The sequence below is a fragment of the Tasmannia lanceolata genome, unplaced genomic scaffold (assembly GCF_043159265.1).
Source record: "Tasmannia lanceolata isolate RefF3 unplaced genomic scaffold, GAP_Taslan_0.1 ptg000019l, whole genome shotgun sequence".
NCBI classification, from domain to species: domain Eukaryota; kingdom Viridiplantae; phylum Streptophyta; class Magnoliopsida; order Canellales; family Winteraceae; genus Tasmannia; species Tasmannia lanceolata.
Window position 1 is genome coordinate 17889861 of NW_027518696.1, and position 72089 is coordinate 17961949.

The 72089-nt window shown below is 39.4% G+C and overlaps 1 long non-coding RNA gene and 1 pseudogene across 2 annotated transcripts; both read left to right on the forward strand.

Annotated features, from left to right (window-relative positions):
• The first annotated feature begins 16620 nt into the window (after window positions 1–16620).
• On the forward strand, window positions 16621–49110 carry LOC143852550 (DNA mismatch repair protein PMS1-like; annotated as a pseudogene). Its single transcript, XR_013236794.1, has 9 exons — window positions 16621–17001; window positions 23700–23959; window positions 27645–27968; window positions 28753–29962; window positions 39055–39365; window positions 39465–39588; window positions 48240–48314; window positions 48399–48434; window positions 48721–49110. The product of XR_013236794.1 is annotated as a DNA mismatch repair protein PMS1-like (transcript).
• A 1753-nt stretch (window positions 49111–50863) lies between these two features.
• Window positions 50864–52065, forward strand: LOC143853414 (uncharacterized). The gene is made up of 2 exons (XR_013237115.1): window positions 50864–51446; window positions 51547–52065. It is a non-coding gene; the product is annotated as an uncharacterized LOC143853414 (long non-coding RNA).
• Window positions 52066–72089: the final 20024 nt, after the last annotated feature.

The window sequence follows — 72089 nt, forward strand, 5'->3', positions numbered from 1 at the left end:
ATCTATGATTTTCCAAGCTTTGCTTTTTCCCTTGAAACTCCATCTCATTAGCTATATTTTTCATGAAAATCCAGAAAACAACCTGAAACACCAAAAACAAGAAAAATACCTTAGCAGTACCGCTCTGAATATAAAAATATGATTAACTACCTAAGATTCACACATAATTGTGCTCATTAGATTCCCCCATACTTAAGCCTTGCTTGTCCTCAAGCAAACAAAAAGGAAATAAACTAAAACTAAAAATAAGTAAAAGAAAAATCCTAACTCACTTTCGTAGGAATCACGATTGCACTTAGCACATGCCACAAGCCTTGAAACCCCTAAGTTACCCTACTGGACGAGTTGTGTCTCGTGAGTGTTTGCAGTGAATATAAAAAAAAAAAAAAAAATTTAACTCAAATGCAAAGTTTAACTACGGAATAAAATACAATATAACAATTCCAATGCCTTGCATTTTCTCAAGAATGAAATCCCTAGGATACCCTCATACTTAGCTTTTATTATCCCATTTCAAGTCGTGAAACTATCATATATCTTAATAAAGAAACCATTTCAGTATATTTCACACTATTGTCCCTATAAGATAGATCCAAGTATGTCGTCTAGTCTACAAATGACCTTAGTGCGAAAAGTTGCTAAAAATATGGACAGTCACATGATTCCATCATTTCTTTCCACATTCCCAATTATTTTTTCAAGACTTGAATTCATTTATTCCTCTACTGCCGTTGGTGTGAATGACATGCAGGGCGTGCACCAGACACCCAGGTTACTAAGCAACGTTGAAATTATTGTTGTATATTTCTTCAAATCATATTTTCATGAGACTTTAGAAAGTGATGCAGTAGAGTTCAAATTTGGTCTTGATTCGTGCAATGTCTCGACCCCTTAAGCTTTCTAGATGACCCTTGAAATGAGCTTTAGGCCAATTACTCTCAAGCCAGTTGGCTTTAAGGAACTTACTCTAGCCAAAAAGGCTACAAGTCAAGACTGGATCAAAGAAACTTTTCTTTCGTTTTCTTTTTCTTTTTTCTTTCCACCATTTCATTCCACGTTTTTCGTAACCATGTAAAATTCCAAAGTCTAATCTCATCTCCTAACCAAGACTTAATTAAACAAGATTACACATTGGATCGACCTATTGGTAAAAAAGTATTTTTTTATTATTTTAAATTCTCAAATTAAAATATGGTTTAGTTTCCTTCCTTAAAATGGAATAATTTAAAACAACAAATTTCTTTTAAAATACAAGAGGGTATCTAAGTCTTTCTTTCCTTTGCAAAAATATAAAAAACAAGGGAAAAAGCAATAATCCTACTTTAAACCATAGAAAGAATTTTACAAATAAGTTAACATCCCCCCATACTTAAATCATGCAGTATCCTCAATGCATACAAAAATAAATGGATACAAGTAAACACAATAAAAAGAGAGGGGGCGTACCTTATACAATTATGATGGCATAGAGTAAAGAGCTTCATGGAGATCCATGACCTCTTCCAAATTTGTAGAAGGTAGCTCAATGAACGGCTTTAACCGTTGTCCATTCACTTTGAAAATCTCACCATTCTTTGGATTTACAACTTCAACAGCACCATGTGAGAAAATTTTATGCACTAAGTATTGTCCATCCCAACGGGATCTCAATTTACCTGGAAAGATGTGCAATTTTGAATTGTACAAAAGGACTTTTTCACCTTGAAATATTTTCTCAGAATATTTTTATCGTGAAAAGCCTTTGTCTTCTCCTTGTAAATCCTTGCATTCTCATAGGCATCATTACGTAATTCCTCCAACTTCGCAAGTTGAAATCTTCTAAGATTTCCTCCCTTAGACAAATCAAAATTGAGTTTCTTAATTGCCCAAAAGGCTTTGTGTTCTAACTCAACAGGAATATGGCATGCCTTCCCATACACAAGGCAATAAGGAGACTGACCAAGGTCAGTCTTAAATGCGGTTCTATGAGCCTATAAGGCATCCACTAGCCTAAGGGACCAATCCTTGCGATTTAGGTTGACAGTCTTCTCTAAAATTTGCTTAATTTACCTATTGAACACTTCCACTTTGCCACTAGTTTGGGGGCGATAAGGGGTAGCTAATTTATGGGTGATCCCATATTTCTTCATAAGGGCCTCGAAAGGTCTATTGCAAAAGTGCTTACCCCAATCACTAATGATGGCACGGGGTGTACCAAAGCGGAAAAAAATATTATCTTTGAGAAACTTGACCACAACCTTGTGGTCATTGGATTTACAGGCTATGGCCTCAATCCATTTTGAAACATAATCCACGGCTAATAAGATGAACAAAATCCCAAAAGAGTTGGGAAATGGACCCATAAAATCTATGCCCCTATGGACCCCGATCTGAGAACAAGTGCGGAGGACACGCGATCCTCTGCACTCCTCAAAGATCTCCACATGTGAAGGAGAGCTCTACCAAGGAACTCTCGAAATAGGTCCCTCTCATAGCATAGCATGAGTGGCGATACTGGATGAATGAGATACCTCTTGATCTAAGGATAAATCCCCAAACCAAAACGTACCTAAAATAACTCAGAGTCGCCATCCATGGATAGGCCATGGAACCCCAAAAACAAATGCTCTGCTTGCAACAGATAACCAGAGATATAGAAGGTCCGTGCCTGATGACGAATGGAGAAGGTCCGAAGAGCAGCCCCAATTCGTCTGAGTTCAAACACTTGGTCTCTTATGCCATTTATTTATTAACTTCGAAGAGTTTTAGGCGAAAATCATGTGAAATCAGAACACGCATCTCTGAGAAAACGTCTATCTAATCATGCATGTCTCGGAGATGAAAATAAGCACACACAAAAGGACCGAAATAAATGTCACCTAAGAATAACTAGGTTATGAGTGACATGCCTAATAGGTGTCTAAGTTCTGGTAGACGAACACATGCATGCTACAGCTACAGGTATAAGTCTGTACAGGAAAGGAAATCTAAAATTAGCAGTTAATCATGAATAGTAAATGAAATAAGGAACAAATAAAAATGCCAGGCAAATAATAGAATAATGAAATAAAACCTATGGCATGCACATAACGCCTATCTACATTGGGACGAATACATAGCGCCTAATATAAAAACCTAACACATCCCATCTAGAAAGCAGTAAATGACAGATAGAAAATGCAGTAATAAAAACCTATGGCGTACACATAGCGCCTATCTACATTGGGGCGAATACATAGCGCCTAATATAAAATCCTAACACATCCCATCTAGAAAGCAGTAAATGACAGATAAAAAATGCAGTAATAAAAACCTATGGCGTACACATAGCGCCTATCTACATTGGGGCGAATACCTAGCGCCTAATATAAAATCCTAACACATCCCATCTAGAAAGCAGTAAATGACAGATAGAAAATGCAGTAATACAGTAAAGTGTTACAGCTAAGAAGATAAACATGCGCAATGAGCAAACATCAGTAGATGATAGTAAAAAGATAATAATCAATAACCTAATAACGATAGAGAATTACAGCTAAGCACGTGAGAACTACAGCTAAGCAGGTAAGAACTACAGCTAAGTGTGGACCCCGATCCGAGAACGAATGTGGGCGTGGGACACGAGGTCCCGCGTCCGGTCCTCTAAGATCTCCACAATGTGAAGGAGAGCTCTACCAAGGAATTCTCGAAATAGTGCCACTCACAGCATGGGTGGCGATGTAAATGAAATACATCTCGATTCAAGAACCAGCCCGGAACCGAGATGTACCTATAACAAAGAAGATTCGCCATCCAAGGAAGTAGGCCCTGGATCCCATGAAATACTCTGTTGCAACGGATAACCAGAGATACAAAAGTCCGTGCCTGATGACGAATGGGGAAGGTGTTACGCACCCCCAATTCGCCCAAGTGCAAGCACCTGGTCTCTTATGCCATTTTTAATTAATTTTGAAGAGTTTTGGGCTAAAATCATGTGAAATGGGAACGAGTATCCCCGAAGAAATGTCTATCTAAGCATGCATGACCCGGGGATGGGCAAAAGAAAATAAACATCCAAATCCTAACTCACCGCATCTACTCCTAACCCATCACATCTAGGAAAGCAATAACATCCGCATGCACAGCTACAGCTAAGCAAGTAATGGCAGATATGATAAGCAGAAAAGCAGTAAATATCTACAGCTAAGCATGTGGGACTAAACGCACAAAGAATAAGCAAGCTGAAAGTAAACACACAAGGAACCAAAGACAAACACACAATAAGTTAAAAGATGCGAGGCAAAGAAAGGATCAGAAAATAGACGGTGTGCGCAAACCCAAAATGCCAGGGAAAAGAAAGTGGGACATACGATAGACTCAGGGAGCGATTCTAAAGGAATCGAGCTCAGTGATTCTGATCCGCTAAAGATCGGACAAGTCTCGCGATCGTCATAGCCTATCGTTGGGCTCAGCGAGGACAATCCCTGTGAAGGGGCCACGCTACGTCATCGCCCATCCCAAAACCCGATAGAACGTCAGAAAACCGATAAAACCGGCAAACCACGATCAAAATCGGAAATGAAATGAAAAGAAGGCTCCGAGTGACCTGGCAATCACCATCCTTGCCCATTTTAATTTTTGTATTTTTGATAAAAGCTTGAAAGATATTTTTAGATACTGAAATGATTTTTTTGAAGGGTTTAAATGATTTTATTGAAAAGTTTGACTGAACTTGGGATGACGATCCCAAGCTGCCTACGTACCCTGTGAAAAGGGATCAAGCCAACGTAGTTCGAAACAGCTTTTCGAAAAACGCTTTGAGTGCTTTTTTTTATGTTTTTTGGATTTTTGTTATTTGATTTTTATGTATTTTTATCCCTTTTGATCGAAAGGGGGTTTTGGCTCAGGAGGTTGCCGTCCGTCGTCGCCTAAACCCGATGGAAACTCCGAAAATCGATGAAGATCTCGAAAACCGAATGAAATCCCGAAATGCAGGAACTCGAAGGAGAAAACGGAACGGAAGGAGCCCCAAAATGAAAGAAAATCCCAAACTCTAAGGAAAGTCGAAAGCGAGGCAAAGGAAGAGTATTACCTGTTTGGAGGGAAATTGCCAATGCAGAGGATTCCTTGGAACTTTAGTGTCGGCACCGGAAATGGTGGCCGAGCATCTCCCGGATTGTGACGGTGCCGGATCTAAGCTGGAATTGTCGAAGTTTCTGATCCGATGGCAAGGTTGATGAATCGATTGCTGGAATTTTCAAGGATTGTTGGAATGAATGGCGAGGCGGCTTCGATGGTACAGTTGAAATAGAGAGTTAAATCTGATGGGGAGATGGGGCCTCGGTGGATGAAACGGGGTTGATCGGAGAGTGTCCAGAAAGTGGAGCTCGAGCTCCCCTTCGGAAAATGCTTTTTTTTATTATATATATAAAAAAACGAGCCCCTCTTCTCTCCCTCTCTCTCTTTCTCTGTCTCTTTTTTTTTGAAAAGGAGAAGGGGTTTAAGGATTATGGGTTTGGGTTTTCGAAATGTGATTGGGGTGGAAATGGGTTGCGATTTTGGAGGTGGGGATTGGAGGAGATGAGGGTGGGAGAGGGTTTTCGAATGGGTGGTGGTGGTGGTGGTTCGGTGGAGGTGAGTGGGGGTGTGGGTTTCGGATCTGCAGAGGTGATGGAACGGGGAAGGTAGATTTGGGTTTCGATTTTTTTGAGGTATAGACAAAGGGGTTTCGGTTTTGGGGTTGAGGGTGGTGGAGGTGAAGAATGGGAGGGGATTTTCGAAGGGTGGTGTTAGGGTGAAAATGGGTTTTGGGTTTCGGGTTGGAGGTTGAGGGTGGTGGCTGGTGGTGGTGCGGCGGCTATGGAGGTGGAAGATGGGTTTTGGAATGGTGTTGGCGGAGGTGGTGGATGTCGGTGGTGGTGGTTGGAGAGGATGGTGGTTGTGGATGACGGTGGTGGCGGAGATGATGGCCGGAGGTGGCTCGGCTCCCTCCCTCTCTCTGCTGTTGTTCTTTTTTTTTTTTCTTTTTTTTTTTTTAGAAGGGTGTAGAGGGGAGGCTGAGGGTGGCTGATGAAGGAGAAATGGTGAGGGTGGTGGCGGTTTGGAGAAGATGGAGAGGCGGTGGTGGCCGACCGGTGGTTGGCCGGGAAATGGATTTGGGGGTGGTGGCGGTTTGCAGGTTTTGGGTTACCGGATTCTGGGTTGAAGGCGGGGGATGATGAAGGTTGTGGGTTTGGCCGGAGGTGGTGGTGGTTAAGGCTAGCAGTTGCAGAGGGTTTGGGTTTGGGGAGATGGTGGAGGTGCGGTGGCCGAGAGGATGCCGGAGAAGGTGATTGGAGATGGTGGCTCGGGTGGAGGCCGATGGTGGAGCTTGATGGTGTTGGTAGAGAAGGTTGAGGATGGTGGTGGATTGGGATGATGGCCTCTTCCCTCCTCCTGCTTCTTCCCTCTTTTTTTTTTAGAAAACTCCTTCTCTGCTGTTGTTCTCCCCTTCAAAAATGGGGCTCCCTCTCTACCTACGAGACTCATTTTCTTTTTATAGCAAGGGTTGAAACCCTCTTTTAATCTCAGCCATCCATTCCCTTTTTGATGAATTGGATCATCCCCACCCTTGATTCCTTATCCCTCTTGCCCTAATTCTATCCTAGAAACCCTAAAACCTAGAGTGCCTAGCTGATCCAAGCCCTATACCTCATCTTTTTAATCTAATGGCCTATGTTTGTGGCTTGCATAGGAAGCAATGGAGATTTCCAATAATGCCCTCCTGCAAATGGGAAGTGAAATATTATGCCCCCCCCCCTTCTCTCTCATGGGCAGCCCCCCCATCTAGTGTATTTTATTTCCTTCTTTTGCACCTGAGTGGGCTGCCCCAAGTAAATAAAAAAAAAGACAAATATATCATTCTCTTTTTAATACAAGGGCTTGGTATTGTCACACCTTCCTTGTTTAAATCAACCCCCTTCCATTTTCAAATGAAACAACCTCACCCTCGCTTTGATAATCACACAAACTCAGCTTGTCCCTTGACAGATTTTAATTCGAAAAATGTACCCATTTAATCACGGTCTAAACACTAAGAGACAAGGTAAGTCGGTAAAATATCAAGGAGAGGTCGAGTTAGCATCATCCACACTTGAGAAATTCGCATAGAGAGGTGCCAATACCAAAACTCAGGGGTATTTTGTAACTCTTTCAAATTTTTGCGAAAATGAGATAGAGGATCAGGGCAATTTGAACGGAGGATGCCAATGGGGTTCAGAGATCATCCAGGCCTTCAAACGATTTCCAAAATATATGGGAATGGGCATTTTTAGGATTTTCGGGTTCGATTTTTCAAAAATTTTGAGATTCGGCTCCGGGATCTCGACTCAACTTCGGGATTGGGATTTTATTCGATTTCGATAATTTATTCGATTTTGGGGAAAATGGTCGGGTCAAAATGGGGTGTCTACACTAAGCAGGTAAGAACTACAACTAAGCAACTAGGTAAAACACATAAGCAGGTAAATGTTACAGCTAAGTACGTAAGTAAGCAAGGAAATGCACACACGCTGCCATGATCTTACGCGAAAATCATCAACAAAATGCAAACACAAGCCTAAAAGTACTATCAGCAAAACCTAAGACTCTAATGCTTCAGCCCGAGTCTTTAGATGATCTGTTATTCATCCAAAGAAGCCTACGTATCCCCGCCTCCACAAGAATCAAGGCAACGTAGTTCTTCGCATATATTCTAAGCTACGATGCTTAAGACATCTAGACCTCTATCCTAGACTCGACCTAAAAGACCGGATTAGTTATTAAAGCTTCTTGTACGATTATTTAAATTCCAGTGGATTGTGGATTTTAGGACACTCTATATGCCCTAACTAAATGCGGGTTAGCCCTAAGCTAATGTAGGTGGTTCCTACAACCTATGTGTAACTAGGCTGTGTGTCCTAAGGAAAACAACGGAATCACTAACGCACCCTAGACCTAGTCATCAGTCGGCGACGTGAATCGCCAACTGATGACAGAGGCGCTCCTAGCTAGGACAAACTCCTAACTCTAACACAAACACACAACAAGCACACAACAAATCAAGGGTAAACACCTAACTTTAGAACAAACTCCTAACTCTAGAGGAAGAGCTTTTTGAAAAATAAGATTTTAAAGTTGCTTATTTAAAAAGATTTAAAAATGTTATTTACAAGAGTTTGACTGGACTTGGGATAAAGATCCCAAGCTGTACTACGTACCTTGTGAAAGAGGATCAAGCCAACGTAGTTCGAAAGCAAACTTTCCTAACTACTCACAAAATGCTTTAAACTTTCAAATGCTGTTAATGTTTTTGGAGTTTAAAAAGAGTTAACACCCTTTCAGCTAAAGGGGATCCAATAGAAGAGCCTCTATACCCACCATATCGCGGTAGAGTATTACAGAGGGAAACGGGATCCCTAAAGCTTAAGAGGGAAGAAATCAAAACGGGGGAACTAAAGTCCCAAGGAAAAGAACAATCTCGAAGAGACGAAAACAAAACTAACGAGCTCTAATCAATCTCCAAAGGAGATGATATTTAACTTGCGAGGGAAAACCCTAAACAAACGAGAGATGAAAAGCTTCTAACCCTGAGGGTAAACTTCTAAACAAAAGGGGTCAGACAAAAACCTTATAAGAAGATCTACTAAACGATTAGTCACTTAGGAAGGGTCCTAACTAGTTAAAACACTCTAAGAGGAGGGAATCCCTTAACCTACGAAAACTCTAAGGCAGGAAGGAAAGAGATTGGCTCAAGAAACATTCCATCATCACTGGAACCCAAGAGGAAAATTCCCAAAAATCGATGGAAATGTCAAACACTTGTGAAAAACTTAAGCTCTAATGAAAAATCAAGATGACAAGGGTTTGCTCAAGAAATCCCAAATAAACCCGAATATTGATACCAAAACCCGAAGGGAAAAAGATAAAAAGGAGGGGCTCCGAGTAGCCTCATCATAGTCCTCAAACCGCCAGTTAGTTGAAATCCCGTGATTTTTATCTTATTACCTTGATAAGAACACAAAATTATGGGAGCCAAGAAACTACAGGATCAAACCCAAAAGTACGTGTAATTCAGATATTCGCATTAAGGAACCCAAACCATGATGAAAAGTTATATCAAGAAGCCGCATCTAAATTCCCTCTACACCCTTCTTTCTGACACAAACACACTGCAGTAGAACGCTCTTGGGATTAAGAAAGAATAAGGCCATTCTCTACTTCCCTATCAATCATAAAGAGCAAATGATGTGGATCATAACAAGGCAGAGAGAATAAATCCTGCGATTCCACTGAAAAGAAGCCGATTGCTTAAAATCTAAGAGGGGGAAAAGGTACTCGGAATGAGCTCTCAAAGGTGACCCGAGATCTCAGTTTTGGGAAAGTAAATCCAAAGGGTGAGACCTACACATCATGCCCCCTCTTCATGCCACTCCAACATACAAACCCAGTCAAGACAAAATGTGAGGTTCAACACCAGGAACAAAAGCCCGAATCCAATTGTATCCAACCATTTCGATCAACATCAGCAAATAACTTCAGAATGGACAGGGCTCAAGAAAAGAATCAAACTTTTGAGGTGGCATTCCTAACAAGACAGTTGCTTAAGGATTTATTGATTTCACAGTCAAAGCTTCAAATGCTCATAACCCAAAACTAACAAGAAAACAAAAGTCCTACATTTAATATCAAATAAGCCAACTCAGACACATGAAAACACGTTAAAAGCTCATGAGAACTTAAGGTTCCACTGACATGAAGGGCAAACATTCACCTCTACATTGTTTGGAAACGTACACCAAAAATTTCAAAGACAGATCATGGAGGGATAAAACCAAGTGCTAGACTCTTAGACCATGCTACCCAATTTAAAAGGCACTCTGCACCAAGGAAGATATGACACAGAATACGATAAGCATCATTTTTTTGTTTGATTATGATATCACCATCATGAAGAACAGATACCCAACAAAACATTAGGAATGCTTTCAACACATATGCCAAAGATTCAAAATCCATTGGATATACAACAACAAAAAAATGTGAAGCCTGCATGAAGGGGAGCTATATCATCCCAAAAATGTATTTAGGCATTGCCATTCTATCAGAGAAACAAGTATTATCTTGAGTTGGCTGCTGGTTCAAACAATGATAAATCGGGAAAATCAAAATCAAATATGGACCTAGAGAACCTTTGAGAACCTAGACTATGGAGTGCTTCAAATCCTTTTAAATTTCCACAAAATCTCAACAAACAATCTGATATAGCAAACCAATTTCATCAAGTTCAGATCAGATATTAGCATTAATCACAGAACCCAAATAGTCATGGCAAGCATGATTTTCCCATTAATCATAGATAAAAGGGATAAGAAAATTACCGGAGTGGCTGAGAAAGAAGGAGATGGTGTTAACAAGAGATGGACGGATGTCTTCGAAATTTGGCCCCCAAGATGGCGGAGGAGCTGGCCGGAGTCGATCGCAGAAACCGATGGAGGCTCTTAGTCTCCTTCTTCTTTCCAAGCTTTTTGCAGAGGACCCTAACCGACCCTCTTTTCTTTGCTCTTTTCACAACCCCAAGTAACCCCAAAGGAGAGATCTGAGATGGGATTGGGTTTCTCAATGAAAATGGAGATCGGTTGGAGATGAACGGCACATCTAAGCCGACATGGTTGAGATGGGGTAGAGAAGAAGGTAGCGTGGGGCAGATCTAGAGGTGGCTGGAGAAATGGGGTTTGCCGAAAATGGTGGCTAATTTGTGGAGATTAATGGTGGGATGGTGGCTGTGAGGTTGATAAAAATGGGTTTTGTATGGAAGAGGGTTTGAATGGAAGAGGGTTTGAATGGATAAAAATGAAGGTGGGTTTAAGAGGTTGGGATTGTGGCTAAGATGGGATGGGAAGAAGATGGTGGATGGTTTGAGGTTGAAGAAGATGATGGGGATTGGGAGTGGAGGTGGTTGATGGCGTGGTCGGAGCTCCGGCAACGTTGCCGGAGAAGAAGACCTAAGACCCCTTTTGTTCTCTCTCTCTCTCTCTCTCTCTCTCTCTCTCTCTCTCTGTTCCTTGATGGTGGTTGCAATGGAGATTTGGGTATTGAAGAGGGTTCTATAAATCTGGGGTGTGGGATTTAGAAATGGGTTTGGTATATGTGGGTTTGGGCGTGGAGAGATGGGCGGAAATAATGGGGTTCAACTATGGTGGAGGTGTGACCGGAGTTAGGCTGGTGGTCAGAATAAATGGAGGTTGATGGTGGTGGAGATTGGAGGCACATAGATGGTAATGGAGGTTGGTGATCGTGGAGATTGGAGGCACATAGATGGTAATGGAGGTTGGTGATGGCTCGGATTCCGGTGGGGTTTGCCGGAGGATGTGACTGGAGCAATGGTGGCTGTTAATGGGGGAATAGCTGTAGCTTGGTGAGGAGGTGGCTTTAGTGGTGGCTGATAAGGGATGAGGCGGCTGATGAGGGGGGGAGTGGCTAATGGTGGTGGCAAGGAGAGCTCTTCCCACTTCCTTCTATCCTTCTCCCCTCTTTGTATCGCCTCTCTCCTTCTCTTTTTTTTTTAGAAAATGAAATCCTCCCTTCTCAAAACCCTAATTTGGTGGAGGCTATATACCTAGTTTTTTTTTTTCTTCTTCAAAAGATCTTAACCCTCCATCTCTTTTAAAGCCCTAATTTGCTTGCTTGGAAATCAAGCAAGATGCTGAATTTACACTCCTCTTTGCCCCTTGGACAGCCACCCTTAGTATAATTCACACCTCTTTCTTCTTCTTGTTTCTTTTTTTTTTCTTTTAAACAAATGACACCAGCACAATCCAGTTTTACAATGACACAAACTTAGCTTGTCTTTTCTCTGATTTTGCTTTAAAAAAGTAATAACCATTTGACCCCAGTTTAAACACTAAAAGACAATGTAAGATAGTGAAAATATCGAAGTAGGGTCACCAATATCATTAGAACTCAAGGATTCGAATGGCAGGGTGCCAATATCACAACTCAAGGGTACTTTTCATTGCAATTTTTTTTTCAATTTTCTATATGGTAAAGGAAAAGACGGGCCAACTAGAAAAGGGGTTTCAATAAGAGTTTAGAGATTATTTGGGCTTCAATGAGACTTTGAGAATGATCTTGAAATGAGTATTTTTCGGGTTTCTTTCGCACTCGGGGCTCGGTTCTTTAGGAATTTCGTCTGATTCGGGATTTTTATTCAAATTTGGGTCAGGTCAAAATGGGGTGTCTGCAGCCCCACACATCAAAAATCTCAACTACTAAAATGGGGTTGAGGGGCATCATATTTCTCTTAGTGACACGACCTGAAGACTGGCAGGGTTTGCAAGCCTTGCAATACTCAAACGCATCCCTAAATAAGGTAGGCCAATAAAAGCCGCACTGAAGGACTTTGGCTGCGGTTTTCTTAGGACCGAAGTGTCCCCCACAAGCCTGATCATGGCAAAAGATAAAATAGAATGGTGGTCATGATCTGGAACACAACGTCGAACAATTTGATCCGAACATGTCTTGAATAGGTAAGGGTATTCCCAGAAAAAATATTTGACCTGTGAGTGAAACCTATACTTGTCTTGGGTGGACCAATGATCTGGGGTCGCACCCGTGACCAAGTAATTTACTATATCTTCATACCAGGGCTCACTAGAGATGGCCAATAATTGCTCATCTGGAAAACTCTCATTAATGGGACATTCATCGTCCTTTGCATTGGGGAGACGGGACAAGTGGTCTTCAACCAAATTTTTTGTGCCTTTCTTGTCTCTAATCTCAATGTCAAATTCATGGAGAAGCAAAACCCACCTAATGAGGCGAGCTTTTGCATCATTCTTACCCACAAGTAGGACTGTCAATCGGGATGGGCAAGCTCGAAGCCCGCCCGTTCAGCTCGCTAAAAGCCCGCCCATAATTAAAATGAGAACAAGCCAAACCAAGCTTGGTCAAAAGTTGAAGCCCGAACTCTAATTTGGGCTGAGCTTGATCAAGGGTCGTCAAGCCTGTTATAGGCCCGGGCCCGATAATATATTCACTATATAATTTACTATGCTAAATTTTAGACTTATCTTATGCTTAGACTACTTTTGACTGGTGGATTGCTTCAATTTAAATGATGATTGGTTCAACATCCATTACCAGTATGGTTGTATACCTCATTCTATGTTACTCTTTATGATATTAAATGGTTTTCTAGTTCAACACTTAAATAGGAATACGTTCAACAGGTTTTTTTGGATGGAATGTTCAACAGGTTTTTGGTTGTTAACTTGTCTTTGAGTTGGTACCTGGTCTCATTACTTTGTGCTTGCCTTAGTCTTTTCTCGTGCAGAAAATAAGAGGTGATAGGCAAGCCCGAACTCGGCCCGAAGCCCATTGTGGAGTTTGGGCAAGCAATTTTCTAATTTAGTCAGGCCCGAACTCGGCCTGTAGCCCGTTGTACAGACATGGACTAAGCTTGAGCACCTCAGGCCCGCCCAAGCTCGGCCTGATTGACAGTCCTACCCACAAGATACTTAATGGCCGAATGATCAGTATAAACAATAACATGTTGTGGGACCCGATCCGACGAGAGGGGCGCGACCCGCCTCCCTCTCTTGGCCTCTCGTACCCACGCGAATGGTGTATGCTTTTTATTATTTATATAAGTCATCTTTTCCATGAACTTGGGATCACTAAAGCAATCCGAATTTCAAACAAAAGAGAATAATTAGAGTCCCCACATAGGTAAGAGACCTAGGACCTATAAGTGACACTGTAATGATCTGCGGTCCCAAAAGTCTAGATTCGTTACCTGATTACGAGAATGGAAGGTATGGCGGATTACCACCATATACACCATTCTTGCCTGATAATCCGGTCTTCAATTCCAAAGATTAACTCATTTAAATATCTTTTAAAATGCTCATTTAAACTTCCTTGATGTGATCTATGTGACATGCACCATAAAAATCTAATCTCGATGAGGTTCCTAGATGCGTCTTTTGATTCTTTTAAATTGGTTTGATTCGATCTAAGTGACACTGCAATGATCTTTTAAATTGGTTTAATCAATTTAATTTAAGGTTTGAAAAATGATAAAGAAATAAACAAAATAAAATCCTAAAAACCCTACTGAAGTGTGTAGGGCCGACTCATGCTTGGAATGACATCCCGGCATCCAAGCTGCCTACGTACCCAAGCCTCATTGGGATCAGAGTCGACTTAGTTCAGTGACCTAAACTAAGCTACATGCCTAAGACATCTAGGACACCGATCTAGACTTGACGGACTGTTTCAACAGTTTATGAGGAATTATTTAATTCAAGTTGGGTAGATTTTATTATCCTAGGACTCCATCTAAAATACTATATGGTTCTATCTAAGTGCAAAACATTCCCTAGACTAGTACAGGTGAGTCCTACATCCTAGTTTAACTAGGCTTGTCCTATAGAAAAAATGGGTTAACTAGTGAAACTAATCTAAGGGTCAATTGCTAATAATAGCGACCGACCGTGATGAGGCTAGACTCCTAACTCTAGGACACCCTAAGACTTATAACACAATACGACGTAAGTATTCCTAAAGAGATCTGTCTTTTAAGGCTTCCTAACACTTAAAATTTAGGAAAAATCTAAGGCTCTAAGGGCTGTCAAGTTCCATGCTTGGGTCGCATTCATGGAAGGGAATCGTACTTTCCACCCTTGCACAATTCGGCACACAAATTACAATATAATGTTGCCTGGCATTTTCTCAGGATTTCCATCGACAACGACCTTGGAGCCTGGCATTTTCTCAGGATTTCCATCGACAACGACCTTGGAGCCAACAACATATTATAATTTCGATGCTAAAATGTCCAGGGTCGACCGCAATAAGTAAACGATTATGAATACAACCCACATATATAAAAAGGCCTAGAATAGCAAGTTACAAAGAAAGTTATTGATTTTTAAGGTTTTTGTTTAAGTGACTTAAGAATTACATGCATTCTGGAAATTTAAGGTATTCTAGAATTTTTTACGATTTTTTGAATTAAAATGGATTTTTAATGATTTTAATAAAATCAGGCCAGATTGTTAGCATTAAAAAGCAACATATAGAATATGTGCTCCAATTCAGCTCAAAATTTTACGGAAACACCATCATAATAGAAGAATGTTACTGTAAAAATTTCATCAATTTTTATTGTGATTTACTAACTATTTTTAACCTAACAAAATTTGGCAGATTTGAAAGAAAAATCACAAACAAATAGCTATTGTAATCCTAAAATCAAGAAAAGTTCACAGTTGATCAAATATGAATCACAGTTAGTTAATTTTATCCTTGGGTAGGCTTGCTATTCTTTTGCCACTTTGAGAACTGCCCCAATCATCAGAGATAGAAATCCTTGGAGAACTTGTTCCTACCGCATGGATAATTTATCTTGAATAAAACCGTCTAGTTGGCTGTCTTTGCTGCTACCCTACTTGGATAATTTATATCTTAAATAAGAGCAATGATAGATACAAGGTATCCCTTGCATAAAGAGCTGCGAAAGGGCTCGTGATTGGATCCACATAATCAAATGCAACTGATTTTTCTTTTTCAACCAATTTTAAAATGTAACTGAAAATGACGTGATCCAATGAATAGCCCTTTTGCCCAAAACTATTCATTGTGGTTGTTCTCGACGTGACGGGGATGACACCTATCCTAAAATAAAATAAACCCCAACTCGTCCTCCGTATGGAGAATAACTCCAATGTGTAGATTTGTGTCTTCTAACCCCAGTTTGGATTTGTGTCTACTTTTCCACCCAAGTGGAGCTAGACTCTACTTGTAGTTTCTTATTGGGGGGAGAGAGAGAGAGAGAGAGAGAGAGCAAACATTAATGAACAAGATTTAAGAACAACCTATTGGATCTGGACAATGTCCATATTGGATCCATATCCTAATGACTGAAATTATTTTGGATCGTGACCCAGACATAGCTACAAATCCTATAGAGCCCAAGATCCGAATGGAAGACCCAATGAACGAAAATTTTCCTTCATTTATAACGACTCAGGAGGAGTATTTTTGTAGCATTTAAAAACCCTTGCTCAAAATCACAAACAACATTTCATTTTCCCAACTTTTTCCCTTCGATGATGATACTCCTGTCTCTGGAGTTTCTTCTTCCATTAAGCTCTTACTATGTACAACGTAAGGACCTAGGACACTCATGAACGGTCCAATTCAAAATGTATCATGACCCAAACTCAAGAAAGTAGGGTCCAAAAAGCACTCTAAAGGAATCCCACAGATAAGAGATCCAAAAGGATCGTGACCATTGACACTTTTCCATGAAAATAAATGTGCAGTAAGTCCCACCTATTCCGATGATCTAAACCATTCAAATGTTGTTCGCGTTGAGTAGATATACCGTGCCCCGAAAATATTTTTCATCGTATGAATCTAACTATTTGATCAGTGGTGGTTTATATAGCTTCATTTTTTTAAGGAAAAAGACCCGCAAATTGCATTTTATTTCTGAAATTACAGCCGAATGGGAGTTAGCTCTTGATGATATGAATCACTTAAAAAATATGGAAAATTTGGGCACGTTTGGCTGCAAGAAATTTGCTTTCATGATAAAACGGATTCTCCAAGTATTAACAGTGGTGAAGTTCCTAAAAATCCGGAAACCAAATCCCGAAAACTAGTATATCCGGTGATGAGAAGTTGCTAAAATTCATAAATGAAAAAACTCTACTAAAAACCGGATCAATCTTCTCTGGATTTTTAGCAACTTCTCTTCACCAGAGACACTAGTGTGGGGGATTTGGTTTCCTGATTTTAAGAGACTTCATCCTCATCTCCACTTTGAACGGTTTGGATCATCCAAAGTATTTGGTGGGCTCCATTGCCACATGGGTCTCGCCCACTTTATAAACTCTCTCTCTTAAAAACCAAAGCAAAATTTCCTTTTGCCGCAACTGCAAGAGCTGAGACAAAAAACAGTTGTAGGGCTTAGGGTTTTATCAACAAACCACCTTCTTCCTCACGCTCCTTCAAAAGGTATATTCTCAGGAACTCAAATCAACATCACATTGCAAATTTCTCTCTGATTATTTCACTTTTCAGAAGAAAATCTCTTTCATTTTCTTCTTCATGTCGAGTTCCCGCTTCTATTTGCACGAAAAACTCGTTTCTTAATCCCATTTTACTTTTGATAATTGTGGCGCTACAACATTGCATGGATTTTGTTCGTTATAAATGTTTATAGTTTAAATATCCACACGCTCTTCCAAAATTTCTAGGGTTTCTAGTTCGAACTATAAATGGTTGTAATCTGAATATCTGCAGACTCTTTCAAAATTTCTAGGGTTTGGAGTTCGAAGTATAGATGGTTATAGTCTGAATATCTGCACAGTCTTCCAAGATTTCTAGGGTTTCTAGTTCGAAGTATAAATGGCTGTAATCTGAATATCTGCAGACTCTTTCAAAATTTCTAGAGTTTGGATTTCCAAGTAAAAGTGGTTTAGCTTCTAGCTTGAATTCGTGGATGTGTATACACACTGTACATTGTGTAATTTTTATTAATTCATCCCATCCACCCGCTTGCTCGCTCGCACACACACACAAATGCACCACAATTTGAATTTTTTTCACGCAATTCATATGCCACGCTCTGGCATTGGAATTAAAAGGGTTTAAATTTAAAATTTTGGTTTTGGAAACGGCACTTGAGTGTCAATGAGGACCTCAGAGTGGTGGTTGGGATCGTAACATTTGATCAGACATGGTAATATTTTATTTCTTTATTATATTTTTGTGCAGCAAGTTAAGAATTTTTTTGAGGAAAAATTGCCAATGGGGGACATCAAAATATGAGAATTGCCAACAGGGGACGCACTTTTGAAAAATTGTTAAAGAAGGTTGATAACCCCCCTTTGAGAGTTTGATAACCCCATCTAGAGGGTTGATAACCCCCTTTTAGAGACTTGATAACCCCCATTTCGTCCCTGTCTAACAATTTTTCAAAAGCGTGCCCCCCCCCGTTGGCAATTCTCGTATTTTGATGCCCCCCATTGGCAATTTTTCCTGTTTTTGAACAGATTAACCTGGGTTTATGGGATCATAATTATAAAACAGTGTTGCTCAAATCCTAAGATTGGATGATTTATGTATGATTTGGAAAAAGGATGTGCTATGGACTACATGATTCACAAATGGATGTCGTGGAAATTAAACACCTGAAATAGGAAAAACCGAATACCAATACTACTGTAGGAGAGTAAATAACTAGAATCTGCAAATGAACCCTCTGATATATCAAAATTGATCAAGTAGAATAACGGCCCGTTTGGATACCTGCCATTTTGTATTTGGATTTGGAATTGAGTTTTGAATACAAAATGAATAGATCTGGCAGCTCATGTAGAGGGAGACAGAGAGGGAAGGGGGTACTTCCTAGTGGAGGAGAGAGGTTGAGGAGCAAAGAGGGTGAAGGAAACTGCCACATCTGTGGATTTCCAATTTCTTATTTCCACAGCATATTTAGAAATCTGACTTTTTTCACTGTCAGCTGAATTAGAAATCCAAGAATTTGATCCGATCCAAACTACAATGCAAAAAGGGCTGCAAATGTGAGAAATCCAAATCAAAATCTTCTCGGCATCCAAACGGGCCCTAACAGAATTCATAAACTGCAATAATAAATTCACCACCCATACTTATAAATTTCGTTTCGTTTCGTCCGAAATGGACAAAATATTTCGTTTTCGGAACACGAAACGGTCAATTTCGGCCATTTCGTTCGAAATTGACCGAAATTTCGGATTTCGTCCTAAATGGACGAAATTGGCTATAACGGCTAGCTTGACTGTTTTTTGCAGAAATTACATCAATGCCACTGTAACGGCTCTTTTGTGTTTTTGACCATTTTAGCCAGCAAATGTGACCGTTTATAGCTGTTGGGAGAGGAATTCTAGTCATTTTTACTTGCACAAACAATAAAAAACTCTATAAATAGCATTTCCCCTACCTTCTTCTCCTCCACCTTCACATAAGTGGTTCTCCTTCTCTTTTCTACTTTCACTTACACTATCTATTTTAATAAATTTCCTACAAGTCTACACTCTTCTTCAACTCAATCCAAGTCCATTTTAGAGCAAAGGGAAGGCCTACCTTCAACTTACAACTACAATAACTATTTCCTAAGGCTTGCAAATTACAAGTTACACTACAAATTTCAAGTGAATGCTTACAAGTTACACTACAAATTTCAAGTGAGGGAAGGCTAATATTATCTTATTATCTTTAAATCAAGTTCAACCTCAAGGTTCTCTTTATTTCTTTCCATTTCCTTTCTTTTATTTCTTACTTCATTTGTCCCCATCTACTTCATTTTTTTGTAATTTGTTTCAATTTTTTTCTTCTAATTCATTTTCCCCTTCTTCTACTTCATTTCAGAATGAGTGGGTCGGGCTCGGGACCTTCTGCAAGAGCATCCTCTATTGGTTCGGCACCCACTAGATCGGATGACCCGGCATGGGCTTACGGTACATTGGTTCCGGGTCAAAAAAATAAAGTAACTTGCATATTGTGTGGCAAAGTCATATCGGGTGGAGGTATAATCTGCTTGAAAGAACATTTAGCGGCTGTTCCTGGTGAAGTAGCATCATGCAAAAAAGTGACTGAAGATGTAAAATATCGAATGAAGCAACTTTTAGATGTAAAGAGAAAAGAAAGGGCTAGGATGAGCCTATCCAGAGCAGAGGTTGGAGGTTTTTATGGCACACCAGACGAAGAAGAAGAGCAGGATGAAGAAGACATTGGCACACAATTGCCTCAACGAAGAGGTAAGGAAGTTCTTGTAGAACCGAGTAGTACAAAAAGGAAGAAGAAGGGAATCACAGGAGGGATTAGGAATTTCTTTGCACCACGAACAACCCCTGGAGCCCAGCCAAGCATTAAAAGTGCTTTGGCTACCAAAGAAACAATGGATAGAGCAGACATGGCAGTTGGCATGCTTTGCTACGATGCTAATCTCCCTTTCAACGTTGCCAATTCACCTTTCTGGCAACCTATGTTTGATGCTGTGAATGCCGTGGGTTCGGGTTATAAGGCACCTACTTATCATGCTTTAAGGGGTTCCATTTTGAAGAATACAGTGGATGAGGTAAACAACTACTTGGAGGAGATTAAGATGTCATGGAGATACACTGGCTGTACCATTATGGCAGATGGATGGACAGACACCAAACAACGTTCCCTAATCAACTTTTTGGTGTACTGCCCTAAAGGAGTCATATTCCTCAAATCCGTTGATGCATCTGGCATAGTGAATAATGCCGATGAATTATACAATATCTTTGAAAAGATTGTCGGAGAGGTGAATCCGAAATATGTGGTGCAATTTGTAACTGACAGTGAGCCAAGTTACAAAGCTGCTGGGAAAAGACTAGAAGCCGCGTTTGGTACATTCTTCTGGACTCCGTGCGCAGCTCATTGCTTAGATCTCATCTTGGAGCATCTGTGCAAACCGACTGTATTTCCTCACATAGCAACCACAATTGAGAGGGCTCAGACGATTACAAAGTTCATCTACAACCATGGAAGCCTCTTGAATTTGATGAGGAAGAAGTTCACAGGTGGGAAGGAGTTGTGCCGCCCTGCTGCAACCAGATTTGCTACAAATTTCATTAGCATACAAAGTCTGGTATTGAATCGGAAAGCACTTCAGCAGATGTTTGTGTCTGATGAGTATAGTACTAGTAGGTTTGTCCAACACCCACTGAGTGAAGGGGTAGTTAGTACTGTGTTGGATAAATATTTTTGGGACCAATGCAAGTACATTCTAAACATCAGCGAGCCTTTAGTGAGAGTGCTGCGTTTGGTAGATCGGCAGGACAAACCGGCCATGGGTTACCTATATGAGGTCATGGATAAGGCCAAAGAGAACATCAAGGAGAGGTTGAAGAGAAAATCAGATTACATGCCCATCTGGAGGATCATCGACCAAAGATGGGATAGGCAACTCCACAGTCCTCTCCATGCAGCAGGATATTTTCTTAACCCTGCTCTCTTTTTCACTCCTACCTTCTCTAGGCACAGTGAAGTAACCAGAGGCATGTTGGCATGCATCACTCGACTGGTACCTGATGAAGCTACACAAGACCTCATCACCAATCAGACTGAGGATTATCGAGAGGCTAAGGGTATGTTTGGAATGAAGCTTGCAATCCGCAACCGAAAGAAGTTGGGACCAGGTATATTTGAGTTGTTTGTTTAATTAAGTATAATTCATTTTAACTTTCAGTTTCTCAACAAATAATGCTTTACTATTTGTTACTTTACAGTTGCATGGTGGAATCTATTCGGAGGTGACGTGGAAGAATTACAGACCTTTGCGATCAGAATCCTCAGTCAGACCTGCAGTGCGACTGGGTGTGAAAGGAATTGGAGCACCTTCGAACACATTCACTCTGCAAAGAGAAATAGGTTGGAGCACCAGAGATTAGATGACTTGGTGTTTGTCCATTATAATCTTAAGTTTCGAGAAAGGTATACAACGTAATATAATGTTTTCAACTCTCACCTCATCACTTTAAGCTTTTAAGTTTAACCTTTGACATTAAACTTAATGTTTTCCTTTTCAGGGACTTGTTGAGGAAATCATCTACCACTAGTGACCCTTTGAGCATAGACCATCTGGATGTCATGATGGATTGGGTTGCAGAAAAAGAAGATGTCATATTCACGCCGGAAGACATTGGGTGGGAAAATCTTGAAGTACCTACTGCTGTGGTTGGGGCCGGGGACGATGACGACGACTTTCTCATGCCTCTTGAAGAAGATGTCCATACTGGTGGTCCAGGTGGTGATGACGGCGGCAGCGACGACGAAGAAGACATTGAGTATGATTATCCGGGTTATGATGACTGAGAGTTGTTGCTACTAGCTATTGTCTATGTTTCACTTTCATGTATCTTTTTTTTTATGTTTTTCTATGTATCAGACTATCAGTTGGACTTGTGCATGACTTTATGTGTTTAAGTAATGAATATGCCTTTTGGGACACATATTTTGGACTATTTATTAGTTTTTCATCTTTTTCTATTGATTTTTTATTTTTTTGGATTTTTCTCATATTTTTTAATATATTTTTTGTGTGAACGAAAAGTTTTGACCGAAATGCACCGAAATGACCGAAATCCCACCGAAATTTCGTTTCGGTGGCCAAAACGAAATGGCGACCGAAACGGAATTTAGAACTAAGCCACCCATACAAATTTGTATATACTGTGACAAAAGCCATGAGATGGGGTGACATTTTTGTCTGACAATGAAGCACATTAAAACTGATCATCATTCTGTTTAATAGATACAGCTGGATTCATCTCATCCCCCTCCCATATTCAATTTTACTTATAATTTGAAGGACCTAATATGGCAGTTAAAGGAAGTGTCTTTTTTTTTTAATGTTTGGATCCAATGAATGTTTTGGTAAGCTAGGATTTCATCCTGGTCAAGGGGTTTAAGAAACTTGAATGACGTACTTAGAATTGATGATGAGGTAGTGAAGAACTTCTAGACCTAGAGGAAGTTCTTTCTGAAGGGAGGGTGGTATGATTCTCCTTTTGAGTTCAATTTAGTGTTTGAGGAGAATACTTGTTGGGTGGACCAATTTGTGAGATCTCTCAGGGCTCAAGTTTGTGGTGTTGAACCCAAATGGTTGCTTTACCAATTATTGGGTGGAGGGCATTCAAAAGGATCACATCATGCATGACTAATAGTTTGAGTGAAGAAATGAAAACTTCAAGGCAGAAAAACTTTGACTGAACAAAACCGTAATTTGTGCCCTTAGGGTCATAGAAATTTGACTGTGATCAAAGCTATGGAGTTCCTTCCCCATGAGCTGATAATTGTTTGTAATTGGGTGGGGAAGGGTTTCATGGCCATTTTGTTTTGTGAGGCATCACATGACATTTTAATCATGACATGTTGGAACATGAAGGTGATGAAAACACCCTTATCTTAGAAATCAAAACTCTAGAAATAGTGGTTGAAAGAGACATTTGGCGTGCTCCTTGCTTTTTGTCTCCTGTTGGGGTTTCCTATAATGGCCTTGGGATGAAACATTCATCAACTAAAGGTACTACTCATTCTCTTGGTAGATGGGATCATCCCTTTTCTCTGGGTGATACAGATCAATTTCATGGGTTGCAAGAAAAGTCAATCACGCCAGTTGAGGGCTGGCAATTTCTTGAAATAAGATGGAAAAAGTACTATTTATGCATTTGGCTGCTAAAAGTCATGGATTGTGATTCATAGACTTGACGAAGGCAAAACAAACAGATGGGTTAACATAGTCACCCTTCTTGTAGCTGATGATTGCATTCATTTGATTGGATTACTCTTAACAATTAGTGTATGCTGCAAGGGAAGTGATATATCGCCCTTCTTCTCCGGGTCACCCCCTCTAATATATTTATGACTACTCTTTTTACTCTACAAGGTAACAAGGGGGTGGCCCGGGGAAGAAAAGGGGACGAATATATCATTATGTAAGTGCTTGCATGTATTTTCATTGATGATACTCTACTAATCCGGCGTCCTGCTATTGTGTCTCTTAAATAGAAATATTTGTACCCTTGCATATTATTTTTTTATTTCATTTTGAAGGATGCTTGTGGCTTTCTTTTTGTCACTAAGTTGACCCTAAACATTAGCAGAACACTGGAAACTAATTTTACGCTACTGGTTTATAGGTAAGACTTTAAGTCCATTTGGCTAGGGTCGGATGGAAGGAGTGGTTGATTCTCCAACCATAAGGCCCATCAGTAAGGGTGCAATTCATAGGATTTGCTCAGGACAAGTTATTTTAGATCTTTCATCTGCTGTCAAGGAGTTAGTAGAGAACAGCTTGGATGCTGGTGCAAGCAGTATTGAGATAAGTTTGAAAGACCATGGTGAAGAATCCTTCAAGGTGACAGATAATGGTTGTGGCATTTCACCTAATAACTTCCAGGTATTTTACACTAAAGTGGCAGTGTGTTTGTTGTGAAAGTATTTGATCTTTTTCCTTATCCATGTCTTTGTACTTGGGGATTTAGGATATACTCCCAAGTCCCAACTGCTGGACATAAACATTATTATCAAATTTATATGTTTTAGTTTCTAGAAGCAATTGACTCTCGGTGTGATGTATTGGTAGGTCAGGTCAGTCATTTGACTCTGTTCTTACTGTATAATGAGTGATCCTTTTGTCATGGAAAATTAACTTTCCATGCCAACGCTGTTACATAGCGGTGAATGTTACATTAAAAGCATGCCTTTTAGGCAATTTAAAAAAACCCCTGCGTCAATTGCCGACTTGCACTTTTACCTTGTCTGAGTTTTTCTCCGAGTCTGCATTTTGCCCTACTAAGTCAATCGAATCTCCTTAGACTCTTCTGGGTTATAACCGTGTCAACCGAGTACTCAGCTGCACCATGTCGACTAGGATTTGCTTTGGCTGCATTTTGTCTCACATCTGCATTTTAAACACTGCTTTTAGGTGTAAGAAGAAGCATCTTCTTGCTGACTGTTTCCGTTACATTATGAGTTCACGTCTCATTTTTTTGCTTTCTATAAAGTTAATAGATGTGATCTGAGAGAAGAAAATGACAGCAAAAAAATTCTTTTCTTATACATCATTTCTGTTTATTTTTAGGGGCTTAAGTACTTCAAAGTGTACAAAATTTCCTACAAATTAATTCATTCTTTATCCTTGTGCATCGTATCAGGCAGATGGCACCCTTGATTTTTTATCTTTTCCTAACTGTATTTGTTTTCACTGCTATTATGTCTTTAACTATACTATTTTTCACTATTATTATATCTTTGATTGTTGTATGGGACTTGCTTTTTCTATGCCAATCCAGGTTGGGCATTCACAGTTACATTTAGGAACAAATTTAATAATTGTCAACGGAACTGATCTTAAGAAAATTATAGATACGTTATTGTTTGGATTGGTAATTACGTGCTCCTTAAGAAACAGGAGATTGATGGAAAACTCTGATCATGAACTTGGTGAACATAATCGATACATCTAGTTCAAAGGTGACTCCATCGAAGATCTGTACCAAAACTGGATGTTGATTGCTCAGGATAGAGACTCTTATGTGTAATTTATAAGCCTAGTCGATATCAATAGGACCAAACTTATAAGCCATAGCTATAGATCTGCCATTACTTATGTACAATGCATGAGATTCTTATTGTAATTTGGTCTATTTTAGTTATATAAAAGAGAGGAGACTAGCTGATATGTGAATTGAACACCTCCATCCTTCAAACAACTTGTGGGTTTTTTTTTTCTTGTCCTCCTGTTTTCTTCTTGTTCTTTTTCTTTTCAAGTGCAACTTTAGACAACATTGATAAAACCAACTATGTCTAAATGTCCATTAGCCATGTATAACACACAAGGGCCTCTAGATCCTTTGATGCATCTCATAATGCAATGAACTGCCTCCTTATGATAAGTTCTAGGTGCATGCATTAATTGACTTACGGCATCACATAATTTGGGTCAGGTATGGTGATAGTAAGGCTCATAAGTTTACCTACTAACTATTGATAATGACGAAGATTGCCGAGAGGTCTGCATAAAAAAAAGAAGAAGATTGTCAAGAGGATTACCATCATTATGGTAGTGGCTTGACAATCTCTTGGGTGAAAACCCTACGCTCATTCAGTTTCATATTGTCATATGATCTGTGGCACGGATGGAAGGAGATATGCTATAGTGAAGAGAAGAAGCAGCCTAAAGTTGTGTCGAAGTGGGAGCCCCCTCCGATGGGGTTCATGAAGCTCAACTACGATGGGTCAAGCATTGGAAACGCCGGTCCCTCCGGGATCAATGGGGTATTGAAGAATGATACGGGAGAGGTCATTTGGACCTTTGCAGGTTCTATCGGTATCGCATCGGAGGCGGAAGTCCGTGCTCCACAGCAAGGCATTATTTTGTTGACCCAAGAGTTGCTTAATAATTTAGTGGTGGAAGGGGACTCTCTTAATGTCATCTGTTGGTTGGAGGGATCCTCTAAGCATCCTTGGAGGTTTGGTAGATACTTTGATAAAATCAAGGACCGGATTGGATCTTCCTCTATTGTGTTCCCGCATGTGTGCAGATCTGCTAATGATGTTGCGGATAGGCTTGCGTGAGAGGGGGTGACTAAGGAAGCTCTCGCTTTGTTCGACGATCTTCCTCCATGAATTTTTTTTTTTTTTGAAAGATGACTTTTATTATTCCAAAATAAAAAATGGGCCAAGATGTCCCCCAACATACAACCATCACATCCCCAGTACTGTGTGTCAAAAGATTACAAATAAGTAGCAGTTTTAATGCGTCGTTACGTCTGGTTCACAGACCACTGCCACGGCTTCTAACCATACACCAGCTTTGGCTAGCCCATCTGCCGTTTCATTCGCAGTTCTCAACCTAGGAGAAATCTGAGGCTGGATAGCTCGCACTAAGTCCCTCACTTCTGATACTATATGGTGGAGCATCCACGGCCCCTTTGACCCGTCTTTTGCCCATGATATAACGTTAACCGAGTCACCTCCACCATCAGTTTCCCCCTCTGATTCTGATAGAACCATGATTCCTCCCTATTTTTGCCCCGTTGTTGTACCTTCCCCTTTCCGCTCTTTTTCCTCCTTGTATCTGACATTCTGACCATCCAGGTTTTTTTTTTCAATAAAATTGGCTGCTATTAAAAAAAAAAGATTACCATCATTATCTGATAAACAATGATTATATGATAGTTACCGGAAGCTCCCTAGAAGGGTCAAAAGCTCCCTTGTGAAGCTAAATTCGTCTTGCTTCCAAAATTTAGCAGAATTTTAGCATGGTTGCTCTTAATTAAGGGTACACTTTTTATTTAGGTGATTTTTTTGCTAAAGTGTTTTCTCCTTAGGGAAATTTAGGATACATTTCCTCTTTAGGTGTTTTCACATTTTTGCTGAAGTGTTTTTCTCCTATTTAAAACTTTCTTCTTATGAGGTTGGTCTTGTAGCTCAATTGGTCAAGGCTTTGTACCAGAACCTTAAGGTCATGGGTTCAATTCCAGCTTACCTGTCAAAAAAGAAAAAGTCTGCTCTTAAATACATTTAGCTGAGTGTATTTAAAACTTAAAAGAACTTGTGTAATTTGTAATGGTGTACTTCTATAGATTATGTTAGTTTTGTGAAAAGATCTCTTTCATGATAAGTAAACCTGGATTTGGTTCAAGTTATATCCTGCAAGGTATTATGTTCTGAATTTCGATAACATTAACCATGATGCTGTTATCTTCTTACCTTTTGTCATTTATTATTTCAATCTCTTGTCCTTATTCTTATTTTTATGGTTATTAGTTCATGTCATGTCTCAATTATCCTAACTTCTCCTGTAATTCCCCTTCTCCTATGACCTTTTTCAACCACTTCTTATTATTTAGATATTTTTTATTGGCAATCATTTTAGAACATGCCTTGTGATTCTCCTTTTAGTTTTCTCATTTTTACTTTATTGGTTACTTTGCAATCCCTTTTTCAACCACTTCGTATTATTTAGATATTCTTTATTGGCAATCATCTTAGAACATGCCTTGTGATTCTCCTTTTAGTTTTTTCATTTTTACTTTATTGGTTACTTTGCAATCATTTTCTGTTCTGAATCCCTGCAGGTTCTTGCACTTAAGCATCATACTTCTAAAATAGCAGATTTCCCAGACCTCCAGTCTTTGACAACTTTTGGCTTCAGAGGAGAAGCACTAAGTTCCCTTTGTGCATTGGGAAACTTGACTATTGAAACAAGAACTAAAAACGAACCAGTTGGTACACACTTGACATTTGACCATTCAGGTTTGGTAACATCTGAAAGGAAAACAGCACGCCAAATTGGGACCACCGTCACTGTTGAGAAATTGTTCTCCACTTTGCCAGTACGAAATAAGGAATTCAGTCGTAATATCCGCCGCGAATATGGGAAGCTCATTTCTTTACTAAACGTGAGATAATCTTTCCCTCTACAGAGTTCTGGTAATTGTGGTACTTGTTTAAACTTGTTATGTTGTTGTTAGTTTGTAGTTCACTTCCATGAGTCTTCTTTTTATCGGGCCTATCATGCAATTTCTTGTGTAAAAGCATGCAACATGATCTAATGATCTTAAAAATGTCTTATTATTAAGTCATCTTGTAGTTTTTATGTCAAGTTATGCATTAGACAATTGATGCCCCTGTATTTTCATGGTTCACTTAGGTATTACCTTTTTTCAATCTAAAATAATTGTTATATTTTCTTGTTTCTTTTTCGAGGTTTTTAGAACATGCCCCGGAACAGGAAGGTTTCAGTTTCGCCCTTGGCTGAAACTGAAATTTCGGCCGAAATCCCGAAATTCCGGCTGAAATCCGGTAATAAAAAAGTATTATTTTATTAAATCCCAAATTTCGGCCAAAATCACCGAAATTTCGGAATAATAATATTTTAAAAAAAATTTCCATTTTTTCAAAATTTCGGTTGAAATTTCGGCTGAAATTTGGGATTTCGGCAAATTTCGGTTTTGCTCCCAACCGAAATCCGAAATTCCGGTTGAAATTTAATACCATGGTTATAGATTAGCCAATTGATGCCCATGCATTTTCATGGTTCACTTAGGTATTACCTTTTTTCAATCTGAAATAATTGTTTTATTTTCTTGTTTCTTTTTTGAGGCTTTCAGAACATGCCCTGAATTATGGCGTCGACCTAATCTGATTTGATAGTTGGATTCATTTTCACTGTATTCTTTTTAGGCGTATGCACTTGTTGCGAAAGGAGTTAGATTGGTTTGCACTAACACAACTGGGAAAAATGCAAAGTCTGTGGTGCTTAAAACTCCAGGTAGCAGTTCATTTAAAGATAATATCATAACAGTATTTGGAATGAATACCTTTGCGTGCCTGGAGCCTTTGAATTTATGTATATCAGACGGCTGCAAAGTCGAGGGGTTTCTTTCCAAGCCTGGGTATGGCAGTGGGCGTAATTTGGGAGATAGACAGTTCTATTATGTAAATGGCCGGCCGGTGGACATGCCGAAGGTTAGCAAGCTTATCAATGAATTATATAAAAGTGCAAATTCCCGGCAATATCCTGTTGCAATAATGAACTTTGCTGTACCGACTAAAGCCTACGATGTCAATGTAACTCCCGATGAAAGGAAAATATTCTTTTCAGATGAGGGCTCCCTTATAATTTCCTTAAGAGAAGTGATAGAAAAAATCTATTCCCCAAGCCACTGTAGTTATTCTATCAACAGATTTGAGGAGCCTATGAAGGAACCGATGAGCATTGAGTTGGATGCTCCTCGTGACAAAGAGGACTCCAAAAGGATATCCCCTACAAACACTAAACAAAAGGAAGCAGTTTGCAGTCATGAACAAATTGACGATATTCCTATCAATATGGTCAAAAAGGGCTTTCAGGACTCATGTATAAATGGAGGAATTGTTCACTGCAATGAAGAAAATCCCATATCAAAGGCGGATAGTACTCTTAGTAGTTATGGCACTGAAAAATCCGAAAGTCTTTTTAGCTATCAGCCTAGGCAGTTGAGGACTCCCTCTATGTCAAACTCAAGAATTTATAAGCATGCGAAGACCCATGAAAGAGCAGTGGAAAAAAATATCGTGGAAAATGTGGATTCATCTTTTTGCTCAAACTTCATTCAGTCTTCTCTCACCAAAGTTTGTAACTGTTAATAAGAGAAAACATGAAAATAGTTGTACAGCATTGTCCGAATTGCCGGTACTAAGAAGTGAAATGATTCCCTGTCAAGTGAGAAAGACCAATTCAAACACACATCGTACAGTCTCAAGATCCTTTTCCACTCACCATCCAGTTGATGATTCTACTGACATCAATAAAGATGAACTTTTGGAGCATTGTGGAGCACGCAATGAATCTAATGAAGTGGAAATTCCACTTTCTTCTGCATGCAATCTTTATCATGGAGATGCTGAAAAGGTATGCACAACTATAGGTGTGATTTTAATTTTTTTTCTGAAGTTCCATTCTAAGCATGTAAGTTTAATTTCTTTTTTAAAAATGTACATTCTTTTCATTGCATATTTTTATTGGTGTACAATTTGTGCAGTAACTAGTTTGTAGATATATGTCCTGTCATAATTCGCTCTTGCTGCCATGTCTCTCATTTTTGAGTAAATAACTGCCAATGGGACTGTGCATCTATAACATGCTGAAAATCCCCCCATCATTGAAACTTACATCCACTTATTGATTGATCATGGATTTAAATTTCGGTTTCGGTTTTGGTTTCGGTTTCGCGCAAGCTGATCCACCTACTCAGCAGTCACAGGGAACCCGCGAAGGGAAATTTGCAAGAGATTTATGATCTTACGATGTCAGAGACTCCCTAAATGCAGCCTTGACGAAAACGAAATTTCTGCTGAAATCCGGTAAAAAAAAGGAATAAATTAATCATTTAGGTAATTTCGGCTGAAATTTCGTAAAAATATATATTTTTTTTAAAAATTTGAATTTCTCAAAATTTCGGCCTAAATTTGTGAAATCTGAAATTTCAGTTTAAATCTGAAATTTCGGTTTCAGTTGAAATCTGAAATTTCGGATTTCAGACGAAATGTAAAAGTGTAAAACTATGGGATTGGCATCCACATGTCTGTGGGAATAAGTTACATGAACAATTCATGGATCTTTTGATGCATCGAAAAGGTGGGGATTTGGGGAAAATAAAAAAAAAGAGATAAACCTTAAGAAAATTAGATTTAATTTTTCTTAAACCCTAAAAGAAAACTTGCATCCATGCCTCTTTTTCAAAACTTCCAAAATCAAAACAACCACTCTGTTGGCTAACTTTAGTAATATGAATCTGCCTAGATATACTCAGATACCAGACATTCTAAACTTTATACTTACACTACCCGCATAGCCTTTGGCTGCTTTGAGAAGTTCGTTTTTTTTTTTGAAAAGTAAGTTTGTTATTTTGATGAAGCTCCTAACTATTCCTTTAAAATCTATTGTGCCAACTTGCCAAAATCTATTTTTTCAACTTCCCATGCTATCACACAACATATCTCCTCTTTGATAGCGCAATGGGCCGGGTTTCTCTGTGATTTCTTGGGTATATTGGAATCCTCCCTGTGCAGGTCTTGGACTGAGATTCGGATGAGCGAGGTCAGCTCTCGCAAGCCGACTCCTAGATGGGTGAGCCCTTTGCCTGGATGGGTGTTACTCAACTTTCACTCTTCAAGCCTCGGGAATCCCGGACCAGCTGGTTTGGGTGGTCTCATTTGCGTGGCTAATGGTAACAGCAAGTTGGCTTTTCTGGCCCTCTAGGAGAAATAGACTCCAATGAAGTGAAATCAAGGCATTGCTTGTTGTGGTCCACCTGGCGGTGAACGAAGATTTAGACCTTCTAATTGTGGAAGGATATTCTCTAAATTGTGGAAGGAGATTCTCTAAATGTGATCCGATGAATGAATCAGAGTGTGAGCTTCCCTTAGAGGTTCATAGACGCAATAGAGGGGAAATCATACTGAATGGAAGGACATCCCATGGTGGTGCAACTCACATGGCGCTCTGCCAACAAGAGGCCGGTTGACTAGCTCAATCTGGTGTCGCCAGCCTGATTGGAGTTTTTTGACTTCCTTCCCTCTTGACACATATTTGTTGTATTTTCTTCCTTTTTGGTTTAGCTTTCTTTTTACCATCTCGGTCCCTGGGCCTTGCCACTTTCTTCTTAATAAAATCTTGTTGCCATACAAAAATGATGCATCCCCCCAACATTCCACCTTATTGACTTTCTCTGTATAGAAATCCCCCATGGTTTTAAATTTCTTTTGAAACCAACACGAAACGACCGAAATGTTTTCATTTCCATCTCCACTGAAATGATACTTATGCCGAAACACATACCGAAACCATAACCGTAAGTGTATTAGTGGTATACTATATTAATTTGTGTTACATGATTATATTTAAATGAATTGCATGTGAATGTGGTGTATGTATTATGCATAAATATTTATATGATCTATATATGAAATGCAGTATGTACTGAATTATTAGACATGCACGATAGTGCATGTCGTGCATGTCACTAGGTATTCATTGTTGTTTATCCATTATGAATGGTTCTCTCACTTATGTGATAGTTTTCAAGTGTGTAGTTGTGCTTTTTCTAGCATTTCCTGAAGATTCATCTTAAAATTCTATCATTTGCATATGTTTTCATACGTTTCTGTGATTTTACAGGATTTCTACTGAAGTTTCCAACCGATGGTGACCGAAACTGAAACCGAAATTTAAAACCTTTATTCTCCCTTGTCGTGGATTAACTCAATCAGATCTTCAATAAACTTTTTATTGAGTGGCGACTCTACATGTAGGAGGCTTCACCTGATTAACTGAGAGATGGTGTGGCAGCCAAATGCTCCTGGTGTCCTTGGAATTACAAACATCAGAATCCAAAACGATGCATTGTTGGAAAAATGCTGCTGGATACTTTTCTCTAGAAATAACGAATTATGTGTTTGGGTTCTCTACACCAAGCACCAAAAACCCTGTTCTTGCCTTCGGCTGGGGCAGTGGGTGCCTGAGGAATCTTCCTTATGGAAGAATTGGAAGCTGGTGGTCCAATCCTTCTCTTCTTGCCTTTCGTTTTGTGTTGGTAATGGGGACATTTTCTTTTGGCTGCATAAAGGTTTGGGGAGCCTTTGGATAAGCTGGTCCCCTACCTCTTTGGCCATGCCGTCAACCCTAGGGATCATGGTGCAGAACTGCAGACTATATTGATTGGAAATGTCCCCAACATGTTACTCTGCTAATGCTGGAACGGATCTCCTTAGAATCTCCAACGAATTCTCGTCTTTCTGCTTTGATTAGTAACCATCACTTCTCGGTTCTGAACTATGCAGACGAGATTGTTGGGCTCCCAAGCATAGTGGCTCATTTTATTTTAAGTCTTTCTATGTCCTCTCTTGCGCTAGTTTGCAGAACTTGACTTTTCCCTTAATCCAGAACTCCCTTGCATCCCCTAGCGCCACATCTTTCTTGTGGTGCATCCATCATGGTGAAATTCTCACTAAGGGCGAACTTGTCAAGAGGAACATTTGCAGTGAGGGGATCGTGTGTTATATGGATTTCCCATGTAATCCTCCACTCACACCTTTATCTTTTCTCCTAGAGTGCATCAAATTTGGAGCTACTTTGAATTGTTTAGCTTTTGTCTGAATGCGGCTGATTGCTCTTGTTTCTTATCCCTGTGGAAGTGGTGGCGTTAAGTGCCAGGAAATAACAGACTTGATTGCTTGTGGCAAATTTTGTTTGTATGCCATATTAATAGTGATAAGGTAGACACTATCAAATTTTATAATAAAAGAATTCAGTTGATCAAAGGTCATCATAACCTACCCAATGTCTGCAGAGAACCCCAAACATCAGGGGTACTGCACTAACATCAAAGTTGTCTACGGGGAACACAGACATCAGGGGTACTACAGAGAAGAGGGGGAAGGGGACCCCACACAAAATCCAATCCATATTAATGTCATGAACAACAAGCTTACTAATGTGAGAGTTACTACTACTTGCTCAATTGGTGTTTGGGGGTGGGGAGGTTCTTACTTGATCCTAGCTCTTTAAGCTTCTTTCCTTTGTAGGTCCCTAGGGGAACTGTGATGTGGCAGAGACTGAAGTTCGTGTGGTTTGGAATGGTGCCAAGTTAGTCGGTCAGGTTGGAGCATCAAAGTTGTAGATTGAGGGCGATTCCCTCAATACAATTGGATGGTTTCATTAGGGATTCAAATCCTCCTTTACATGTACCAATCCGACATAGATCCAAGATATTTCATCGAATCGTGTGATGAAGGAATTTGTCTCGTATCCCGAACCTATTTCTTATAGGAAAAAAAATGAAATTTTTTTTTATCGTTTCTTCCTGGCTTAGTGTTAGTGTGAGATAGAGATAATAGGCATATCTCATCTTAACGATGAGTGGATTAATGATTGAAAAAAAGACGAACTTTCCGAAGGAACCCTTAGGTTTTCGGGGCATTGGATTCTCCCCAATGTTTGCGTTACTCAAGCCCACATTCTCGCTTTTGCTTCATCCACAGCTGCTTGCGCGGGAGGTTCCATCTAAGCGGAACGCTCCCCTTCCGATGCATTTTACATCCCATAGCTTCGGCTGATATATGCACCTTTTCAGAGACATTTTCGATGTCCTTGGGGGTTTTGATTGCTTCTCTGTTATTCATAGAGAAGAGAACACTTTAGTGGTTGCCAAGTTAGCCTCGAGGTTTTTCCTTATTCTTTATTATCACTTATTCAAAAAAAGAAAAATCCCTTCCGATGCAAATCATCACTTGGTCTGATACCAAACTGATTCAAATCTTGCCTCTGATACCAAGCTGATGAATGGAAGGGGGGGTGGGTGGGTGGCGTGGGGAACAACGTGAGAAAAACCAAAACTTTTTATTTATTTATTTGCAAATCCTCACTGTACAAGAGAACCCCATCTAGGTACCATTCAGAGGGAGGGAGGGAGGGAGACCCATCTAGGACAACCATAGTTGTAAATTCCGTTTCGGTCGCCATTTCGTTTTGGCCACCGAAACGAAATTTCGGTGGGATTTCGGTGCATTTCGGTCGAAACTTTTCGTTCACACAAAAAATATATTAAAAAATATGAGAAAAATCCAAAAAAATAAAAAATCAATAGAAAAAGATGAAAAACTAATAAATAGTCCAAAATATGTGTCCTAAAAGGCATATTCATTACTTAAACACATAAAGTCTTGCACAAGTCCAACTGATAGTCTGATACATAGAAAAACATAAAAAAAAAGAGATACATGAAAGTGAAACATAGACAATAGCTAGTAGCAAGAACTCTTAGTCATCATAACCCGGATGATCATACTCAATGTCTTCTTCGTCGTTGTCGTCTCCGCCGTCATCACCACTTGGACCACCAGTAGGGACATCTTCTTCAAGAGGCATGAGAAAGTCGTCGTCGTCGTCCCCGGCCCCAACCACAGCAGTAGGTTCTTCAAGATTTTCCCACCCAATGTCTTCCGGCGTGAATATGACATCTTCTTCTTCTGCAACCTAATCCATCATGACATCCATATGGTCTATGCTCAAAGGGTCACTAGTGGTAGATGATTTCCTCAACAAGTCCCTGAAAAGGAAAACATTAAGTTTAATGTCAAAGGTTAAACTTAAAAGCTTAAAGTGATGAGGTGAGAGTTGAAAACATTATATTACGTTGTATACCTTTCTCGAAACTTAAGATTGTAATGGACAAACACCAAGTCATCTAATCTCTGGTGCTCCAACCTATTTCTCTTTGCAGAGTGAATGTGTTCGAAGGTGCTCCAATTCCTTTCACACCCAGTCGCACTGCAGGTCTGACTGAGGATTCTGATCGCAAAGGTCTGTAATTCTTTCACGTCACCTCCGAATTGATTCCACCATGCAACTGTAAAGTAACAAACAGTAAAGCATTATTTGTTGAGAAACTGAAAGTTAAAATGAATTATACTTAATTAAACAAACAACGCAAATATACTTGTCCCAACTTCGTTCGGTTGCGGATTGCAAGCTTCATTCCAAACATACCCTTAGCCTCTCGATAATCCTCAGTCTGATTGGTGATGAGGTCTTGTGTAGCTTCATCAGGTACCAGTCGAGTGATGCATGCCAACAAGCCTCTGGTTACTTCACTGTGCCTAGAGAAGGTAGGAGTGAAAAAGAGAGCAGGGTTAAGAAAATATCCTGCTGCATGGAGGGGACTGTGAAGTTGCCTATCCCATCTTTGGTCGATGATCCTCCAGATGGGCATGTAATCTGATTTTCTCTTCAACCTCTCCTTGATGTTCTCTTTGGCCTTATCCATGGCCTCATATAGGTAACCCATGGCTGGTTTGTCCTGCCGATCTACCAAACGCAGCACTCTCACAAAAGGCTCGCTGATGTTTAGAATGTACTTGCATTGGTCCCAAAAAGATTTATCCAACATAGTACTAACTACCCCTTCACTCAGTGGGTGTTGGACAAACCTACTAGTACTATACTCATCAGACAGAAACATCTGCTGAAGTGCTTTCCGATTCAATACCAGACTTTGTATGCTAATGAAATTTGTAGCAAATCTGGTTGCAGCAGGGCGGCACAACTCCTTCCCACCTGTGAACTTCTTCCTCATCAAATTCAAGAGGCTTCCATGGTTGTAGATGAACTTTGTAATCGTCTGAGCCCTCTCAATTGTGGTTGCTATGTGAGGAAATACAGTCGGTTTGCACAGATGCTCCAAGATGAGATCTAAGCAATGAGCTGTGCACGGAGTCCAGAAGAATGTACCAAACGCGGCTTCTAGTATTTTTCCAGCAGCTTTGTAACTTGGCTCACTGTCAGTTACAAATTGCACCACATATTCCGGATTCACCTCTCCGACAATCTTTTCAAAGATATTGTATAATTCATCGGCATTATTCACTATGCCAGATGCATCAACGGATTTGAGGAATATGACTCCTTTAGGGCAGTACACCAAAAAGTTGATTAGGGAACGTTGTTTGGTGTGTGTCCATCCATCTGCCATAATGCTACAGCCAGTGTATCTCCATGACATCTTAATCTCCTCCAAGTAGTTGTTTACCTCATCCACTGTATTCTTCAAAATGGAACCCCTTAAAGCATGATAAGTAGGTGCCTTATAACCCGAACCCACGGCATTCACAGCATCAAACATAGGTTGCCAGAAAGGTGAATTGGCAACGTTGAAAGGGAGATTAGCATCATAGCAAAGCATGCTAACTGCCATGTCTGCTCTATCCATTGTTTCTTTGGTAGCCAAAGCACTTTTAATGCTTGGCTGGGCTCCAGGGGTTGTTCGTGGTGCAAAGAAATTCCTAATCCCTCCTGTGATTCCCTTCTTCTTCCTTTTTGTACCACTCGGTTCTACAAGAACTTCCTTACCTCTTCGTTGAGGCAATTGTGTGCCAATGTCTTCTTCATCCTGCTCTTCTTCTTCGTCTGGTGTGCTATAAAAACCTCCAACCTCTGCTCTGGATAGGCTCATCCTAGCCCTTTCTTTTCTCTTTGCATCTAAAAGTTGCTTCTTTTACATCTTCAGTCACTTTTTTGCATGATGCTACTTCACCAGGAACAGCCGCTAAATGTTCTTTCAAGCAGGTTATACCTCCACCCGATATGACTTTGCCACAAAATATGCAAGTTACTTTATTTTTTTGACCCGGAACCAATGTACCGTAAGCCCATGCCGGGTCATCCGATCTAGCGGGTGCCGAACCAATAGAGGATGCTCCTGCAGAAGGTCCCGAGCCCGACCCACTCATTCTGAAATGAAGTAGAAGAAGGGTAAAAATGAATTAGAAGAAAGAAAATTGAAACAAATTACAAAAAAATGAAGTAGAAGGGAACAAATGAAGTAAGAAATAAAAGAAGGGAAATGGAAAGAAATAAAGAGAACCTTGAGGTTGAACTTGAGTTGAAGAGAGGAAGAAAAAATTAGCCTTCACTCACTTGAAATAAGTCTTTGGAAATAGTTCTTGACTTCTTGTAGTGGTAAGTTGAATGTATGCCTTCGCTTTGCTCCAAAATAGACTTGGATTGAGTTGAAGAAGAGGGTAGACTTGTAGGAAATTTAGTAGAATAGATAATGTAAGTGAAAGTAGAGAAAGAAGGAGAATCACTTATGTGAAAGTGGAGGATAAGAAGGTAGGGAAAATGCTATTTATGGAGTTTTTAAATGATTGTGCATTTAAAAATGACTAAAATACCCTTCCCAACAGCTATAAACGGTCACATTTTGAGGTTAAAATGGTCAAAAACCAAAAAGAGCCGTTCCAGGGGCATTGTTGTAAAATCTGCAAAATCCAGTAAAACTAGCCGTTATGCACGATTCCGGCCGGAATGAAGAATTTCGTCCATTCCGGACGAAATTCCGGATTTTGGAAAATTTCGTCCGGAATGGAACGAAATTTCCACCGGAACGAAATTTTTGGAATTTCGTTCCGGAATTGGAACGAAACCGGTTCGTTTCGTCCATTCCGGACGAAACGAAACGGAATTTACAACAAAGAGGACAACGTATCTCTGAACTTTAATCTAGCTATCTAAGTTACCAAACATTTTATCTTTCTGTTTCCACTAACCATAATCTTGTACTCCTTTGAGAAGTTTTTGATTTCAACACCACTACTAAATATTTTCGTAAAAATATTTGTGTCAAGTTTCTACATTACCTAATCTAATCCCATGACCAAATACTTAAAAGTACCATGTTCTGGGTGTTCTTAAAGTTTGAGGTACTGGTTGAGGCAGCCCTTGCATCTTTAGATATTTGGCTGTCATACTGTATCGTAATCCCAACAGAAGTAAATAAAAATTAAGAGCTGGATATTTTTCTTTTCTACATTATAATCTGCATAAGATTGAGATACTCTTTTTCTCAAGTGGCAGCTAACAATTCCATTATTCTATCGTTGGTTGTATACTTTGTTGCAGTGGGACATGCATGAATCCCCTCTGACAAAGTTTTTCTTCCCTATCTATTTATTAAGTTTGATCAAGTTTGTGAACTGTGTCATGCACTCATGCTTACTGAAAAGAGACCTTTCCACAGTTTGGAGCCACCGTGATATATTTATCACCGATCTTTACTGATGAAATGTTATTCTCTTTCCATGTTTTTGCTACTATTGGAAAACGACGAGCATATAATTTTGGTTCTCACTGGGGCTTTTAACTTTTTGGAGTAGATTAATTTCCCTTAACTCAGTTTTTAGGGTTGAAATAATTTTGTAGGGATCACAATTCCCCAAAAAATTGTAGTGGTCAGATGTGACTGTATGATTGTGTTTGATGGATAAGGAGTAAATGTCAATTCTTAGAATTTTAGAAGAGCATGTTTGAGCGCCTTTTGAGACCTCTGAACATTGAGTAAAATGATTTTGTTCATGGATTTGAAATTTTTTTTTGCTAGCATATGGGTCGGTGCCCTATTTTTTCATACATTGAGCTGTTTCTGAATTTGAGTTTGTTATTTCCAGGAGGATATTCTAAACCAGGATGAAGTTTTACCTTGTGCTGATGTGGCTTCAAAAGATCCCACAGCTCCACTGTTGCAATCTTCCAACGCGACTGTGGATACTCCAGTACCTTGTTCTGGTTTAGAGATATGTTCTACAGCTCCATTATTGCAATCCTCGAACGTGACTGTGGATACTCCAGTACCTTGTTCTGGTTTAGAGATATGTTCTATTTTACAATTTAGTATGAATGATCTAAGAACAAGGAGGCTTGAGAAGCTATCAAGATCATATTTCAACAGTTCCCCACCCGAAAGACTGAATATTAAAAGGTCACTAAATCATAGATATGTTTATAAAGTCGAACAATTGTTTGACTGAGTTCTAGACTTTAATTTCTCAGCTTTTGACACATAACAATCATGTCTTAGGTGTTATGCTGCTGCAACATTGGAGAATTCCCAACTAGAAAATGAGGGAAAGACGAAGATTCTAGCTGCCGCAACTTCTGAATTGGAAAGGTTCTTCCGAAAAGAAGATTTCGGAAGAATGAAGGTTATTGCATATACTTACTAACAATCTATCTCTCTCTCTCTCTCTCTCTCTCTCTCTCTCTCTCTCTCTCTCTCTCACACACACACACACACACACACGCACACACGCACGCACGCACACACACTCTCTCTCTCCCAAGAGCATAAGTAATTTTTTTGGGAACGACCTCATTGGGTGTGGATTTTGAGATTCCAATATATCATATGCAATTCTATGTTATGGCTGGTTGAAGAGTTCCAACTTGTGAGTGTAAATTGTGCGCTGAACTTTTAACTCAAAGCGTTTCAATCATATTTGCATTGTCTTGCCAATGTCAGGTTAGATGGACCAGCCAACTTTATGTTTTGCTGAGTTAATGAGAAAGGGTTACCATTTTCTTGATGTAATATTGTGATGTGCTTTTGTTGTATATGTAAGGATACTTGAGTCATTATTTTGAGTTAGGAGTAATTAAGCAAAGCTTAGAGTTGTTCCATTTTTTGCCTCCTTGATGTCTTGTCTTGTTTTTTCTGTCCTTAGTATTTTCTGCTTGCTTGTATTTTTGGGGATGACTTTCTTGGCCATCTCCTTTTGTAATGAAATTTGCTACCATGAGAGAGAGAGAGAGAGAGAGAGAGAGAGATGGCCATATCTATTCCAATTAGGGCTTTACTGTAATTGATACAACTTCCAGAACTTATGTCAATTCAATTCAGTGGGCAGGCAGGTTTCCTCCAATACCTAAAAAAACTATGTTAGCTTCCTCCACAGATTTTCTAAAGAAGAAACAAAAGTCCGTACTGGTTGCATCAAGATGTCATTCGGATGTTAGTAGAGCTATAGAGGACTCATCATCATGGTTCAACTTCTAGGAAAGAGTGAAAAACCCTTGTCTTTTGTATTAATCACGAACTACCATGATTTTTATGAGAAATTTAGAAAGTTCTTGATAGGTGATCCATATGCCGTGTGGACACTGAATCTACAGACCCTCTTTCGATCCACTGCAAGGTTGCTTATAGTATATGGAGCTATGGCGCAGTCATGGTTGCTAGAGGAATTCTAGCTAACTTTTCATGAGCTTTGGAGACTTTATGGAGCATGGAATGTTTGGTGAAAGGTATCCTCTCTCCATGAATCTTCCTCTGATTTCTTTATATCCTCATGATAAGCTGTCGAATTAATTTTGCTCCTTTACTGTCGAAGCTTTGTTTCCTCTCCATTTCATTTTTATTTGACTTCTCTTGAGATTTAGCCTCCTCTGTGCAATCTTTTTCTCTGCCTTTTATCCTCCTTTGGTATGCTGCTTTCACAATGGAGCCTAATTAACTCCTGATCCTAAAGGTAATACGAGAAGAAACCTCTCACCCTCTTATGGAGCCCTATTTTTCTCAAATTTGTTATATCCCCTCCACTCATTGACATGGATCTCAGAAACCACCAGCTGATCCAAGGTCAGGGATGACAAGGTCATTGGCAATTTTCAGTAATTCCAGTGGTCAAGCCTTAGATGCCCACACTCAACTGCTAATCATTTCTCACATGCTTATCAGCATTGTTCCATTTCTGGGGTGAATTCCCATCTGGATGGGAGGTTTGCTTCCCCGGAAACTCACTTCAGAAGCTAAGTTCTTCTCGCTTCCCAAATTTAGGAACTGAGTTGGACATGGCGTCCAGAAGATGTACTTAGGGGATTTCATAATCCTCTCTTGAACATTCTTGAAGTTGCTCTCATTGCCTGTGATAATCTAGACAGCGTTCTTTCTCTGAACCTCCTTAATGCATCCACCTTGTGCTTATAGATGTACTTGTCAACTCTCACGATGTTAGATGTCTCAATAATTTTCATAAAGATGGTACGGTCGTTGCAGTATACCATAATGTGGATGATCGACTGTATTATGGGATCAGTCAAACCATCACACATCACTGTCACTCCATACTTGAGCCACTGCTCCCTCAACATGGCGATGTAATCCTCCAGCTTCTCAAGCAAGTACTTCATTAAAACCTCTTGTGTTGGGGTGCATTCCCCTATGGACTGACCTTGCTACCCTCATCAATCATATGTTGGAATGGGCCCTTTGCTAAATGGGCTGTGATATTTTTGGAAAATAAGAAATTTGAAATTGCCCGTAGTCCCTCATGTATGGATGGTTAAACATATGGTCTGGAGGAATTAATCCTCCTCATATGTACCCTCTCATGCTCAAAAGCCATGGACTCTCTCATGGCATGCCTATACTTTATCTTTTGTCTTTGTCTTGACATCATATGTATATCCAATATCATCATCATCGTCTTCTTGGATGGGGTTTGCTCAACCATTGGTTCTTTCTTACACTACTTCCTTGAACTCCTCTTCCGTCCTTTGCCTAAGTTTGGACACCTTCTACCCCCTTTCCACAGTATCTCTAGCCTCCTTCAGATAGTCTGGCCTCTTTCGAAGGTATTGGGTATTGTTTCAATGTTGAAGCACTTCCACTGCCTATCTTTTTCCCACAATAAGTTCAAAGACTTATGCCTATTGCCATCAAGAGTCCGCTCATGTTGTCAACTAGCATCATCATCCCTTTTCTAAATGGTGGCATGGTGATACTTCTGAAGAAACCATTGTTAGAATAAGCTTATGTAGCCTAAGGGCATTATAGTCTTTTCATATTCTTCTCATAATAAATATATATGTGTTTGTTAGGACAAGACGGCTAATACACAACATTTCATTCTCAAATCTCTCTGTTAACATGGTATCAAAGCCCTAGGGTTCCTCGATGCCCGAGGGACCTCCATTGAAGACCTCTTGTCTTCCTCCATTGAAGTCCATGCCCATGTCCTAACTCCTTTTTTATTTTTCTTTCTTTCTCCTCCCCTTTTTCTCTGTACAAAACCCAACTTCTTCCCTGTTTGCCCTGCGGCACCCCCTGAATACCCAGGTTGCCCCCCCTGAACTCCCCCTGGAAAGCCCGGGTTGCCCCCCTGTGTGCGCCCCCTGGAAAACCCAACCTCTTCCTTGTTTGCCCCTGCGCGCCCCCCCTTAAAATCCCAGATTGCCCCCTGCGCGCCCCCCTGTGCGCCCTCCCTTATTTTTTTTAACGTCTTTCCCCATCTTCTTTGACCTATAAGGGTAGCGTTCTTCTCTTCTAGCCGTCGGATGTTCCTGCCCTACATCTTCCCGTTACATTTCTCACCTTTTTGGTCGCGGCTCTGCTTTGTTACATTTTTCTTTGATGCCTACTTGATGACTTAAACTTTGTCTCTATGTTTCGTTGTAGTTTCACAAGTATGAGGCTTCGTACTTGTTCTTTCGGGGTCCTTCTTCCGGCGGATGTTTGTGGTTTTTCCTTCTGATTGTTTATCTCCGTGGTGATTTGCTTGCCTATATTTGGCTGCCATTTTCTGTGGTTGTCTGTGATTGTTGTGGTGTGTCTTGTCTGGTCTGCTTCACCGACATCCCATTTGAGTTTTGGTGTTTATTATGGCCTTGCCATCAGCTTCTTCCTCGGGTTCATTTCCGGTGTCGGTGACTTCTATGACATCCATTAAATTGGATGGTGCTAATTACCCTGCCTAGAGTCGTTCTGTTCACCTCTATTTGGGAGGTCAGGGCAAGTTACGTTTCCTCACGACAGATCCTCCGAATCCGAAAGATGCTGGGTATGATAAGTGGAGTCAGGAGGATGCCCAGCTCTAGTCTCTTCTCTGTCAGAGTATGGAACCAAGGATTGCGAGCCACATGCTATTTCTGGATACATCACAGGCAGTCTGGTTGCGTGCTGAGACACTCTATTCCGGCAGCAACAATCTCACGCGGATTACTGATGTTTACAGTGACTTCTTTCGTATCTCGCGTGGAGATAAGACCGTCACTGAGTACTATTCGGATTTTATTGGTCTTTGTGAGCAGATTGATATTTATCATCCACCGTCCATCTACCTTAAGGTCTTGGCTCAACAGAAGAATGAGCTCTGTACTACTCGGTTTTTGGATGGCTTAGGGCCTGAGTTTGTCCCTCTTCGGCAGCAGATCCTTGGGTTAGGCACGCTCCCATCTTTGGATGAGATATTTTCTCGCGTTCAGCGTGCTCTACGTATCGATCCGGCTATCTCTGTTGCTGGTGACCAGTCCGCCTTTGCTACCCAGTCTGGTTCCTTTCGGAGCACTCGTGGTCGTCGCGGACAGGGCCGTGGCTTTGGCCGAGATTCAGGGGGAGGCCGTACTTATGGAGGTCGTGGCTCACGTTATTGCAGTCATTGTGACATGGAGGGTCACACTATTGATTTCTGTTACGATCTCCATCCCGAGCTGCGTCCCGCTCGAGCCGCCCACTTCGCTTCTGAGACACCTGCTGCACCTATTTCTGCTACCTCAGACACCATGGTCGTCTCTCGGATTGAGTATGAGTCACTTTTGCGCCTACAGAAGAAAGGGAAACCACCGGCTGCTCAACTTGCCACAGAAGGTAGCAACCCTTCTTGCTCCCTTAGCCACTCTGCTTCCTGGCTCATTGATTCTGGTGCCTCTCATCATATGACCGGTCACAATACACTTCTTAGTTCCCTTAGTTCTGCTCCTACTAAGATGGTCACCTTGGCTAATGGGACTCGATGTCCTATTTCAGGCACTGGGACTGTTACAGCCACCTCCCACTTATCCTTATTATTTGTACTCTGTGTCCCTACTTTTCCCTGCAATCTTCTTTCTGTTAGTCAGCTTACTAATCGCCTTAATTGTTCAGTAACATTCTTTCCGTCTTATTGTATTTTTCAGGACCTTGCGACTGGGAAGAAGATTGGCTCGGGGCATGAGAAAGATGGCCTATACTACCTGGATGATGCTATCACTCCCACAGCGTTTAGTACCTCAGCAGATTCCTTTATGTTGCACTGCCGGCTCGGTCATCCTTCTCCTGAGCATCTACAGCGTTCTTCAGTTGTTTCTGGTGTTATTAGTTCTTTTCATTGTGAGTCCTGTCAGTATGGAAAACACCATCGTGTTTCCTACCCATCTCGTTCTGTTAGTCTTGTCAGTAGTTCTTTTGAGTTAGTGCATTCTGATGTTTGCGGTCCATGTCGTACTCTTTCTATGTTTGGTGGGAAGTACTTTGTTATTTTTGTTGATGATTTTTCCAGGATGACCTGGCTTTATATAAGAAAGGATCGTTCTGAGGTGTTTTCTACATTTTGTTTATTTTATGCTGAAATTACAAATCAATACTCATGTTCCCTTAAATGTTTACGTACTGATAATGCCCGTGAGTATTTTTCTGATCGGCACGGTTTTCAAGAGTTTCTTTCTAGTCGTGGAATTATTCATCAGTCGTCTTGTGCCCACACTTTACAACAAAATGGTGTTGCCGAGCGGAAAATACGGTATCTTGTAGATATAGCTCGCACCATTCTGTATCAGATGCATGTTCCCAAATCTTTTTGGGCTGACGCTATGCTTACAGCCTGCTTTCTGGCTAATCGTCTACCCTCTTCAGTTCTTAGCATTCGGTCCCCTTTTTCGGTGTTACACCTTTCTGGGGATCCATTTCCGTTACCTCCCAAGGTGTTTGGGTGTGTTTGCTTTGTTCAGGATCTCACTCCAAGACTTGATAAATTAGCCCCAAGGGCAATCAAGTGTGTTTTCCTGGGTTATCCACAAACCCAGAAAGGTTACCGATGCTACAGTCCTCAGCTTCGCCGCAAATTTATCAGTGCTGATGTCTCCTTTTTTTAGGATACTCTCTACTTTCGTGCTTCCTCTTCTTTACCAGTATCTCCTCCTCCGTTGCCGGTTCCTGTTCCAAGTCTGCCACCGGATCCGGTTCAGCGTCCCTTCCAGGTATATACTCGCAAGCGTTCTACTACTTCAGTTAAGCCTTCATGCCCTGTCATCTCTTCTCAGCAAGCAGGTCCTTCTTTACCCTCATCCTCTGATGATGATGCTCCGGTTGATGATTCTCTTGATGCCCCCATTGCGAGCCGTACTCGTTCTCGTACCACTCATCACCCTATTTCTGATGCGGTAAGTTATGCTTGGTTATCTCCTTCGTATACCACATTTATATCATCTTTGTCAGCGATTTCTATTCCTCACTCTGCTCGAGAGGCTATGCTTGATTCGGGATGGCGGGCAGCTATGGAGGCTGAGATGGATGCTTTGGCCAAAAATCAGACACGGTAGTTGGCTTCCCTTCCTCCTGGTGCTTAGGTAGTCGGATGTAAGTGGGTACTCACCATCAAATACCTACCTGATGGCTCTGTTCAGAGGTTAAAAGCCCGTCTTGTTGCAAAGGGCTTTACTCAGACTTATGGGATTGATTATGTTGAGACATTCTCTCCAGTGGCAAAGATTCCGTCCATCCGTGTATTGATTTATTTGGCCGTGAATCAGTCTTGGCCACTATATCAGTTGGATATCAAGAATGCGTTCCTCCATGGTGATTTGCAGGAGGAGGTGTATATGGAGCAACCACCAAGGTTTGTTGCTCATGGGGAGTTGCAGCATATCGTCTGTAAGCTTAGAAAGGCGATTTATGGTCTTAAACAGTCTCCTCGTGCTTGGTTTGGGAGATTCAGTGAGGCCATCCTACGATTTAGTATGAAACAATGTGCTGTAGACCATTCTGTGTTCAGCTCTCGAAGCAATGATGGTCTGATTCTCCTGGTTGTATATGTTGATGACATTGTTATTGTAGGGAATGACAAAGCAGGAATACAACACCTCAAAGATTTCCTTCAGAATGAATTCAGCACAAAAGACCTTGGTGTTCTGAGATATTTTTTAGGCATTGAAGTGGCACATTCACAAAGGGGGCTATCTTTGTCCCAAATGAAGTATGCTCTTGATATTTTGGAAGAAACAGATCTTCTGGGGGCAAAACCTGCACAGACTCCTATGAATCCGAATGTCAAGCTTTCACCTGATCAGGGGGAGCCACTAGACGATCCTGGTCGATACAGACGATTAGTAGGACGGTTGATCTATCTCACAGTCACTCGTCTGGACATTGCATATGCTGTTGGTGTGGTTAGCCAGTATATGAGTGCGCCTCAGACATCACATTGGTCAGCTATGATTCAGATAGTGAAGTATCTGAAGAAAGCTCCCGGGAAAGGTCTTCTCTTCCGGAAGCATAACCGTTTGAGAATTGAGGGATACTCTGATGCAGACTGGGCCGGATCTCCTGCTGACCAGCGATCTACTAATGGCTATTGTACCTTCATAGGTGGAAATCTAGTATCTTGGAAGATTAAGAAGCAGGACGTTTTGTCTCGATCCAGTGCAGAAGTAGAATACAGGGCCATGGCTTACACCAGCTGTGAATTAATTTGGCTACGACCGTTTATGTCAGAGATTGGATTCTCATACTCCTCACCTGCGTCCCTCTACTGCGACAACAAGTCAACCATTCACATAGCTATGAATCCGGTATTTCACGAACGAACTAAGCATATAGAAGTAGATTGTCACTTTATTCGTCACAGGATTCAGACAGGCCAAATTCAAACCGAGTTCACTCTTACGAATGATCAGATTGCAGACAAGTTTACCAAGTCGTAGAATGGAGTTCGATTGAGTGATTTATGTAACAAGCTGGGCATGTATGACATTCATACTCCAGCTTGAGGGGGAGTGTTAGAATAAGCTTATGTAGCCTAAGGCATTATAGTCTTTTCATATTCTTCTCATAATAAATATATGTGCGTTAGGGCAAGACGGCTAATACACAACATTTTATTCTCAAATCTCTCTGTTAACAACCATAAACACAACTATCATTCACATGTGATTGATCCTATAAGTTTGTAACATATAGTAAGTAATTCATTCCTTACAATCAACATATAGAACATAAATCACTAGTTATACGTATTACATACACACCACATATCACATGTAATTCATAAATATAAGTATGTAACATACTAGCCTACGACATAATACAATAAATGGCAAAAGAAAATATTTTTCATTTTAAATTAGTTTTCTACATTTATTAAAAATTTAAAATAAAAGTATAAAACAACAAACAATGCGAAACCACTACAGAACTTGTATCCAGACATCTGGTATGCTGAAACCAACACATCTATGCTCGTAACATTTTGGTCAACATGGCCGAAAAGATACCGAATTGCATCGAGACATCTTGTAACGACATATCTTCATGTGGATTTCGCGTCGGACATCATTGAAACCAACACATGTATGCTGAAACCGACACATGGCAGAAGTTGGGTTTTTTTTTTTTTTTTGAAATGGTTAACACTAAACAGATTTCACAGCAGAAACAAACATTTGGTCCCTTCCCACCTCTCCATTAACAAGCATATTTAGTCACTGTGTTTGCACTACAGGGGATATGCGCAAAGGAGGGATTGAGCATCAACCACAAATCGATTAGCAGAAGTGGATAATAAACATATTGTTGTTGTTTGTAATAAAGAGTGAACTGACAAGCTCTATTTTGTGTTTCTTTTGCTCGCTTTATGCCTCCTTCCCTTGTATGCCTCTTTCTTTTTGCATTCTTTAACAATATTATTGTGGAATCATTTCACATCAATTTGATCTGTTTCCATCTGCCAGTAGTTATCATTATTCGTAATTGAAGCTAGTGATTTGCTTTGGAGCTCCTACTGGGTTTCCATTCTACTGATACTAACAGTTTGCATTTCCTTTTCAGTCCCCAGAAGATTGTGCGATTTGCATAGCAAACATGATTCGCCACCATGAATCTGAGTATTTTGTGTCTCTTGAGGTTCCCAATTATGATCTTGTTTAAAGTATGGGATGGTTGGTGTGATCCGCATGAGACTGTCTTCTAACATCTATATTTTTGCAGGCATCCTACTCAAATTTGCCCGATACCACATTTAAGGTACTAGATATTCGAGTAATGTCTTTGAATTTGATTTCATAAATCTTTGATGTGAATGACAGTCTTTTTATCATGGAATTACAGTGAACCTACTGTGTTTTAGAGCATAAAAATAGCCTTTTTTTGGTTCTTTTTGACACGTCTTATCTTTTTTTAACAGTCATAGTCTATCATATGTGCCGATTTTTCTATGTTTAAAGAATTTGATCGTAGTATAGTTCTTGAAATTTTACAGTTCTATTCATTTGCCGACGATATAGAACTTGATTTAGTTTATATGATGCAGGACCTTCGGAGGAAACTTCCAGTCACTCGAACCCTTTTCCCATGGCATAATACTTTGCAATTCAGCTTGACCAGAGACATTACAAAAGAACTTGGAATTGGAAAGTGAAATACCTAGCTAGAGGTATGGTTTGCAATGTTTCTTTTGTTTGGAATACTGGGTCCTTTTCCTATGATGTAATAGTTTCTTTGAGTCCCTTCATGGAGTCCATGTTTGCTCCTCGGTAATTTGGCTGCATCATTGCTTGTAAAATTTCGGCATTTCTTCCCTTTTATGGATTTGTGAAGTTTTGTGAAATAGACTTGAAAATTTTGTAACTTTCATCACATTGTGGGCATTTCTTCATTTAATTATCAAGAAACTGGTGTAAAAAAACATGCTTAATTTTCATTTTCTCTAGTGAGTGGGTGAAATATCACACTCTCGAATGCCATGGGACTACGTTGTATTGTGGCCAACAGAATCCATTACATATATGTGAGCGGGCGTACAAACATCTACATTTTGTGTGCCCACTCTATCTTTATCCGATTCTACTGTTGATGACACGCAGAGTCTTGGTTTATAAAATAATTGGCAAAAGTAGAACATCCTCAAAACAAAATTCTGTCACTTGCCCCTCTTAAAATTTTTGAAATGACTAAATTACCCACAGCCTAAACCTTCCCTTTCAACATTAGAAATGCTGGAATGCGTGTGGGACCCACCATAAGAGTGATCCCATCTACATATTAAGGCCTATAAAATCATCACTCCACATAACCTTAACCACCAGTTTCATCTGATAGCAATATGTGGACATGTGTTTACTGAGTATAAACCCGTATTTTTCAGAAGGTATGGTACGGCCCACACCTTAGGATGATCCAAACCGGCCATTTGTTGGGCAACGACAGGTTGTGCCCCAAAAATCATTTTCATCGGATGATCTTAACCCTCCGATCTATATAATATGCGGTCCCTCTATACATTGGAGGGTTAGGATCATCTTATGGAAATGGTTTTTGGGCCACTTGTGGCCCAACAAATGGAAGGTTTGGATCATCCTATGGTGTAGCACAAAACCGTACTTTTAAAAAAATACAGGTTTATACGGCCATACATCATATAAAATCTTGTGTTTCCAATTCCTAGCCAGATCAACAGACAGATCTTGGGCACATGGGCCCGATGATGTTAGTTAGATATATCGAAGGGATACTTTAGTAGGGCCTCTAATCCGTAGATGGATGCCACCATATATAATTCACTCCATATCGAAGTTTGGGGCAAGGCCTATTTATGCAGAGGCCCAACAAATGAACGGCTGGATCTTCGAACAAAGTGGGCCCAAGTAAATTTTTTTCAAAAAATATTATTATTTGATGTCCGCGCATTGGTGGACATAATTTATTTAAACAATTGTGGGCCTACCTTCTTCAAAGATCTAAACAAGAGAAATGATATATCTGCCCCTATTTCTTTCATGGACCACCCTCTTTTAGTGTAAAAATAGTAGTTATAAATAAACTAGAGTGGGGTGGCCCGAGGGAGAGAAGGGGGTGAATATATTATTTCCTCGGAACAATTCAGTTGTTGGGCTCAATTGATTGAGATTTTATAAGGTGTAAGCCCTTATAGTCCTGTATTTTCAAAAAGTATTGTAAGTACCACATCGTGGGATGATCCAAACCGTCCATAAGATGGAATACAACGTAAATAGGCTGTTCCTCAAAAATCATTTCCATAGAATAATCCTAGCCTTCCGATCTATAGAGGTATACATAATATGCAGTTCCTCTATAGATCAGAGGCCTGGGATCATCTATAGATCGGAGGGCCTGGGATCATCCTATGGAAATGATTTTTTTGGGAACAGTGTATTTACGTTGTGTTCCTTCTAATGGACGGTTTGGATCATCCCATGATATGGCCCGCACAGTACTTTTTGAAAAATAAGGGACTATAAGGGCTTACACCATATTAAAAACTCCAATTGAAGATTCACTTTAAAGAGAAAAAGGTTTTGGGTACTTTAGTCATTTTAAATTTTTTGACAAGAACAGGTAATAGAAGTTTGTTTTGGGGGGTTTTTAGCAATTAGTTTCTAAAGCATGACTTAAAGGAGACTATGTAGCAATAATTTTGTAAAGGGAAATGATTTCAACGCTCCAATGTTTTGATAAACATGCCTTTTAAAAGGGTTTTAGGAGCTTTTTGAGAACAGTAATATCCTCTGACAACCCTTTAAATACTTCACAACAAACAAGTAGAGGCATGCTTATCAAAACAGTGGAGCGCAGAAATCATTTCCCTTTTGTAATTTATTAAATTCTAAAGGACTATTTGGCAAAAATCCCTAGAAAATATGATTCTTAGCAATTTGATTTATCTCGTTAAAGCATGCCATGAAGCAAATTTAACATTTTTGTTTCTGAATTCCATAGAGAATGGATGCTGCTTCGAAACGGTTGGATGAGATGGTGCCTGACTCCGTCGGTGTGGGTTGATGTACCAAAAGGAGGTTTTGACTATAATACGGAGTCAGTAAGGATGAGATGGATGCCTTGGACGTATTTGAAGGGAATGCATCATCGTCTCAAGAGCAAAGGGTTCTGTGCTTAAGGAGGTCTTATCTAAAAGAATGCAAGGAGGCTTTGTGCAAAAAGAAAACTTATGTGGACGGAATGAAATCTTATCTGCAATCGATCACAATATACCTATTACGGCTGCAAAGTTCTACAGAGGTACGAACTGTCAAACTAGATCTAGAAAATATGATGAACAGCTATTTGATTTTATCTCCTTTACTATAGAATCTAATATTTCTGTTTCTGAATTCCAAAGAGAATGGGTGATTTGAATGCTGAAAGTGGCGATGATGAGGTGCTTCTTATCGTCCATTAGTGTATGAAGATTGCCGAAATCATGGATTCGCAGTGTAATTGGGAGACACTTGCGATCATGGAGAAGAAGAATGCCTTGTCGGTTGCTGAACTGAGTGCATCAGCGCCTGAAGAGCAGATTGTTATGTGCCGAAATAGGTTGCGTCTCAGCAAACGCGAGGAGTCTATATCCCAGAGAAATACTGATATGCTCGCAATGAGAACTTTTCTGCTACAGTTTCTCCAAAAGGAGAAGGATGCCTTGGCCGTATCTGAACTGCATGCATCGTCAATCTATTGAAGTTCTGGATCTTCTGTGAATTCATCTCCATTGAAAACCCTAATCCCTTCATCTCCATTGAGACAATTTTTTGAAAAGTGAATGTTTGTTGTCTTCATGTTTTGATTATAGTATTGTCATGATGATTTGTATTTGTTCACTTTATGGATAACCAATATGTTTGGTGCATTATTCATCAAATTCATTCTCAAATAGATGAGTATATGGTTGTCTTAATAGAAATCAAAGCAAAGTAGATTCAGGTATAAAATATTGGCACATGTGCTATTTCATTGTGAAGATATTATTGTCATACACTCATCAGTTTCAAATTGATTCATTTATGAATCATATATTTTCCATGACATGTAATCAGTATTATTTCATTTCTTATTCGATTTTTTTTTTTTTTTTTTTTTGTGAGCTTCAAAGTTAATTTTTAAAAGAAGAAGTTTGAGTTACTTTTGAGATTTTAGACATTTACAAAATGATTGAGATTTTCTCCACCATGTGCATATGTCACATGACTTGAGGATTATTTCTGCATGGTGCACAGGAGTTCAGGTTATTTTGGCATTTGCAAAATAATGGAAATTTGGCTTTTACATGTGAATTAAAGACATTGATGTAATTGCAAAAGTAGTTGAGACTTTCCTCTTTATGTGTTCTGGTAATGCCTCAAGGATCATTTTCTTTATGATATATTTTTGTTCAAATTAGTAGAGAATTTGCAAAAATGAGAACGGTTTTTTTTTATGCTTCACACTTAGAGATTATCTTTCACGATCAGTACAGTTTGGAGTCCTAGTTGCATAGATGTTTTAACCCTCTTTGTCTAAATGATTGAGATTTGAGTATATCCTTGGAACATGATACACCCCTTAAAATTGCTTTTATGTTCACAACTTAGTCGAATGTTTATCTGTTAATAGTCTTGACTTCACCTTAATTCCTAGTTATAAAAAAAAAAATTTAGATTGAATGCCATGTTGTTGAGTAGTTGTTATTATCCTTTTGGGTAAAAGTCCCATGAAGTCATAGTCAAATTTTGTTGATGGAAATAGCATACACCTAGATTGAGTTTCTTAGTCGTTTGAAGAAAATATAAGAACAGTGATAGTCAGCCACTAAACTTTCTTTGTTATTAATTGGAATAAGATACCATTTCCTTAGCAATCTGTTGCTCCTATGGTCATTAAGTCATTTTCAATGGAGAGAAACGAAGGGGACAAGAACGCGTTAAAGTAGCCGTGTAAGGTTCCGAGACCTCAGTTATGGTTCAAGCTACTACGAGCCATATAACATTGCTTCCATTGTCTTTAGTTATGGTTCAAAAGGTTTTCAAAATGGTTTTTACACTTAACAATTTACATCTTTGAAAACCATCAATACACCCAAAAATGTGTTTGAAAACCTTTGACTAAAGCCCAATGACCATAGCCCAAAAGCCCATGGATTTTAAAGTTAAAATGGAATTTTACTCAGGGCCGGTCGACTGGGCTAGGCCGGGCGACCGCGGGATGGAACCTGGAAATCCAGGCCATCTCGAATTCTATCGGGCCGGTCGACCGGGGCATGCCGGGCGACCGCGGATACGTTTCTGTTTCAAATAGAAACAATCCAGTATGGTGTGGGCGGTCGACCTCCATGGGTCCGGTCGACCGCGATAGTGTTTTGAGCGAAAAGTTAATTCAAACAGTAAGCCCTCGCCGGGCGACCGCCATTGAACCGGTCGACCGCGCCGGTATGAATTTTGAATTTCAAAAGAAGAGCCCGATAAGGGCGGGCGACCGCCGTGCCTCGGTCGACCGCCTCGACTGGGAAATAGATCAGTTGGGGCTTTCACAGGTTGACTTTTTCAACCCTGTAAATTATAGTTTTACCCCCAAACAGTCATATTTCCTTGTGGGCTATATATACACTATCAAAACCTTTCTACAATAACCTTTTCCAAGATCAAATCTCATATTCTTGAACTTAAACTTTTATATGAAAAGTTAAACCTGTTTGAACTTGATTTTTGCATTCTATCAAGAGGATCTCCATAGGCTTTACATTTGTATATATTCTTTGGAGAGTTTGTGAGCTTACAACTTTGTAATCCACCTATCAAGAGGCATTGAGAGATTTTTTCTTTTTATTTCTTCATTCTATGTTTGAGGGTCTCCAATTTGGCCCTGAAAGAAAGGTAAATCAAGTGTACGAGGAAGGTGTCCTCGGAAAGGCTTCGTGCAGAGAAGGGTGTGATCCCTTTGAAGAAAGAGTTGGTGTAAGGCTTTGAGATTCGCCCTTTGAAGAATCTTAGTGGTTAGTGAAGAAGCCCAAGGAGGAAAACTTGGAAGAGTGGAGTAGGTCAAGTTGTGACCGAACCACTATAAATCTTGTGCCTTGTGGATGCTTTCTTCTTCTCCTTCTCATTTACACATTGTGGTAATTGGTAATCTCTAACCCAACATGTATCTATGTTTTAATTAAACAAGGGTTAGTGAATGCATGCTTAAAGTAACATCCAAACCCTAACTCTTAATATCTTTATTAATTGATCAAGGGTTAAACATGTTAAGGCTTAGTTGGTAAATTGATTTTAGTAATCCAATAATTAAGCACCAAATTTTTAAGTAGCCAATTCACCCCCCCTCTTGGGTTGTCACCTTGTATTTCACTTGGTATCAAAGCTAAGGCTCTTAAAGAGATTTTTAAATTCAAAATCTACAAGAGATAAAGATCTATGACAATCCAATGGATTTTGAGTTAGGCCAATCCGCTATAATTCCTCCATTTTTTTATGGAACAAATTTTAGAGGTTGGAAAATTAGAATGCTTGCCTATGTCAAATCCATAGACTTTGACATCTTAGATGTTATTGAAAGGGGATTTTCTATTCTAAGGAGGCACTAAAAGTGATGCAAAATTATTTTCATTAAATTCAAAAGCTATTATTATAATATGTTGTGGACTATGTCCCAATGCTTTTGAGAAAATTTTATTATGTTCCAATGCAAAAGATATTTGGACTAATCTTGAAAATTTCTATGAGAAAAATAATACTCTCTTTTTAAATGATAAAAATGTTGTTGTTGAACAAAAAGAGAATCAACAAAAATCTTTTGCAAAGGAGAATTCTCTCAAACATTCAATTTCCGATTTAGAAAAATAAATTAAAAATTTGAAATCGGAAGTTAATGATTGTTTGAAAAGAAATGAAAAATTAAATCAATTGAACAAAATCTTGATAAACAATAATGATGACTTAATTAAACAGTGCAATATTCTTGGAAAAGAAAAAGAAAGCCTTGAAACCACAAACAAGAATTTAAATGAAGAATATAAACTTGTTTGTGAGAATGAAGAAAAACTAAAAGCTAATTTTTCTCAACAAACAAATTGCTTTGAAAGTCAATTGAATGAGATAAAATTAGTTAATAAAGAACTCTCTATGAAGAACCAAAGAATACAAGAAGAAAAAGACAAACATGTTTGTCATCATATGTATTCTTGTGGTTCTAGCTCATCTTCATCTACCCACACTTATTCATGTGCATATTGTGGTTAATTAGGGCATTACAAATATAGATGTAGGCTTAGATTTGTGAAATCAAGCAAGCTTGTGTGGATAAGAGAAGATACACTCCCACACACAAACTTGATTGGAACCAAATGGATTTGGGTTCCAAAATCCCCCACTCAACTCATTATTTAAAATTATTAATATATGGGGTTGTGCTTCAATTGCTTTCATATGAATTCTATCTAGATACTATTTCAATAGTGCATTCATTGTATCTAGATCGTTCGTGCTTTAATGATATATCATGTTATAATCAAGCATTGATACATATCATTAGTCATGTTGTTAATAGAATGTATCATTGCTTATTGAGCTTCATGATCATATCATATATCTCATATTCTATATAGAAAATAAGAAAGAAAATTCATTTCTAGACTATGCTTGTACTTTATTGAAAATCTTTTAGAAAAATCCATCTAAGTGCAAAAACACACATATATGCACTTAGCATCCACAACTAGAAGAACTAACATGTCAAACATTGCTAGATGTAGATCAACATGTATCATATTGTGTATCTAGCAAAATTCATCTAGTGCATCCAAAAAGGACTTCATTGAAAACATATGTCCATTCATCCATTTGAGCTTAAATGATAGAAAAATAGAATTGAATTTTTAGGAGTCATCACATAGCCTAGGGATCGAGTTTACATGTTCATTAGAATCTCATGAATGCGAGAAAAATAGGAGAAAATTGATTTATCCACAAAATCCCTTGAAAAATATCAAGAAATTGAAAACAGGGGTGTGGCGATCGACCGAGCATCGGAGGGCAACCGCGGAAGGCAATCTGGACAAAAATAAAAAATGAACAGTAGCGTCGCGGCGGACGACCGCATGAACCAGGTTGACCGCGGATGGTTGCAAGTGAAAAATAAAAACGGATAGTAGCGTCACGGCGGGCGACTGCGATAGCCCGGTCGACCGGGACGATCGAAAACTGCTTTAGAAAGGCTTCCGCCGTTTCATTTTTTACTCCCGCCATTTCTTGTCTTCTCCTAGGGTTTTCTTCCCCCTTGCTCCCAAGCTATTTTCGATTGAAGATCATCAAGTTCAAGGGATTCTAGTGAGGTTTGATCTACTTCCCTTCTGCCATTTCTCATTCTCTCATTTTCCCTTTTCATTTCTTATTTCCTTTTATTTTTCCACTCCATTCCTTCTTCTCTTGGTTGTCTCTCATCGTACCTCTCTCTAATCCACACATATTTCATCTTCTTCATTCATTGTTCTCCATCCCTCTCTTTTTTTGTTTTTCCTCTTATTTTTCTTGTGTTTTTCTTATCCCTCTCAAAACCTTAACTCCGTAAAATGTCGACATCAAGGAAAACCACCGCAAGTAAGGGCAAGCGCGTGAGAACCGAACCCGAAGAACAAGTGTTTCCCACCGAGCGCTTCTTCAACAAAAGAGCAATGGACCGCTATGAAGAATATTCAAAGCGTGTTCTCATTTCTGGAAAAAGGGTGATGTTTAGAGACTTCGAAAAATTCCAACTCAGGCCGCTCTCCGCTTATCAAGGTTGGGAATTCTTTCTTGAATATAATGCTATAATCTATCCCGAATTAATCAAATATTTCTATGCTAATCTTGAGATTTCTCAAAACGGTGTTGTGATGAACACATACCTCAAAAAGGCGGTCGGGCTAAGTTTACCTGATTTTTGTAGAATCATTGAGGTACATAATGATGGTCAAAGAATTTTCTTCTAGAATAAGAATGAGATTGACAATCATTTTGACATGACAGGGGTTTATAGAACCTTAGGAACTGTATCTCCTCAAACGAAAAAATTAAATATAGTTGCCTGCTCCATGAATGACATTGCTAGATTGATTCACAAAATAGTCGCATACAATATCACACCACGAGCTGGAAATTTTGATGCAGTAAAGCCCTTCAAAGCCTTAGTAATCCACTGCATTATGAAGAAGATTAAACTGAATTTGGGATATATTATGTTTGAATATATGGATGAGGCGGTTAAGAGAGGACATGGAGGACTACCTTTTGAGATGCTCATTACTAAGCTGGTAAGATATTGAAAAATTGATATATCAAATGAGCCCTACAAAAACCCTGATCCCATGCTGAACCAAACCACCATTACGCTTATGAAGATCGCTATACCTGGTCAAGAAGGCCCGAGTGTAGTTTCAAGAGACGAGATTGATGATGCGGCAGATGAAGCCGAACGAGTGGCCCAGGTACAGCAGCAGAGGAGAGCACATGAGAGATCACAGCATCAGGCTCCTACCGGTGGCTCATCTGAGGATTTCACCAGAGATATCTCATCCTTAAGGTCTAGATTAGATACCATCTCGACTAGATTGGAGACTCTCACGACTGGGTTTGATACCCTATCTACTGCCTTTACGACTGCAGAGAGCCAGCGAGTCTCTGATCATGAGTCTTATGCAGCTTATGACGAGACAGCATAGGGAGATAATGCAGGCTTATCAGAGGAGTCAGTCCACCAGATACTACACCTCTCGGTCTCCACCCCATGAGCATCATCCTCCTCCTCCTCATCCTCAGGATTGACAGATGACCAGTACCTTCTCGGCAGCACAGCTGCAGTTGATCACATCTTTTAGCTGCTTGATCATATTTTTTTATTCCTTCTTCTCGCCCAGTTTGGGCTTTTGGATTATGTTTTATTTTCTTCATGGATGATGATTATGCCCGATGTGGGCTTTTATTTTGGTTTGTACATGCCCAGTATGGGCTCATATGACTATGTGGATGTTGCCTTAGATAGGCTTGTGGATATTATGGTTGGATGCCCAGTATGGGCTTTATGATATGTGGATGGGTATGCCTTGTGAGGCATGATTATGGATGTAATAGAATATCTGCCCAACAAGGGGCCTGTTCTTTTTGTTTTTATTTTGACTCATGATGAGAAGAGGGTTTGTCTCTTCCATCATTCATTCATGTATATGGGATCTATTCATGTCTCATCTTATATATACATGAGTTCTTTTGGTTGCCATGGATGTGTACTCATTTGATTGTTTATTATTTTGGTATCCATGTGTTTATTAGACTATAGTTGTTTCAACTTTATAATCCTATGTCTAATAATCATCCATTCTAATTCAAAGTGTGAATGGAGCAAAAATTGAAATGGGTAAGGTGAATAAAAATCACGGGCTTAGGTGCTAGAGTCAATTACATTTAGATTAATTGCACATAATCAGGGGGAGCTTTTCACTTACAAATGTATAATCCTCTAGGGCAAGCAACTGAAACTCAAAAGTTATTTTATAGTTCTGAGCATGTTCATGCTCAGGAAGAGACTTCTTTGCCCTATGATAAGAAATCCCCATCAAAATGCAACTTGTGAACTTAAATGATTAAGTCATAGATCTGAGCATATCTTTGTTCAGATAGATACTTATCTGCATTCAAACGTTGTAAATAAAGCCCAAGTATTCAAATCATTCACCGTGCATCATTGTACATTGCCATGCCCTCCAACACAGGTTTCACCTAGGGCCTATGACAAATTCATAGGGGAAGAACTCAATGGCTATATATTCATGATTATATAGATCAATGTGATGTGCTCATATGGTTTATTGTCCATATTATTGTGCTTAACTTCCAAATCATTTGATAAAAAAAAAAACCAATTTTGGCTTATCATGCAATTCACTTTTGTTTTTCTTTGATAAGCATCCTTTTAGAGCTTCAATGTATTATCACGTACATAGCAAAGCTATTATTCCTCTTGACACCCCACATGCACTTTCACTTGTTGATTCCTACCTCCCTAATCAATTTGTTTGCCATCATAAAAAATGGGGAGAATGTAAGCCCAAGGGTGCACATGGATTCCATCATTCACCTTACCTTCTTGTTTTGATGCTAGCAAACACAAAATGATTAGCATTGTCAGACTAAGGTGTTGCTTTGAGATGTTGTGCTATACACATGAATTTGATAGGCTATATCGCCATTACACAACTCAACACAACACATGACTTGTAGATCAAGGATCAAAGGAACCAAGAGCTTGCACCTACATTGGAGTCATCCTCATTTAAAGATGCTCAAGTAAAATAGTTCAACATGAAGATCCCACAAGCTCCTAAGCAAGTGTCAAGAAGAAGCTTGGAGTTGAACAAGTCATTGGTGACACCTCACAACATGTAGTGAAGATTGGAGGATGTCACAAGAGCCAAGACAAGGTCAAGATGTTCACTCAAGCTGAAGAAGTCCAAGAAAGTGGAAAGGAACCAAGACATTCCAAGAAGACTCAAGGTTCTTATTTTTAAAATGTCTTTGGAGTCCTCTTGATTTTATATAAAATGCTCTTTCAAAAGGTTTTCAAAATAGTTTTTACACTTAACATTTTACATTTTTGAAAACCATCAACACACCCAAAAATGTGTTTGAAAACCTTGGACTAAAGCCCAATGACCATAGCCCAAAAGCCCATATATTTTAAAGTTAAAATGAAATCTTACTCAGGGCCAGTCGACCGGGCTAGGCCGGGCGACCGCGGGATGGAACCTGAAAATTCAGGCCATCTCGAATTCTATCGGGCCGGTCGACTAGGGCAAGCCTGGCGACCGCGGATACGTTTCTATTTCAAACAGAAACAATCCAGTATGCTGTGGGCGGTCGACCTCCATGGGTCCAGTCGATCGCGATAGTGTTTTGAGCGAAAATTTAATTCAAACAGTAAGCCCTCGCCGGACGAACGCCATTGGGTCGGTCGATCGCGCCGGTATGAATTTTGAATTTCAAAAGAAGAGCCCGATAAGGGCGGGCGACTGCCGTGCCTCGGTTGACTGCCGCGACTGGGAAATAGATCCGTTGGGCCTTTTGCAGGTTGACTTTTTCAACCCTGTAAATTACAGTTTTACCCCCAAACAGTCATATTTCCTTGTGGGCTATATATACACTATCAAAACCTTTTTACAATAACCTTTTGCAAGATCAAATCCCATCTTCTTGAAGTTAAACTTTTATATGAAAGCTTAAACCTCTTTGAACTTGATTTTTACATTCTATCAAGAGGATCTCCATAGGCTTTACATTTGTATATATTTTTTGGAGAGGTTGTGACCTTACAACTTTGTAATCCGCCTATCAAGAGGCATTGAGAGTTTATTTCTTTTTATTTCTTCATTCTATTTTTGAGGGTCTCCAATTTGGCCCGGAAAGAAAGGTAAATCAAGTGTACGAGGAAGGTGTCCTCGGAAAGGCTTCGTGCAGAGAAGGGTGTGATCCCTTTGAAGAAGGAGTTGGTGTAAGGCTTTGAGATTCGCCCTTTGAAGAATCTTAGTGGTTAGTGAAGAATCCCAAGGAGGAAAACTTAGGAAAGTGGAGTAGGTCAAGTTGCGACCGAACCACTATAAATCTTGTGCCTTGTGGATGCTTTCTTCTTCTTCTTCTCATTTGCACATTGTGGTAATTGGTAATCTCTAACCCAACATCTATCTATGTTTTAATTAAACAAGGGTTAGTGAATGCATGCTTAAAGTAACATCCAAACCCTAACTCTTAATATCTTTATTAATTGATCAAGGGTTAAACATGTTAAGGCTTAATTGGTAAATTGATTTTAATAATCCAATTAATTAAGCCCCAAATTTTTAAGTAGCCAATTCACCCCCCTCTTTGGTTGTCACCTTGTATTTCAAGATTGATCTTGAAGGATCTCCATTGTGTAATTTAGGAATGCTTGGCTTGCAAGAGACAATGTTTAGAAATAAGTTCAATATGAAAATCATAGAATGAGAAAGTCAAAGCACAAATTGGAAACAAGCCAAAAGGAGAGAGCTCACATTGGAAACTTCCAAATTCACTCAAACCTAGCCTTGTGCCTATAAAAGCAAACCGACCCAAGGCTTTTCTTCTCTTGACAAAACATTCCACCTTGTCTTCCCCCTCTAAAAAGTTCCTTTCCCGTTTTGGTGTCCTTGATCATCTTCTATTACTCGTTTTTCTTTAAAGCACACTTGGATTTCTTCGTCTCTTCTTCAACAAACGTCAAAACCAGATTATAATGGGTGATCTTTGGGATTTTCTTTTGCGTATACAAGGTGTGACAAAGCGTATATCTTGGATTTACACACCTTATAGACAAGGAAAGCGATCAACGGTTAGTATCTTATTTTATGTAATCTAGAACTAGTGACATGTTAGAGGTGTCTTTCCTTTGTTTTCTTCATGGGTTTTTGTAGAGAATTTCATGAGAGGTTGTCTTGCATGATCTAATATGATTTATGATTGGTCAATTTACTTAATTACTGATTTTGGTGGAAGAAGAACCATGTTACATGTGGAAAATTGGATGTTTAACCAATTAGGGTTTTAAGTAGTCTTTGAATCGATTTACAAAGCAAGTGTTTCAAATCTAAAGATTTTTCACAAAATTTATATTTTTTGAGACACTATAAATCTGAAAGTTCCAATAGAATTTATTTATACTGATGGCTTTAAAATTTGATCAACCGATTAGGGTTTCAAGTAGTTTTTAAGTCGATTTACAAAGCAAGTGTTTCAAAACCAAGGATTTTTCGCAAAGTTATATTTTCTGATCAATTGGGATAAAAGAACATTAGAAATCCAAAAGTTCCACTAGAATTTATTTATTTTGATGACTCTAAAATTCGTCAAAAAATACCTAGAAAAATGAAATTTTACGAATAAAAATTCGTTCATGTATCACAACAGTTTAAAATTGGACAAAATTTTATTCATAGTAGTTTTTTAATATTTAAATATCGTACAAAAGTGTCCAAAAGATTTTGAGTTTATTTATTATATTTATTAGAATTTTGCAATGAAAATTACTTATTTTCACATGTTCATACCATCAAATGAACTCCTCAGAAGCGGAAATTTTGCAGCAAGATGAATAGGCCCAGACAAATCATATCATGATTTCTTCGAATTTGTTGTGCATGTTTTGATATTTTTTATGATTTATCTATGAATCAGACAAAACATAAATAAATATATTTAAAATAGTAAATTTCAGAGATAATGTGTGAAATTTCTATTGTGGTTTGATATTACTGTGAGCATATTATAGTGATAAGTTGGAATGATTTGGAGCATGTTTGCTATATGTTGCTTTGTAACAGTGTCAAGCTGGTCTGATTTTGTTAAAGTCATTAAAAATTCACTTTAATTCTAAAAATCGTGAAAAATTTCAGAATATCATAGCTTTCCAGAATGCATGTAATCCTTAAGTCATTTGAATATAAACCTTAAAAATCATTAAGTTCCTTCATAACTGGCGAATCTAGGTCATTTTAGTTGAGAGGGTTGTATTCATAATCGTTTCTTCATTGCGATCAACCCTTGACTTTTTAGCATCTAAATCTAAATATATTGTTGGCTCTGAGGTCTTTGTCCATGAAAATCCTGAGAAAATGCCAGGCAACAGTATGTCATGATTTATTTGCTGAACTGTGTAAGGGTAGAAAGCACGATTCCCTTCCATGAATTCAACCAATGTAGGAAAATAACTAACCCTTAGAGCCTTAGATGTTTTCTAAATTTTAGGTGTTAGGAACCCTTAAAAGAATTGAAAATTATTAACCTAATAATTTGGGTTAGGTAAACCCATGTTCAAGTCAATCTTGGAACCGTTGGATCACGGTCCCACCTCGTATGAACCTTTAAAGCCGCTTTAGGAACATTTATGTCACGTTGTGTTTTATGTTTTATGGTGTCCTAGAGTTAGGAGTCCAGCCTCATCACGACCGATTGTTATTATTAGCAATTGACCTTTAGATTATGTAGACACCCCATTTTGACCGAACCCTAAACCCCAATGAAAGTCTCTAAAATTGAATAAGGATCCCTGTAACAAGTAAACTCCCGAAGAACCGAGTCAAATGTTAAAGAGACCCCTGTTTTGTTAACTTTGATTATTAATGGGTACGAAATTATGAAAGATTGTCATCATTCCGAAGAGTATGCTAAAAAAATTTCAAGTGAAATGGATGAAAAATGGCAAATAAGGCAAGGCGAGCTTGTGCAAATATCAAAGCGGGCTTTTGTTGATGTTGTTTACAGAAGACTATTGAATCAGCCCGAACAGGGGGGTCCAGGAAGAGAAGAAATGGTCACTTTAAAAGTAAAATGGGAGTGGTTTATCCTAATTGTGGTTGTCCCAGAAAAAGAGAGGTCGAATGTATCATTTCCACATTTCCCATCCGAGCCACCCCTTTGTTGAAAAGAGTAGTCATAAATGCATCCAAAGGGGGGGGGGGCTGGGTTGGAAGAAAAGGGGGCAAAAATATTATTTTCCATATAAAAACCATCGAGATAGGGTTTTGAGGAGGGCGGAACCCAAAAGATCCGATGGCCTTTCTCCTCCTCCATGGCTGCCATCTCCTCCTTCCATCTCCACCACCACCGCAACCTCAACCTCCATCTTCATCACAGCCACCACCAAACTCATTTCATTTGTCTCTCATCTTCCTTAACCTCTCCACCATTAGAATCGACCCAAAGCTCCATCATCAGACCCTAATTGCAGAGGAAGAAAAGAGAACGCACACACAGAGAGAGAGAGAGAGAGAGAGAGAGAGAGAGAGAGAGAGAGAGAGAAGAGAAGATCCCACCTTCGTCCATCATCTCCGGCCGGCGAATCCCATCCTCACCCTCTCCAAAACCCAAGCTCCTTTTCTACCAAACCCTCTCCTCCACCCACCCACCATCTTTTTCCTTGACAGATCTTCCATTTTGCCTCTCAAACCCATCTCAAAAACCCCTCCATCTCCTCCACCATTAAATCCTTCTTCTCCGGTGGGATCCTCACCGGAATCCGACCACCCAAACCCATTTCTACCATCCCCATCTTCAATACCCCTTGTCATCTCTCCCATCGACACCACCAAAAACCCCTTTTTATTGCCCCATTCACTCCCAACCTCCATTGATTCCGGTGGCCTTGCCGGAATCCGGTTGTTCCCCTCTACAGAACTCCGATTATTACCAAGTTCTAAACCCCATCTCTCATCTCCACCATAACTTCTCCTCATCAGCTCTTCCTTTCAGCCACCCCAAACCCACTTCATTTTCCACAATATTCCACCACCATTTCCCTCCCTAAAACCCCTCTCTATGTATTTCTTGCTGATTTTCTAGATTTTTAAGGCTTCAAAGAATCAAAGGTTTGGGAATTGCATTTTTCGTTTGAGGAGAGAAGACCCCGATTCATCCGAAGAAGGTATTCTCAGCACATCTCATTTTTCCATTTATGGTTGTCTCGATTTATGGCCCAGTAGCTAGAATTGCCTTTTCCTGTGTCTGTGTGGATTTTAATTATAGCATGGTCTTTCGAATGGTATTGGAGATGGGGTATTGATCTACGGGGTTTAAATTTTCTTTGATTGTTGTCTTTTAATGTCATAGTTTTGAAAATTTTGAGGGAGGATTTGTTTTAATTTCGATATCCATTTTTATTTTGGGGTTTGGATTCTACATCCTCGGAGAACAATGACTGAAACTAGATCTATGAATTCCTTTTGGTTAAAAAAAATAAAGAAATAAAAATAAAAGGAAGGTGGTGGTAGATGCAACCCTCTCTTTCTCATAACCCTTGCCACCTTTGCCTTCATTAGCATGCCTCAAAAACCCCTTCCATATTGACCAGATTTTCTCAATTACCCCCCTTTATTTTCCCTCAGTTTTTACCATTCTCTGGTCTTTGGTTTCTTCAACACCAGAGAGACTAAAATCAGTCATGGTGAGCATAAGGAGGCATAAACTTTTGGGACTTTGTTCTAGAAGAAATTCTTTCTTGGTTCAGTTTCCTAGGTTTAGTGAGATTGGAAATGCTTCAGAAAATATTTCTCATGGTGCCAAATGGGCCAAATCACTCAGTGTACATCCTAAACCTTCATTTGATTTTGGGCAGCAAAAGCAGGCTCTTGCTTTTGTTGTGGTCGGAGATTATTTCTGTCAGGGGTTATTTCCGGCTCAAAGAGTATCACTTACACAATAACCTTCGAGTCTTGCAATGACATTTTGGTAGTACAACCATACTTCGATTGTTGCTACTTGCTTAAGCTTGCTTGCTCTCTTTAATTGGTTTGTGCTAACTGCTAGGGTAAGTTTGCGATTGCATCAATATTGAATTTATTAATATCGATTTATTGTGTGCTTTGGGAGCCCATGTTTTCTTTGATCTTGAATACTTTATGGAATGCTTAAGAAGGTGCAGCTGTTTGCCCCCAAGTAATCGGAAATAAATGATTCAACCCTTTGTTCAGTAAAGGTTCTCGGGTATATTCTCTCAATTCGTTAAAGCCAAGCTCGCATCATTCTCCTTCAGGTCTTTGTCTTTGCGCAGATATGTGCTCATAAATTCGAAAAAAGGAGCTTTCTTCTAAATATTTGCATATTCGGGAATGATGTTGGAATGAAGTCATTTAACCTGTTGGAGGTTAAGACATTCCTCATATCTTCTTGAGTAGTGTTGATGTGTTCATAACTTGCGCATGACATTTTATTTCAGGTTATGGATTTGTTCTTCATCTTGTTTAGACCATAAACTAGATCCGTTTCTTTGGTTCTTCCAATGATTGGTTATGGTTATTTTAGTTTCGTTGAGTTGTTGGGATAGGCTAAAAAGTTGAAGCAAGTGAAGTAGGGATTATCATTGAAGGGACTTACTCGATCGTAGTAGTACCCTCTTTCCTTTTATTCCCTCTTTCTTTAGGATAGAGATTTCTCAGACCATTAGATTCCCTCATATATTAGTTTCCCTCCATTGTAATGGCAGCGATGGAACGTTTCTTGAGCCAATCTCTTCCATTCCTGCCTTAAAGTTTACGCAGGTTAAGGGATTCCCTCCTCTTAGAGTGTTTAACTAGTTAGGACCCTCCCTTAGTGACCGATTGTTTAGTAGTTCTTCTTATAGGGTTTTTGTCTGTCCCTTTTGTTTAGAAGTTTACCCTTAGGGTTAAAAGCTTTTCATCTCTCGTTTGTTTAGGGTCTTCCCTCGAAGGTTAGATATCGTCTCATTTGGAGATTGATTAGGGCTTGTTAGTTTCGTTTTTGAAAATCCGATGTAGGGGGGTCCCAAGTTATACTAGATTGGCAACTCAATGAGGAGGGAGAATATGGTTGTTTAAGAAATAGAATCTACCAATTTTAAACTTTTAAAACGATTTTAAGATTAAGAGATCAAGAATCAATATTCAAGCATACAAGTTAAATCTAATGGTGCAATGCAAATAAAAGAGCAAAGAGATAGAAAGAGTGCACCCGAGATTTAAAGTGGTTCGGTCCTCAAATCCGAGGCCTACTCCACTCCACCAACCAAACCCGTTGATGGCTTCACTATTTGATCTTCTTAACCTTGGCGAAGATCGAATGCCAATTACAATAGCTTTAACTTTGGTGGCTATCCTCACCCCAATAGCTTTAACCTTGGTGGCTATCCTCACCACGGAGAATGGGCTTCGCTTCTCCGAATACTCGCCCGAATACAACACTCGAAGGTTGAAAGAAAGAAATGAAAAATTCCTCACAAGGGTTACAAAATGGATGTACAAATTTGAGCCTATGATTCAAATCCTAAAGATGGTGATGAGAGGCACAATTGAAGTTTGATTCACTCTTGGATATTCAAATGAAGTTTTAGAGTGTTAGGATTGATAGTTTGTATGTTTAGAAAACCCATATTTATAGGAAAACCAAAATATGACCGTTCAATGGCATTGAGCTAATTCAAGCAAAATTCCAAACGGCTCTTTTTCAGACCGTTGGAGTGTTCTCGGAGTTCCGAGAATTCTCGGAGTTCCGAGAATAAATCTCGGAGTTCTGAGAATACACACAGAAGTTGGAAAATGATCTACTGGACCATTTCTCGGAGTTCCGAGAATAATTCTCGGAGTTCCGAGAATTCTCGGAGTTCCGAGAAAAACTCTCGGAGTTCCGAGAAGCCTATGCAGAGCAGATTTTCAATTCTGTTTTGGGCTTCCAATTCTCAACCATGATGGGATTGCTATGAGGGTTCCAAGGTGTTGGAACTCCACAAATACAATCACTAGTTTATTTAGGGTGTGTGAGATTAACTTAATTATGCCTCTAAAAGCCTAATCTAGGTTTGGATCAAATACATTCTAAAAGACAAAAAATGGTCTTCAATATGAATTTCTTCATGTCTTCAAGTCTTCATGACTTCTTGCTTGATGACTTTGGCCTTCCAATTGGTGGTCCAATGTGAGCTTCTTGGCCTTCAATCCAAGCATCCTTGATCTTACTTTATCATAATCTACAACTTAGACATTCAAACACATTAGTGATAAAAGATCACTTGTGTATTGGAATCATCAAAACAAGATGGGAATGCCAAGGTGAAAACCATTGGGCTTACAATCTCCCCCTTTTTGATGATGACAAGCACAAGAGATTTACAAATTAAGGCATATACTCTTTTCACATTTTTCTTACTCTAGAGTCTTTACTCTAGATTCTTCTCCCCCTTTGTCATCAACAAAAAGAAGGGGTAAGAAAAACAAAGGGTTTAAAATTTACAATTTTAAAGCTCCCCCTTTTTCAAAGAAAAATTCAATTTTAACTCCCCCTAGTTAAAATAATTTTACAATACAAGAGGGGTTATCAAAAAACCATACAAATGAAATATATTCAATTTTAAGTTCAAAAACCCCTAATCTACACAATATGAATAACATCATATGGGGGTTTTGGGAACCCAAGATTTCTTGGTCCCACATCTAGCCCTACTCTTGGATGCACATTGGAATTGGTAATGACCATTCATTCCACAAAAATGGCATCTAACAAGAGGGTTAGATACACTAGTCCTATCATGATAAGCATGTTGAGGTCTAAGACTAGTTTTACTTAGGATTATGTCAATAATTTTATTTCCATTTAGAAATCCATGTAAACATAATCTAAGTCTTTCATTTTCATTATGAAGATGGGATGTTTGAACTAAAAGCTCATTTCTTTCATCTTCATAAGAATTGGAGGAGCTTGCCATATTTTGAAATTTTAAAAGTTGGCAAGTTTTCTCATCCAAACTACCCTTAAGGGTATTAATCTCAAGTTTATGATTTTCAAGTGTAACTTGTTCTTGAGATATGGAAGAAGATAAATCTCTTTTCAAAAAATCAAGTTCTTTTTCTAATTTTAAAATGGATTTTTTAAGAACCTTGTTTTTGGAAATTTGGGTATGCAAGGTTTCACACAATTCATCATAAGGTATGCTCTCACTTTTACTACTAGATGAAGAATATGAGGGGTTAGAGTTTACCTCAACTTCATGGGTGAATGTCATGAAGCAAAGATCATCTTTTTTATTGTCTTCCCCTTCACTTGAGCTTTTGCCCGATGTGCTTAACGCATCCCAACCGGCGGCAAGAGCCTTATGCTTCTTCCAATCCTTCTTACCCTTGTATTTAGAGGAAGTTGATTTTAGAAGTGGACAATCCGGTCTTTTGTATCCAATCTTCTTGCAATTGAAGCATCTTAAGGCTCCATCAACATCACTTTCTTCTTTCTTCTTCTTATCTTTCTTATGCTTCTTTCTCCACAAGCTCTTGAATCTTCGTAACGCTTCTTCTTCGTCACTATCCGCTTCACTTGATGAGTCTTCCTTGGAAGCCTTGAGTGCTAGGGATCTAAATTCCCTCTCCTTCTCCTTTGGCTTCTTTTCCTCTTGTCGGCTAGTAAGGAGCATCTCATGGGTGATGAGAGATCCTACAAGCTCCTCCATGGTTAGCGTCTTGAGATTCTTTGATTCTTGAATCGCGGTGACCTTTGGATCCCAATGTGGAGGAAGAGACCTAAGCAACTTACTTACAAGCTCATCAGTAGGATAAGATTTACCAAGATTAGCTAGTTCGTTAGAAATAATAGAAAAACGAGTATACATTTCCGAAATACTCTCGTTTGGACTCATTCTAAACATTTCATACTTGCTCTTTAACAAGTTTATTTTGGAATCCTTGACTTGTGATGTTCCCTCATGGGTAGTCGCAAGGGTATCCCAAATAGTCTTGGTGGAATAAAAAAGAGCAACTCTATTAAACTCCTCGGTAGCTAAGGCACAAAACAAGGAATTTATTGCTTTGTAGTTCAAATTAGCTTGCCTTTTCTCTACCACATTCCATTTTTCAAATGGTTTGGAAGGTACATTGTATCCATTTTCAACAATGTACCAAAGTTCCACATCTATTGAAAGAAGATAGATGCGCATCCTTGTTTTCCAATGTCCATAGTTTGACCCATTGAAGAAAGGAGGTCTAGTTGTGGAATGGCCTTCCGGAAGTCCGGTTCCAATTTGGTGTGCCATTTCACAATTAGAAGTTGCCAAATAAAATCTTTCCCTAGTTAGATTTTTGAAATAACTTTCACAAAAATTTTAAAATCTTTTAAGAGCCAAGGCTCTGATACCAAGTGAAAATCCGATGTAGGGGGGTCCCAAGTTATACTAGATTGGCAACTCAATGAGGAGGGAGAATATGGTTGTTTAAGAAATAGAATCTACCAATTTTAAACTTTTAAAACGATTTTAAGATTAAGAGATCAAGAATCAATATTCAAGCATTCAAGTTAAATCTAATGGTGCAATGCAAATAAAAGAGCAAAGAGATAGAAAGAGTGCACCCGAGATTTAAAGTGGTTCGGTCCTCAAATCCGAGGCCTACTCCACTCCACCAACCAAACCCGTTGATGGCTTCACTATTTGATCTTCTTAACCTTGGCGAAGATCGAATGCCAATTACAATAGCTTTAACTTTGGTGGCTATCCTCACCCCAATAGCTTTAACCTTGGTGGCTATCCTCACCACGGAGAATGGGCTTCGCTTCTCCGAATACTCGCCCGAATACAACACTCGAAGGTTGAAAGAAAGAAATGAAAAATCCCTCACAAGGGTTACAAAATGGATGTACAAATTTGAGCCTATGATCCAAATCATAAAGATGGTGATGAGAGGCACAATTGAAGTTTGATTCACTCTTGGATATTCAAATGAAGTTTTAGAGTGTTAGGATTGATAGTTTGTATGTTTAGAAAACCCATATTTATAGGAAAACCAAAATATGACCGTTCAATGGCATTGAGGTAATTCCAGCAAAATTCCAAACGGCTCTTTTTCAGACCGTTGGAGTGTTCTCGGAGTTCCGAGAATAATTCTCGGAGTTCCGAGAATTCTCGGAGTTCCGAGAATAAATCTCGGAGTTCCGAGAATACACACAGAAGTTGGAAAATGATCTACTGGACCATTTCTCGGAGTTCCGAGAATAATTCTCGGAGTTCCGAGAAAAACTCTCGGAGTTCCGAGAAGCCTATGCAGAGCAGATTTTCAATTCTGTTTTGGGCTTCCAATTCTCAACCATGATGGGATTGCTATGATGGTTCCAAGGTGTTGGAACTCCACAAATACAATCACTTGTTTATTTAGGGTGTGTGAGATTAACTTAATTATGCCTCTAAAAGCCTAATCTAGGTTTGGATCAAATACATTCTAAAAGACAAAAAATGGTCTTCAATATGAATTTCTTCATGTCTTCAAGTCTTCATGACTTCTTGCTTGATGACTTTGGCCTTCCAATTGGTGGTCCAATGTGAGCTTCCTGGCCTTCAATCCAAGCATCCTTGATCTTACTTTATCATAATCTACAACTTAGACATTCAAACACATTAGTGATAAAAGATCACTTGTGTATTGGAATCATCAAAACAAGATGGGAATGCCAAGGTGAAAACCATTGGGCTTACAGTTTTTGTCTCTTTGAGATTGTTTCCTTGTATCGAAATTTTAGTTCCCTCGTTTATTTTCTTTTCCCCCTAGGCTTTAGAGATCCTGTATCCCTCTTTAATACCCTACCGTGATATGGTGGGTATAGAGGCTCTTCTATCGGATCCCCTTTAGCTGAAAGGGTGTTAACACGCTTTTAAACATCAGAAATTTTGAAATATCTTAAATTTTTTTTAAAAAAGATTGAAAACATCAAAAACCTTTAAAAATTTAAAGTGTTGAGTTTTAGGAGCTTAGTTTAGGAAAGTTTGTTCCGAACTACGTTGGCTTGATCCTCTTTCACGAGGTACGTAGTGCAGCTTGGGATCCTTATCCCAAGTCGAGCCAAACTTTGTAAATAAAAATTTTAGATTCTTTTAAAAATGAAAAAATTCCTTAAACAAATCTTTTATACCTGTTTTCAAAAGATCTTTCTCTAGAGTTAGGGATTTGACCTAGATAGAGAGTTTTAGAGTTAGGAGTTTGTCCTTCATATGTTGTTTGATTGTTGTGTGTTTAATTGTTGTGTGTTTGATTTGTGTTTGTGTTAGAGTTAAGAGTTTGTCCTAGCTAAGAGCGCCTCCGTCCGGTCAGTTGGCAATTCACATTGCCGACTGATGACTAGGTCTTGGATACGTTAGTGATCCCATTATTTTCCTTAGGACGCACAGCCTAGTTATACATAGGTTGTAGGAACCACCTGCATTAGCTTAGGGCTAACCTACATTTAGTTAGGACTAGGGCTAACCTGCATTTAGTTAGGGTGTCCTAAAATCCAGAATCCATTGGAATTTAAATAATCGTGCAAGAAGCTGTAATAACTAGTCCGGTCTTTTAGATCGAGTCTAAGATAGATGTTTAGATATCTTAGGCATCATAGTTTAGAATAGGTGCGAAGA